This window comes from Nicotiana tabacum, chromosome 14, assembly GCF_000715075.1.
Source record: "Nicotiana tabacum cultivar K326 chromosome 14, ASM71507v2, whole genome shotgun sequence".
Lineage (NCBI taxonomy): Eukaryota > Viridiplantae > Streptophyta > Magnoliopsida > Solanales > Solanaceae > Nicotiana > Nicotiana tabacum.
In genome coordinates, this window is record NC_134093.1 from 40286126 (window position 1) to 40358214 (window position 72089).

The 72089-nt window shown below is 39.8% G+C and overlaps 3 protein-coding genes, 1 long non-coding RNA gene and 1 pseudogene across 5 annotated transcripts; 2 read left to right on the forward strand and 3 right to left on the reverse strand.

Annotated features, from left to right (window-relative positions):
- Nucleotides 1–5415: 5415 nt before the first annotated feature.
- On the reverse strand, nt 5416–20464 carry LOC107804190 (uncharacterized; annotated as a pseudogene).
- A 3456-nt stretch (nt 20465–23920) lies between these two features.
- Nucleotides 23921–26394, forward strand: LOC107804191 (putative GPI-anchored protein At5g19250). The gene is made up of 2 exons (XM_016628033.2): nt 23921–24079; nt 25681–26394. Exons 1-2 carry the CDS (start codon nt 23998–24000, stop codon nt 26184–26186), a joined length of 588 nt encoding a protein of 195 aa, XP_016483519.1. The 5' UTR covers nt 23921–23997; the 3' UTR covers nt 26187–26394.
- Nucleotides 26395–27905: 1511 nt separating this feature from the next.
- Nucleotides 27906–37034, forward strand: LOC142168721 (uncharacterized). 2 transcript variants are annotated; one of them, XR_012698634.1, is made up of 2 exons: nt 27906–28287; nt 36491–37034. It is a non-coding gene; the product is annotated as an uncharacterized LOC142168721 (long non-coding RNA). The 2 variants fall into 2 exon arrangements; XR_012698633.1 differs by having other exon boundaries at nt 27906–28262.
- Nucleotides 37035–37696: 662 nt separating this feature from the next.
- LOC107804189 (uncharacterized) lies at nt 37697–39085 on the reverse strand. Its single transcript, XM_016628032.2, has one exon. The coding sequence runs from the start codon at nt 38875–38877 to the stop codon at nt 38041–38043; it is 837 nt and encodes a 278-aa protein (XP_016483518.1). The 5' UTR covers nt 38878–39085; the 3' UTR covers nt 37697–38040.
- A 13032-nt stretch (nt 39086–52117) lies between these two features.
- LOC142168905 (uncharacterized) lies at nt 52118–52972 on the reverse strand. The gene has a single exon (XM_075230080.1). The coding sequence runs from the start codon at nt 52970–52972 to the stop codon at nt 52118–52120; it is 855 nt and encodes a 284-aa protein (XP_075086181.1).
- Nucleotides 52973–72089: the final 19117 nt, after the last annotated feature.

Consider the following 72089-nt stretch of genomic DNA (forward strand, 5'->3'; position numbering starts at 1 on the left):
TCACACTCACATAGGTGATTTCTAAACATGTAATCCTATAGACATTCTATCTGGTCATTTCTTGCCAAACTTAGCAAATCATTAAGAAGCTTTAAGCTTTAATGACTCATCAAAAAACCTTAATGCTTTACCCTGATTTCTGAACATTGTCTTCATCATGAGAATGGGTTGAGTTATTTGACAATGTTGAACCGTCATTCATAACTTTGTTTGATCTCTTTGAACCTAGCTCTTGGGGATCTCCAGTCTGCTAGGTGGAGTTACCGCCATGATGACTTGTCATAGGCCTTAACCCTATTCCCTTCGATGATCTTTCAACTGCCTCTCTAGATATGCCTTTTGTAAGTGGATCCGACATGTCATCTCTTGACTTCACGTAGTCAATCTTGATAATACCACTAGAGAGTAGTTGTCTAACAGTGTTGTGTCTTCGTCGTATGTGATGAGATTTTCCGTTATACATAATGCTCCCTGCCCTACCTATTTCCGCTTGACTATCACAATGTATACATATATGTGCCAAAGGTTTGGGCCAAAATGGAATAACTTTCAAGAAATTTCGGAGCCATTCAACTTCTTCATCGGCCTTGTCTAAAGCTATGAATTTAGATTGCATTGTAGAACGGGCGATGCACCTTTGTTTGGGTGATTTCCAAGACACTTATCCACCCCCAATTGTGAAAATATATCCACTCGTGGATTTAACTTCAGATGATCCACTGATCCAATTTGCATCACTATATCCTTAATTACGAAGGGATATTTATTATAATGCAGAGCATAGTCTTGAGTAAGTTTTAGATACCCCAAAACTATTTCATTGCCATCCAATGTATTTGATTGGGATTACTTGTAAAATGACTCAGTTTGCTAATAGCACATGCTATATCTGGTCGCGTACAATTCATGATATACATCAAACTTTCCAATACTCTTGCATAGTCCAATTGTGAGTCATTTTCACCTTCATTCTTTTGAAGTGCATATATCACGTCAATTGGAGTCTTGGTAATCTTAAAATCCAAATACTTGAACTTGTCAAGTACTTTTTTAATATAGTGAGACTGTGATAATGCTAGACCTTGTGGAGTCTTGTGAATTCTGATTCCTAAGATCACATCAGCAACTCCTAAGTCTTTCATGTCGAATTTGCTAGCAAGCATGCTCTTAGTAGCATTTATATCTGCCATATCTTTGCTCATTATCAACAAGTCATCAACATATAAACAAACAATGACTTCATGACTTGGAGTGTTTATAATGTAAACACATTTGTCACACTCGTTGATTTTAAAACCATTTGCCAACATTGTTTGGTCAAATTTAGCATGCCATTGTTTGGGTGCTTGTTTAAGTCCATAAAGCGACTTAACAAGTTTGCACACTTTCTTTTCATTACTAGGAACCACAAAACCCTCAGGTTTGTCACGACCCCAATTTCCCTCCGTAGGACGTCGTCACAACACCTAGTCTCTAAGACTAGGTAAGCCTAACAAACATGCAGAAGTGAATGAAACAATAATTTAAAAATCTCAAAACTCAACAACATGTATAAAAAAGGAAATCTCTACAGCCCAATGTGTATACAATAGCCTAGAACCCGGCGTAATACAAGTCACAAGCTCTATGACAATACCAAAATCATTCATATACAACTGTGTCTAGTAAAGAAGGAAAAATATAAAAAGGGATAGAAGGGGACTCCGAGGCCTGCGGATACGGGCATGTGTACCTTGAAGTCTCCAAATGCAAACTCAGCTCACTAGTGCCGAGACTGATAGGAAGTACCAGGATCTGCACAAAAAGATATGCAGAAGTGTAGCATAAGTACACCATAATGGTACCTAGTAAGTGTCAAGCCTAACCTCGGTAGGGTAGTGACGAGGTCAGGTCAAGGCTCTACTGGAAATAATAAGAAATATGACGAATGATATAACAATACAATGGTAATGACAATGGACATGGACCAAATAAGGAGTTTACCAAATGTTAACTACACAGAATCAAGGTAGATAATACAACACGGAAGGAAACAAGGATTGACATGTTAAGGAAACAAACAACCAAGACAAGTACATCAAATAGAGAAAGATCAACAAGGGCCACTACCGAGGTACCGCCTCGTAGTCCCAAATCACAAAAGTAACTCACAATATTTCCTTATATCATCGCGGGAGCCTTACATTTGGTTTTGAAAATCACTTTTCCCGAAATAGCATCCCGCGTTTTAGCCCACCTTATCACATCGCATAACTTCTAGCAGTTTCCCTACTAGCCACGCATATCAAGCCCACCTTATCTCACCATATGCATTTCAACACTCAGACCTTATACCACTGCATGCGTATCAATATCACAACGTATCATAAATCATACCTCAAGTGCCCAATATCACAACTTGCCAGAGAAACCGGACAACAACAGAATTTCACAATAAGGAGCCCTTGGCTCAACCACAATGTACACAAAGTCTCAATAATAACAATCGGAAGAATAACTCAATGGAATGATATTTCATAACTTAACACTTTGCCTTAATAGGAATCACGGCCTTTGCAGCTCAATACCAATTTCAACAACAAGATATTCCCAAGAGTAGCAATTTCAAGTAAAGAATTCAACAGTTAAATAATGAATACGGAATAAAGGCAACAAGAACTTCAACTAAACATGTAGAGCAATTAGTAAGGAAGAGATAAGACAAGTAGACATGTGAAATTAGACTAAAAATGATGACTATAACATGTTAAGGCAACTTGTTTAAGGCATGGAAGGGACCTATATAGCTAAAACCGAAAATTTTCACATTTAGCCCGTGTACGCACTCGTCACCTTGCGTACACGGCTATCACATATCACAATTATTACAAACAACACCAGTCCTAAGGGTTAATTCCCCCACACGAGGTTAGGCAAGTCACTTATCTCAAATCACACTAAATCAATTAACTAGAAGGCCTTTCCTGCGATTATCCAACTCCGAACGGCTCGAATCTAGCCACAACAATTTCATTCTATAAATATAACTATAGAAAACTAATTCAAACAATGAAAATTATGATCTTTGCAAAGAATTAAAAAGTTAACCCAAAAAAGTCAACCCGGACCCGCATCTCGGAACCAGGCCAAAATTATAAAATTCGAACACCCATTCGATATCAAATCCAACCATACAAGAATTACTCAAATCCGACCTCAATTCGCCTTTCAAAACTCAAAAACTTAGTCTAAGAAGTTTCTACCATTTTTTCCCAATTTTCCAACTCAAATCCCTAATTAGATGATGAAATTATCAATAGATTCATGTAATTAACCAAAATAAAGTTAGAAATTCTTATCCCAATGATCTCTCTGAAAATCTACCGAAAGTTTGCCTCAAACCGAGCTCTCTAAGTCCAAAATGTGAAATATGAAATAAACCCTTGATTTGAAACTTAAGTCTGCTGCCCAGTGATTCCTTCTTCCCGAACACGGAAAATGCCTCGCGTTCGCGAAGCACAAAAATGTTACTGCCCTGATTTCCTCTTACGCGAACGCGAGAATCCACTCGCGAACGCGATGACAAAAGCTCCCAAGCTTCGCGATCGCGAAGCCCATCTCGAACGCGTGAGTCCCACCCCAGGCTGCCTTTCCTCTACGCGAACGCGGATCCCGGTCCGCGATCGCAGTGCACAAAGTCCTGACCCTTCACGAATGCATGGCCTTTTTCGCGAACGTGAAGGGTAAACCTCCAGCAATCTATAAAGACTCTACGCGAACACGAGAACACCTTCACGAACGCGTAGAAGGAAACCCGAACTAAAAAACAACAGAATTTCAGCAATTCCTCAATGATCTAAAATGCGCCGAACATAGTCCGAATTACACTCGAGGCCCCTGGGACCTCAACCAAACATACAAATAAGTCCTAAACCATCATACGAATATGCTTGAAGTGTCAAATCACATCAAATAATACTAGGATCATGAATCGCACATCGACTCAAGCTTAAGAAACTTATAAACTCCTAAATTCCAAAACTAATGTTGATTCCTACCAAAACAACTCCAAATGACTTCACATTTTGCACACAAGTCATAAGTGACATTACAGACCTATTCCAACTTCCGAAATCGGGATCCGACCCCGATATCAATAAAGTCAACTCCCGGTATTACAGACCTATTCCAACTTTCGAAATCAGGATCCGACCCCGATATCAATAAAGTCAACACCCGGTCAAACTTTCCAAAATTTTCCATTTTTCAACTTTCGCCAATTCATTTCGAAACGACCTACGGACCTCCAAATCAACATCTGGACATGCTCCTAAAATAAAAATCACCATACGGAGCTATTGGAACCATCAAAACTCCATTTCAGAGTCATATTCACACAAGTCAAAATACAGTCAACTCTAACAACTTAAACCTCCAATTTAGGGACTATGTATCCCATTTCACTTCGGAACTCACCCGAAACCAAAAGCAAACATCCCGACAAGTTACATAACCATAATATAATATACAGGAAGCATACATTAGGGGATTGGGGCTAAAATACTCAAAACGACCGATCGGATCGTTACAAGGTTGTTCCATATAAATTTCTTTCTCCAACTCTCCATTTAAGAAAGTTGTTTTAACATCTATTTGATGGATTTCAAGACCATACATGGCTGCCAGTGCCACTAACACCCTAATAAATGTTATCCACATTACTGGCGAGTAAGTGTCAAAGGAATCAAGGCCTTCCTTTTGCCTATAACCTTTGACTACAAGTCTTGCCTTATATTTGTCAATAGTGCCATCAACTTTTATTTTCCTCTTAAAGATCCATTTTGAACCTAAAGGTTTATTTCCTGGAGGAAGATCAACCAATTCCCATGTATGATTATTCAAAATTGATTGAATCTCAATATTGGCTGCCTCTTTCCAAAATGCTGAATCAGAAGATGACATAGCTGCTTTGAAAATTTGAGGCTCGCTTTCAAGCAAGAATGTCACAAAATTTGGTCCAAAGAAAGTAGATGTTCTTTGACATTTGCTACGCCTTGGTTGCTCTTCACTTGTAGTATTTACTTTTGGTTCTTCCTGTGGTTATTTAGGTCTTTCATTTGACGACTCCATTCAATGTTATACAGATAGATGTTTTCAAGGAATTCAGCATTATCTGATTCAATTACCGTATTAACATGAATTTCGGGATTATTAGATTTATGAGCCAAAAACCGACATGCTTTACTGTTTGTAGCATATCTAATAAAAATACAATCCACAGTTTTTGGTCCGATTTTTACCCTTTTGGGTAAAGGTACTTGTACCTTTGCTAAACACACCCACACTTTAAAATATTTCAAGTTGGGTTTTCTTCCTTTTCATTTTTCATATGGAATAGATTGCGTTTTGTTGTGGGGTACTCTGTTGAGTATTCGTTTAACTGTAAGGATAGATCCCCCCCCCCTCCACAAGCTCTGTGGTAAGACGAAACTTATTAACAAAGCATTCATCATTTCCTTTAATGTCCGATTTTTCCTTTCTGTAATTCGAGTGGATTGAGGTGTTTGGTGGCAGAAGTTTGATGGATAATTCTATATTCCGAACATATTTCTACAAAAGTAGATTCGTATTCTCCACCTCTATCACTTCTAATGATTTTAATCTTTTTATTCAATTGATTCTCTACTTCATTCTTGTATTTCTTAAATACTTCAATTGGTTCATCCTTACTATTAAGCAAATAAACATAACAATATTGAGTACAATCGTCAATAAAAATTATAAAATACTTTTTCTCACCACGAGATGGTGTTGACTTCATATCACAAATGTCAGTATGAATTCAGTCTAAAGGATTTGAAGTCCTTTCAATAGACTTATAAGGATGTTTGACAAACTCAGATTCAACACATATTTGACATCTTGATTTATTACACTCGAATTTAGGCAATACTTTTAAATTAATTAACTTTCGCAAGATTTTGTAATCGACATGTCCTAAATGAATATGCCATAAATCATTTGACTAAAATAAATAAGAAGAAGATGAAATTTTATTAATACTGTCAATAACCATTACATTGAGTTTCAAAAGGCCGTCTGTGAGGTAGCCCTTTCCAACACATATTATTCTTGCTTACAACAACTTTGTCAGATACAAATACACATTTGAATCAATTCTTAACAAGTAGAGAAGTTGAAGCAAAAATTTTCGTAATAGTAGGAACATGAAGAACGTTGTTGAGCGTTAACACCTTGCCGGAAGCCATCTTCAGGAATATCTTCCCATAACCCTCAATCTTGGCTCTTGCAGTATTTTCCCATGGAAAGCTCTTCTTCGGGACCAGTAGTAGAGTAAGTCGCAAATACTTCTTTGACAACACAAACATGTCGAGTGGCTCCACAGTCAATCCACCACTCCTTCGGATTTCCAATTAAGTTATATTCCGAAAGCATTGCACACAGATCCCCAATGTCATCATTCTTCTCCACTATGTAGGCCTGTCCCTTTTTCTTGTCCTTTTTCGGGAGACGACGGTCAGGGGCTTTGTGACCAGCTTTTCCACAATTGTAGCAGTTGCCCTTGAAGTTTTTCTTGTTCTGCTCCTTAGTCTGTCCAGAAGACCTCTTCCTCTTCTTATTTTTTGGAGCAGTCTCTTCAACGATATTAGCTCCCATAATTGTTGAATTTCCACACGACTTCTTCTCGGCTGTTTTGTTATATTCCTCAATCTTGAGACGAATCACACGATCTTATAACTTCATTTCTTTGCGCTTGTGCTTTAGATAATTCTTGAAATCTCTCCATGAAAGAGGAAACTTTTCAATCATAGCAGCTACTTGAAATGCTTCATTCACCACCTGTCACGACCCAAAACCTAACCCATCGTGATGGCACCTATCATGATTCTAGGCAAACCGACATTTTCAAAACACTTTCAACATTTAACAGAAATGAATTAAGACATTTAAAATGATCGGAGTTTTTTTTTTCTTCATAAAAATGGGGTAAAACCCAATAGCATAAGTGCGGAAAAAATTAGCCTGACATCGGCGTGTCACTGAGTACATGAGCATCTATACCAGGAGCAGTCTAATACAACATCTAAGGAATAAGAACTGAAATGCGATAAAGATAATGAAGGAGAGCCAAGGCCTGCGAACGCCATGCAACTACCTCGATAGTCTCGAGAATCAGTTGCTCTACTATCAATACCCGCTATGATCGGGAATACCTGGATCTGCACACGAAGTGTAGGGTGTAGCGTGAGTACAACAAACTCAGTAAGTAACAAAAATAAATAAGGAACTGAGAAGGTAGTGACGAGCTATACAAATACAGTTCATTTTCAATAGTTCCAGCAAAGAATAAACATGCTTTCAAATCGGACAGTTTAAGTCAACTCACTTTTATATAGTTCAAGTTCAGGTGATCCGGATATAACATCCTTCAGAAATTTCATAACAATGACAAATAGCAACTAAGTGCATCAACATAGGAAAAGCAAGTACAGCCTCTCTGGGCAATAGTCACTCAACTTGTCACAACAGCTTAATCACTCGGCTCTCAGCCCTTAGTACTCACACTCAATAAGTACCTCTGCTCACTGGGGTTGTGCAGACTCCAGAAGGGCTCCTTTCAGCCCAAACGCTATATCGCTGTGGCGTGCAGCCCGATCCAATCATATAAGTATCCATAAGGCTCGTTGCGGCGTGCAACCCGATCCACAGTCCATAAATAGCCATAAGGCTCGTTGCGATGTGCAACCCGATCCATATAGCCTCACATAGCTCACAGCTCGGCACTCAGGCCCTATCTCAGCCACTAACCTCTCCAGTCCTCTCGGGCTTTCAGAAATCATACAAATCAGCCAAAAGAGATAATATCAAGTATCAACAAGAAAACAAGAAGAAATGGAGATATGACGCGCAAGTCAAACTGTGACTGAGTACAAGACAACAAATAGCAGCTAATTCAACAAGAACCCGACCAGCTAATTAAGCATGGTTTCTAACATAAATGACAGTCAAATTTCTAGAAGACAGAGGAATAAGTATTAACAATAAGTTGTTCGACTTTACAGTCTCACAGGACGGACCAAGTCACAATCCCCCACGGTGCATGCCCATACGCCCGTCACCTAACATGTGCGTCACCTCCAAAATAATCACATCGTACCAAATATCTGGGGTTTCATACCCTCAGGACCAGATTTAAAACTGTTACTTACCTCGAGCCAAAGCCACGCAAAATCCTACTCTGAAATGCCTTTGCCCCTCGAATCAGTCCCCAAACGCCCCGAATCTAGCCACAAGCAGTACAATACAATTAATATAGGCTAAAAGAATCAATTCCACAAGAAAAATATGAAATTGTAAGCCAAAATTCGAAATAGGCTCAACCCGGCCCCCGGGCCCACGCCTTGAATTCTGACAAAAGTCACAAAATATGAACACCCATTCACTCACGAGTCTAACCATACAAGAATTACTCGAATCCGACCTCAAATCACTTTCCAAAATTCGAAATTATAGCCTATGAAATTTCTACCATTTCCCCCCAATTTTTCAACTCAAATCCCTAATTAGAAGATGAAAATAGCAATAGATTCATGAAATATAGTCCAATCCAAATTAGAACCACTTACCCCAATAATCTCCTTGAAGAAATCTCGAAAAGTCGACTCACACCGAGATCTCCAACTCCCAAAATCAAAATGGGAAATCAACCCTCGAGATCTTATTATTCTGCCCAATAAACTCTCTTCTGCTAGCCTTCAACCGCACCTGCAAAAATCCATCATAGGTGCGAAAATGACTTAAATGGATGGAACTGCATCTGCGAGCTTTGGGCCGCACCTACGAGCCCGCTCCTGCGGTTCGACTACCGCATCTGCGACCCTTGCCTAGGCCGCCCATACCGCTCCTGCGACCATCACTCTGCATCTACAGATGCGCAGATGCGTCTCCCTTCTCACACTTGCGCTCGTAGACCTTTTTGACCAAAAGCGCACCTGCGCCCTTCACATCGCACGTGCGATCCCGCACCTGCGGTCTCCCCACCGCAGGTGCGAAACACAAGAAACCAGTAGAGCTTCAGCAATTGCATAAGTCCAATATTTCATCCGCTAAGCACCCAAACACACCCGAGGCCCCCTGGACCTCAACCAAACCCAACTAGTCCTAAAACACCATACGAACTTAGTCGAGCCCTCAAAACACGTCAAACAACGCTAAAAATACGGATCACTAACTTCAAATTTTTACAACCGATGCCGAAACATACCAAACTACATCCGATTGACCCTAACTTTTGCACACAAGTCATATTCAACATTACGGACCTACTCCAACTTCCGAAATCGGAATCCGACCCTGCTATCAAAAAGTCATCTTCATGTCAAAATCTTCAAAAATTTGACATTCGCCATTTCAAGCATAAATTAGCTACAGACCTCAAATTCATAGTCTGAACGCGCTCCTAAGTCCAAAATCACCCAACGGAGGTAACAGGACCGAAGAAACCCCATTCCGGAGTCGTCTTCTCATAGTTCCGACTACGGCCAAAATCTTAAGACTTAAGCTTCTGTTTTAGGGACTAAGTATCCCAAAATACTCCGAAACCAAAAATAAAACTTCCCGGCAAGTCACATAAGTAGAAACAGACACGGGGAAAGCAGAATATAGGGGATTGGGGCTAATACACTCAAAATGATCGGCTGAGTCATTACATCCTCCCCCTCTTAAAATAATCGTTTGTCCTCGAACGAGCATAGAGACATACCTGAAGTGGTGAAAAGATGAGGATAACGGCTGCCCATATCATGCTTGGCCTCCCAAGTCGCCTCCTCGACTGGCTGGCCCATCCACTGAACCTTCACAGAAGCAATATTCTTTGACCTCATCTTTCGAACCTGCCTATCCAAGATCTCCATCGGTTCCTCAACATAAGATAAATCCTTGTCCAACTAGACTGAGCTGAAATCCAACACGTGAGACGGATCGTCGTGATATTTCCGGAGCGTAGAAACATGGAATACAGGGTGAACTCCCGCTAGACTGGGAGGTAAAGCAAGCTCATAATGAACTTCCCCAACTCGCCGCAACACCTCAAAGGGACCAATGAACCTTGGGCTCAGCTTTCCCTTCTTCCCGAACCTCATAATGCCCTTCATAGGCAAAACTCGTAGCAAGACCCGCTCCCAAACCATGAATGCAACATCGCGAACCTTTCGATCCGCATAACTCTTCTGTCTGGACTGGGCTGTGTGTAGTCTATCCTGAATCACCTTAACCTTCTCCAGAGCATCTTGAACCAAATCCGTACCCAAGAATCTAGCCTCGCCCGGCTCGAACCAACCCACTGGAGACCTAGATCGCCTACCATACAGAGCATCATACGGTGCCATCTGGATGCTCGACTGGTAACTGTTGTTGTAAGAAAACTCCGCTAGAGGAAAGAACTGATCCCACGAACCCCCAAACTTCATCACATACGCACAGAGCATATCCTCTAATATCTCACTTGGACTGTTCGACCGTCTAAGGGTGAAATAATTTGCTCAACTCCATTCGAGTCCCCAACTCATGCTGCACGACCCTCTAGAACCGTGATATATACTGTGTACCCGGGTTAGAGATGATAGATACCGGTACACCATGAAGCCTGACGATCTCGCGGATATACACTCGAGCCAGCTGCTCGGAAGAATAGGTAGTCATCACAGGAATGAAATGAGCTGACTTGGTCAGCCTATCCACAATCACCCAAAGTGCATCCAACTTCCGATGAATCCATGGAAGCCCAACAACGAAATCCATAGTGATCCGCTCTCATTTCCACTCCGGAATCTCTAACTTCTGAAGCAACCCACCTAGTCGCTGATTCTCATACTTCACTTGCTAGCAATTTAGGCACCGAGCTACATACTCCACTATATCTTTCTTCATTCTCCTCCATTAGTAATGTTGCCTCAAGTACTGATATATCTTTGCGGCACCCAAGTGAATAGAATACCGTGAACTGTGAGCCTCCTGGAGAATCAACTAATGCAAACCATCTACATTGGGCACACATAGCCTTCCTTGCATCCTCAATGCACCATCAACCCCAATAGTGACCTCCTTAGCATCACCGTGCTGGACCGTATCCTTAAGGATAAGTAGATGAGGGTCATCATATTGACGCTCCCTGATATGATTATAAAGAGAAGACCGAGAGACCACACAAGCCAATACTCGACTCATCTCAGAAACATCCAATCTAACAAACTGGCTAGCTAAGTCCTGAACATCCAATGCCAACGGCCTCTCTGCTGCTGGAAGATATGCTAAGCTCCCCAAACTCTCCGCCCGACGACTCAAAGCATCGGCCACCACATTGGACTTCCCAGGATGGTATAAAATGGTGATATCATAGTACTTAAGAAGCTCCAACCACCTCCACTGATGCAAGTTGAGATCCTTCTATTTGAACAGATGCTGCAAACTCTGATGATCAGTGTAAATCTCACAATGGACCCTGTACAAATAGTGCCGCTAAATCTTCAAGGCGTGAACAATAGCTGCTAACTCAAGGTCATGGACAGGATAGTTCTTCTCATGAGGCTTCAACTGGCGTGAAGCATAAGCAATCACTCTACCCTCCTGCATCAGAACACACCCAATACCGATCCGCGAGGCATCACAATACACTGTGTAAGAACCAAAGGCTGATGGTAGAACTATAACTGGTCGTGGTCAAAGCAGTCTTGAGCTTCTGAAAGCTCTCCTCGCACTCCTCCGACCACCTCAAAGGATCTCCCTTTTGGGTCAATTTAGTCAAGGGCGATGCAATAAATAAGAAGCCCTCCACAAAATGGCGGTATTAACCAGCCAAACCGAGAAAATTCCAAATCTCCGTGGCTGAGAACGGTCCGGACCAACTCTGAACTGCCTCTACCTTCTTCGGGTCTACCTGAATACCCTCACTGGACACCACGTGTCCCAAGAACGCTACTGAACTGAGCCAAAACTCACACTTGGAGAACTTTGCATAAATCTTCTCCTCCCTCAACCGCTGTAACACAATCCTCAGATGTTGGGCATGCTCCTCCTGGCTACGAGAGAACACCAGGATATCATCAATGAATACAATAACGAATGAGTCAAGATAATGCTGAAACACACTGTTCATCAGATGCATGAACGCTATTGGGGCGTTGGTCAGCCCAAAAGACATCATAAGAAACTCATAATGGCCATATCGGGTTCTGAAAGCTGTTTTAAGAATATCTGAGTCCCGAATCTTCAACTGGTGATACCCTGACCTCAAATCAATCTTGGAGAACACCCTCGCTCCTAGAAGCTGGTCAAACAAATCATCAATATGCGATAATGGATACTTGTTCTTGATTGTGACCTTGTTCAACTTCATGTAATCAATGCATACTCTCATAGTACTATCATTCTTCTTTACAAATAGAACTGGTGCACCCCAAGGTGACATACTAGGCCGAATAAATCCCTTATCAAGGAGTTCCTAAAGCTTCTCCTTCAATTCCTTCAACTCTGCCGGTGCCATACGATACGGTGGAATAGAAATGGGCTGAGTGCCCGGCACCAAATCAATACTGAAATCAATATCCCTATCGCACGGCATGCTCGATAGGTCTACAGGAAACACATTCGGAAAATCTCGCACCACCGGAACAGAATCAATAGCATGGGTCTTTGCACTAACATCCCTCACAAAGGCCAGATAAGATAGACAACCCTTTTCAACCATCCGCTGAGCCTTCAAGTATGAAATCACTCTACTGGGAACATAGTGTATAGATCCACTCTACTCAACCCTCGGCAACCCCGGCATCGCCAACGTCACGGTCTTAGCGTGACAATCTAGAACAATATGACATGAAGACAACCAATCCATACCCAAAATCACGTCAAAATCGACCATACTAAGCAACAAGAAATCCACTTTAGTCTCCAGACTCCCAATAGTCACCACACATGACCGATATACACGGTCCACAATAACAGTATCGCCCACCAGCGTAGACACATGAACAGGTGAACCTAGAGACTCACGGGGCATATCCAGAAAAGAGCGAAATACGAGGACACATATGAATAAGTGGAACCAGGGTCAAATAATACATAGGTATCTCTATGGAAAATTGAGACAATACAGGTAATCACAGCATCCGAAGCAATGACATCTAGTCTGGCAGGAAGAGCATAGAAACGGGCTTGGCCGCCCCCTGATCGGTCTCCCCCTCTCGGGAGGCCCCTAGCTGACTGGGCTCCACCTCGAGCTGGTTGGGCGGGTGGTGAAGAAACTTATGTTGATGTCATAGACTGGCTCCTCTGCAGAGCTGGACCTCCCACTAGGCGGGGACACTACCTCCTCATATGACAAAACTTTCCACACTCATAGCAACTCCCCGGTGCTGGTGTTGGGAACTGAAGGGAGCCCCGAGCATCTGGATAACTGGTAGAAGGACCTGGCATAGACGAGCCTGAACCGATAGAGCACGGGACAAACTCTGAGCTGGGAGAGCACTGAGAGATGAATGGCCCTACTGATAACTGTGTGAACCATGGCCATATGATGCACCACGGTGAACTGGGCGAGCCGTCTGAACATGTCTAAAAGGACGACCTCTATCGTGGTGGAACTGACCCCCAAAATGAACACCGCTAAATCCACCCTGACCACAAGGCCTCTTGGCATCCCTCTCGACCCGCTCTTGGCTGCGAACCATCTCAATCTGACGAGCAATATCGACAACCTCATCAAAAGTAGCACCATACACTCTCTCTAGTCATAAGCAATCGCAGCTGAAAAGTAAGGCCATCTATGAATGTAACAACCTGACTTGTCATTTTAAGAATTAACGCCCCGTTCAGCGACTTAAGGTCCCCGAGCAACTTCGTAACATGTATTATGACTTGCGTGTGCAATCGAGTTTGGAAGTTGGAAGATTTGAAATTTTATGAGTTCAATTTGTGGTGTCGAGGTAAGCTAATGTGTAAGGCCTCGTGAATTTTTTATTCTAATTTGAGCAATTTCGAGCTTAGGAATACAATTTAATTTAGACCCGAACCATATGAGTGGATAAGGTTATTCGGATACTTGGGGATAAATATTTTAGTAATCTTTGAGTGTTGTAATAATGGGGAACCCTTGGATGTTAATTTCAAAGCAATAAGACTAAAGAAAATACAGTGAGCTATCTCCCCATAGCACAACTATAGCACAGGAGGGAAGCGGAAAATTTTAGCAAACCAGTGAGCTAAAGCCTTATAGCGCAGGGATAACACCAGTGGAAATATACTGTATCCGATTTTAGCAAAACAGTGAGCTAAAGCCTTATAGCACATGTATTGTTGATTTCTTTGGAAAGTTGTAATATTTGAGCACTTAATGTGCAATTTGTGATATGTTGTAATATTTGAGCACTTGACGTGCAATTTATATGTTGTAATATTTGAACACTTGATGTGCAATTTATGATATGTTGTAATATTTGAGCACTTGATGAGCCATTTGTGATATGTGAGCACTTGTTGTGCAGTTGTTGAAATCATATTTACTTTGGGACTACTGAGCGGTATTCCGAGAGATCCCCCTGCATATTTACTTTGGGATTACGGAACGGTATTCCGGGAGATCCCCCTGCCCTGCATATTTACTTTGGGACTACGAAACGGTATTCCGGGAGATCCCCCTGCCCAACATATTTACTTTGGGACTACGGAACGGTATTCCGGGAGATCCCCCTGTCCTGCATATTTACTTTGGGACTACGGAATACTATTCCGGGAGATCTCCCTGTCTTGCATATTTACTTTTGGGACTACGAGGCGGTATCTTGGGAGATCTCTCCTATCTCGCATATTTACTTTTGGGACTACGAGGCGGTACCTCGGGAGTGCCCTTTTGTTGATATTTTTCTATGGATACACTTGCCTTTGGTTATTTTATTTTTTCGTGATATGTAAATTTTTGTCTTCTTCGGTGATGTACTATTTGACTTTATTATTATATGTTTTGTACTCCTTGTTGTATTGTGTTGGCTTTGGATTTTTAATACGAGACTCTGAAGATTTATATTTCTCGTTTTTACTGATTTTTGCTGACTGGATTATTTTAAATAAAAGAAATTTTCTATTATGTTTTAAATTAATAAGTATTACATCCAAATCGGTAGTTTATCTGATACTTTAATTTAAGTGCAAAATGTCATTTTCTTCACTCAAACTATTTCTAAATAAATTGACCGTGCAGATTCTTTTATATATTGATATTTTTGGCACGAGAGTTGTCCGTACAGTTGTGATAGAAACATGGGCACGAGGTGCCGTGGAAATATGAAAGTAGGTTGAGACCCATATTTTTATGAATATGAAATGAGGTGTCACAAGGTGACTTTTATCTGAAGGAATTATATTCCAAAATTTTATTTGAAAGAATTTATTATTTTTGAAAGATTTATAGTGAAAGAATTATATTTGAAGGACTTGATTAATTGGTTATACTTGTATTCATTATTTGTTGAGCAATATTTATGATGTTCTTGATGCCCCGATGTGTATATCACTGGTTGATTAGTTCTGTCATTATTGTTATTTATTTCCGATTATTTTTTTATGCCATATTGCACAGGTTATTAGACTATTGAGTGTCTTGACTGTACCTCGTCACTACTCCATTGAGGTTAGTCTTGATACTTACTGGGTACCGACTGTGGTGTACTCATACTACAGTTCTGCATATTTTTGTGCAGAGCCAGGTATTGGAGCTATCGGACTTGGACAGAGTAAAGTGTGATCGCAAGGATTTAAGGTAGAGCTGCTTGGTCGTCACAGTTCCTTAAAGTCTTTCTATTTTATTGTACTGTTAATTATTAATCAAACAGTAATGAGTATTCGATCCTTGAGATCATTTCATGTATTCAGTTAGAGTTCGTGACTCAGTATTACCAATCTTGGGAAGGTGTTATAATTATTTCCGTTGTCGGTTTCGATAAAAAACAAAATGGCTCGAAAATGTAATTATAATCAACTTACCTAGTCTTAGAGACTAAGTGCCATCACGATGCCCGTGGTAGGATTTTTGGGTCGTGACAATGAACCTCCTGATCCTCTCCCTATCTGTGGGAACCAACCAGATAGCATGATGGGCCAACTCTGAAATCCTCATCTCATACTATGTCACGGACATATCACCTTGACGAAGCTGCTCGAACTACCTGCGCAGCTCCTCTTTGCGAGACTATGGCACGAACTTCTCCAGAAATAGACCGGAGAACTATTGCCATGTAAGGGGTGTTGCGCTGATCGGCCTACGCCTCTCGTAAGCCTCCCACCAACTGAAGGCAGCCCCAGAGAACTGAAAAGTAGTGAACGAGACCCCACTGGCCTCTAGAATACCTGTGGTATGGAGTATCCTATGGCACTATCCAAGAAGCCATGTGCATCCTCTCCCTCGGCACCACTTAAAGATGGAGGCTGAAGTTTCCCAAACCTCTCCAATAGGCGCTGCTCATCATCAGGCATGACAGGAACCACATAGTCCTGAGCAGATGCAACCGGCCGGGCTGGTGGTACCCCCGGTGTCTGGAATCCATGTACCATCTGCTTTAGTGTGCGGGCGGCGGGAGTTTGAGCACCTCCCCCGGCCTGAGAAGTGGCTGCTGTGGCCGGAACAGAGACCGCCTGAGTAAGACTGGTACACGCGGTCAGAATCTGAGCTAAGGCCTCCTGAAGGCCTGGAATCATAATGGGCACGGGTGATGCCTGAGCTGGTCCCACAGTCTCATCCACAACTAGAGCCTGCTCCTGAACTGGAGCAACTGGCGGATCTGCGGGTGCTACTCTAGCTGCTGTGCGAGCTGCACCTCTACCCCTACCGCGACTTTGGCCTCTCGCGGCCCTGATCGGTGGTACTGTTGGGTGCCATCCTGCCCCGTAGTACGCGTCCTTACCATCTGTGAGAGAATTAGAACAACAGAAATTTAGTTACCAGAATCAAAAGATTCGCATGACAAGAATTCAAGAAATGTGGAATTTCCTAAGGGTTTGGCAGCCTCTCGAAGATAAGTACAGACGTCTCCGTACCGATCCGCAAGACTCTACTAAATATGCTCATGACTCGTGAGACCTATGTAACCTAGGCTCTAATACCAACTTGTCACGACCCAAAATCCTAACCTGTTATGATGGTGCCTATCGATGGTACTAGGAAAGCCGACATTTCCGAAACACTTTCAACATTTAACATAAATGACTTAAGACATTTTAAATGATCGGAGTTTTTTTTTTCCTTCATAAAAACGGGGTAAAACCCAATAGCATAAGTGCGGAAAAAATTAGCCCGACATCGGGGTGTCACTGAGTACATGAGCATCTGTACCAGGAGCAGTCTAATACAACATCTAAGGAATAAGAACTGAAATGCGATAAAGATAATGAAGGAGAGCCAAGGCCTGCGAATGCCGTGCAGCTACCTCGATAGTCTCTAGTATCAGCTGCTCAATTATCAACACCCGATATGACAGGGAACACCTAGATCTGCACACGAAGTACAGGGTGTAGTGTGAGTACAACCAACTCAGTAAGTAACAAAAATAAATAAGGAACTGAGAAGGTAGTGATGAGCTATACAAATACAGTTCATTTTCAATAGTCCAGCAAAGAATAGACATGCTTTCAAATCCGGTAGTTTAAGTCAACTCAGTTTTATACAGTTCAAGTTCAGGTGATCCGGATATAACATCCTTCGGAAATTTTACAACAATGATAAATAGCAACTAAGTGCATCAACAAATGAAAAGCAAGTACAGCCTCTCAGGGCAACAGTCAATAGATAGATGCGCTCACTGGGGGTGTGCAGGCTACGGAAGGGCTCCTTTCAGCCCAAGCGATATATCGCTGCGACGTGCAGCCCAACCCAATCATATAAGTAGCCATAAGGCTCGTTGCGGTGTGCAACCCGATCCACAGTCCATAAATAGCCATAAGGCTCGTTGCGACGTATAACCCGATCCATATACTCTCACATAGCTTACAGCTCGGCACTCAGGCCCTATCTCAGCCACTAACCTCTCCAGCCCTCTCGGGCTTTCAGAAATCATACAAATCAGCCAAAAGAGATAATATCAAGTATCAACAAGAAAACAATAAGAAATGGAGATATGACGCGCAAGTCAAACTGTGACTGAGTACAAGACAGCAAATAACGGCTAATTCAAAAACAACACTACCGCTGAGGGTCCCAACAGTGATATCATATGGCTTAAACATGGTTTCTAACATGAATGACAATCAAATTTCTAGAAGATAGAGAAAACATGTATTAACAATAAGCTATTTAACTTTATAGTCTCGCAGGACGGACCAAGTCACAATTCTCCCACGGTGCACGCCCACACGCCCGTCACCTAGCATGTGCGTCACCTCCAAAATAATCACATCATACCAAAAATTCAGGGTTCCATACCTTTAGGACCAGATTTAAAACTGTTACTTACCTCAAGCCAAAGCGGCACAAAATCCTACTCCGAAATGCCTTTGCCCATCGAATCAGTCCCCAAACATCCTGAATCTAGCCGCAAGAAGTACGATACAATTAATATAGGCTAAAAGAATTAATTCCACAAGAAAATATGAAATTATAAGCCAAAATCCGAAATAGGCTCAACCCGCCCCCGAACCCACGCCTCGAATTCCGACAAAAGTCATAAAATACGGACACCCATTCACTCACGAGTCTAACCATATAAGAATTACCTCAAATCACCTTCCAAAACTCGAAATTATAGCCTATGAAATTTCTACCATTTTCCCCCAATTTTCCAACTCAAATCCCTAATTAGAAGATGAAAATAGCAATAGATTCATGAAATATAGTCCAATCCGAGTTAGAACCACTTACCCCCAACAATCTCCTTGAAGAAATCTTAAAATATCGCCTCACACCGAGCTCTCCAACTCCTAAAATCGAAATGGGAAATCAATCCTCGAAATCTTATTTTTCTGCCCAGTAAACTCGCTTCTGCGAGCCTTCAACCGCACATGCGGTACCGCACCTTCGTAAATCCATCGCAGGTGTGAAAATGACTTAAATAGATGGGACCGCATCTGCGAGCTTTGGGCCGCACCTGCGAGCCCGCTCCTGCGGTTTGACTTCCGTATCTACGACCCTTGCCCAGGCTGCCCATACCGCTCCTGCGACCATCACTCCGCATATGCGGATGCGTAGATGTGTCTCCCTTCTCGCACCTGCGCTGGCAGACCTTCTTGATCAAAAGCGCGTCTGCGCCCTTCACATCGAACGTGTGATCCCGCACCTGCAGCCTCCTTATCGCAGGTGCGAAACACCAGAAACCAGCAAAGCTTCAGCAATTGCATAAGTCCAATATTTCATCCGCTAAGCACCCGAATACACCCGGCCCCCGGGACCTCAACCAAATATACCAACCAGTCTTAAAACACCATACGAACTTAGTCGAGCCCTAAAAACACGTCAGACAATGCTAAAAACACGAATCACCAACTTTAAATTTCTATAACCGATGCCGAAACCTACCAAATCACATCCGATTGACCCCAAATTTTGCACACAAGTTATATTCAACATTACGGACCTACTCCAACTTCCGGAATCGGAATCCGATCCCGATATCAAAAAGTCAACTTTCGGTCAAAATCTCCAAAAATTTGACTTTCGCTATTTCAAGCCTAAATTATCTACAGACCTCAAATTCACAGTCCGGATACGCTCCTAAGTCCAAAATCACCCAGCGGAGCTAATGGGACCAACAAAACCCCATTCCGGAGTCGTCTTCTCACAGTTCCGACTACGGTCAAAATCCTAAGATTTAAGCTTCTGTTTTAGGGACTAAGTATTCCAAAACACTCCAAAACCAAAAACAAAACTTTCCGGCAAGTCACATAAGTAGAAACAGACACGAGGAAAGCAGAAAATAGGGGATTGGGACTAATACACTCAAAACGACCGGTCAGATCGTTACACCACCACACCTTCAGCAATAAGGTCGTGAAAAATAAGTTGAAGCTCTTGAACTTGGGTTCCAACTGTTTTGCTATCTATCATTTTATAGTCAAGAAACTTGGCAACCATAAAATATTTCAAGCACACATCTTCAGTCTTGTACTTCTTCTCAAGTGCATCCCACAATTCTTTCGAAATATTCATAGCATTGTAGACATTATACAAATCATCCTCCAAAGCACTTAGGATGTAGCCTTTGCAAAGAAAATCTGCTTGTTTCCATGCCTCAACAATCATAAACTTTCCATTGTCTGGCATGTCGGCGACAGGCACTAGAGGGTCTTCACTGTTGAATTTCTACATACCAAGCGTGGTAAGCCAAAAGAATACCATTTGCTACCATCCTTTGAAGTTGGCTCCAGAAAATTTCCCTATTTTTTCGGCCGGTGGCACAACAGTTCGGCTTGACGAGGCTATCGTCATTGCACAACAGTCGCAGAAGGATTTTCATTTTCAATTGCCATTTCTCACTGTCAACAACAAAACAGTTTAATTAATGGTAGAAAATAAAACAGTAAACAGTACTGTAATTAATAATAAATAGTACGTAAAACAAAAAACCGAAGTTTTTATATACTGTTTCACAAGAAAACGATGAAGTTTTTATGTTCTTCAAATCGTTTCTAAATTTTAACACTCTGATAAAGTTTTTATATCTTCAAATCAGAAATAGAAAAATTCAGAAGTAGAATACTACAAAGGTTTTAATCTCCAAAATAGAATACAGATTACAATATAAAGTAATTTCCTTAAGATTGTTAGCAATCTATATTACTATAATATAATATTACTAAATAGTAAATTTCTGTAACATAAAACAGAAACAAGAAAAACAGAAATAAGGCAGAAATTGGAGATTGTCAGAAACCAGAATTAGTAAATATATTTCGGAATAAAATTGAGCCCACTGAATGCACAGTGTGTCCTTAAGAAATTTTTTTTTCGAAGTACCCGAGGTGTTGGAATATTATCCTCCCAGGATAGAATGATTTAACTCACCAGAGTATCGGTACCAAAAACGTCGGTGAACAGCGAACCACTTAATGGCTATAAATCACACTGAAATTTTAATTATGCAGAAGAAGGAGAAGAAGTTCAGAAAATTTCGAAAGGAAATATTCTGGGATCAAGGCATATTTATAGTCATTTTCTGAAAAGTTTGCAACCTTTCAGAAACAGCCATGGCTGTTGGAACAAGTGGGAACGTTCAAAATATTCCGGTAAAGGAATTTAAAAATAATCCGGGAAAGAAACGGACTGGGTCGCATCGCGCGCGGGTCTTGGGTTGTTCCGGTTGACTTTTCGATAATTAATTAAATAATTAAAAGAAATTTTGTCCATAAAGATTAATCCATCGATCTGAAGTCGAGCCAAGCGAGCGAGTAACGACGGCGCGAGACTTACCGTCTTTCAAACCCATTTAACACCAAGGGAAGTGCTTTCTCAGTATAAGCACATTCTCTTTTATTTCCACCACCAATGAGGGACAATTGCTCTTTCCAAAGCATAAGAGAGCTTACTTTCCCTTCACATTTCTTCCCTCCATTTTCCATTCATCAACCTTCAATTCCAACATTTTTATATATAAATTTTTCTCAGTGTCAAAAATTATGGGTTCAATTGAACCGTCGCTGGAATACTACGCTCGTCCCTCGAACAAAAGATGCAGGTATATAAGTGTATTGAATAGAATGCAAGGCCATACAATTTTTTTTGCATTGACGAAGTCATTTTAACCAGGGGCAGATATAGAGTATGGCCACCGGGTTCATCTGAACCTATTACTTTCGTTACGGAATATAATTTTATGTGTAAAAATTTATAAAAATTGCAACAAATGGTAAATCTAGTAACTTTAAAAATACAATGAGTTCAATACTAAAAACCTTAAAGTTAAACCCACATAATCTAAATCCTAAATTCGCCTATGATAATTCAACTTACATTCTATGATTCTAAACAGAACTTAAGCAATACTGTCATTAAAAATTTATAATATATATCTCCTTTCCTTTTCATGCACGTGGCACTAAAGACTGTCAATTTAATTGGTTGGTGGATGAAATTCACTAATTAAGAGTGTATTTGGTAGGAAGGAAGTTATTTTTTGTGAAAAATATTTTTCATGGATTGGTATTTAGTTGATGAGTAAAAAATACTTTTGGAAAAAAATATATATTAAAAATTAATAGTAATAATATTTGCAAATCGGAGGGTGTTTGGTGAAATTTTTGATTATTAAAGCTTAATAATAATATCAAAAAATAATATGAAGTAAAAAGTCAAGATTGTTCCATTAAAAACCCCATTTTAATCTGATACCAACACAAACAAAAAGAAAGTCATGAAAATATTTTCTTGAAAAATGGTTTCAGTTGTGTCAAACACACCCTAATATATACAACAATAATGGTAATTTGCTTTTTCTTTTTTTTTTTTTCTAGCTTTCTTTAAACCCCCCAAAAAAATAAACGGAAAAGGGTCAAAATTATCCTCGAACTATCAAAAATAGCTCAAATATACCTTCCGTTTGTTTTTTGCATCAAATTTGTCCTCACCATCTAAAAATTGGATCATTATTGCCTTAAAAACTAACGGCTGCCACATCAGCGTTTGAACATATTTAAATATTACGGAAAAATGGTCAAAATTGTCCTCGAACTATCAAAAATAGCTCAATTATATCCTCCGTTTGTGTTTGGTACCAAATATGTCCTTGACGTCTAAAAGTTGGACCATTACTGCCCTAAAAACTAACGGCCGTCACATGAGCTCATGTGAACAACAAAAGTCTATCTCCAACAGACGGTCCTCCATCTTGACAAAAGTCTCCACGGATAAAATTTCTTTCTCCATTTTCATTTGTTGACTCATCTAAGTGTTGATCCTTCCAAATAATTAAAGCTACACCAATCTTATTATGGGAAATTTAGTTGGGTTATTCTTAAAATTCACAAATCTGTAAAAAAATTCAATATACTATACAAGAAATAAAATACCAACTTTTATCACGTAAAATAAAAAATCTTATAAAAAAAATGGTGGAGAACAACAAAAGTTTCATATTGCGTACTCCCATGGCTAGCTATCCAAGCTCATAGCTCAAAAATGTCACAAATTAGTTACAAAAATATATCCTTTTAAAAACAACTCTCATAAAAAAACTCGAAAACCATTAGAATGAGACCATCCTCTAAAATACTATACCCTTCCACTTCCGGCCTTCATCAACAGAAAAAAAAAAAAAAAAGATCGACGGCAAATAAGACCTAGACCCAAAACCTCATAAAAGATACACTTTTAGACACCACCTAATCCTTTCCCTACTCACTGGCCTAGCTAGCAGGCCACCTGAAGTGCTTTACTGCGCCTTCACGGGAAATGCAGCAACCCCTCGCAGAAAATGGGTTCTTGTGGGTGGAGAAGGTTTTTTTTTGGTCATGTTGTACTAGCATGTCAACATGATTATAATATTTAAATAGGTCCAAAAGCTGATGTGGCAGCCGTTAGATTTTACGGCAAGGACATATTTGGTACCAAACACAAACGGAGGATATAATTGAGCTATTTTCGATAGTTTGAGGGTAATTTTGACCCTTTTTCCGTAATATTTAAGTATGTCTAAAAGTTGATGTGGCAGCCGTTAATTTTGAGGGCAATAATGGTCTAATTTGTAGATGACGAGGATAAATTTGGTACAAAAAATAAACGGAGGGTATATTTGAGTTTTTTTCGACAGTTCGATAACAATTTTTACCCTTTTCCGAAGAAAAGAAATGTTAGAAGAAAGTAAGACCAAATAGTATGACGTCGTATCATCTCGTGTGCCGCTTTCTAATTCGATAAACTATTCAGTATTCGGTCCCATATATACAATTTCCTCTTGCCTTTCTTATAAAATCACCAATAAGCTCAAACTCAATCAAGTAGGAACATCAATTCAGTAGGAATAAAAAATGGCGTCTTTTCCACATTACCTTTTCATCTCTCTTCTTCTTCTTCTTCATTCCATTCTCTTCTCCGTTGTCAAATGTGATGGTAACTTCTACGCCGTTTTATTTTTGCTAAATTCTTGATTTTGGTTCAAAGTTACTAACTTTATTATCATTTGTCCTTCATTTTATCTTAATTTGTTGTTATTTTCTGATTTGATTGCTAAAACGGTTCTTTTTTTTCTTGTGTATTTGAAGTGTTGAGCTTGTTCAGTTTTAGCTCTATTGTTTCATTTGGGTTAAAGATCTGGATTTTTATTGCTGTTTGATACTTAACTTGATTTTGATATTCTTTATCTTGCTTGCTAGTAGCAGTAGAGTTGTTGTGTCCTGATTGTGCATTTGAGTTTCATGTATTCCAATTTATTGATGGAAACTTCAAATATTTTGAGCTTTTCTTGAGCAAGAGTTAGAATTAAGTTATTGAAGTGTGTATATATATATTATCATTTAGGGTTAGATCTGCTTACCAAATTTGATGGATGAGACAGATCTCTGCTTTTATGCTGTCATTCTTTAAAATGGTTCTGGAAATTAGTTATTCTTTTCAGATCACTGGCTTTTTAGTGTACTACCAGATTGTTTTAGCTTAAATTTTTCGCCCTACATTAAGAGGGTCTTTAGGGATTAGTTCTCTGGCCTTGTTTAATTATCAATTTTGTTCTTGGTAAGTAATTTAGAATCATGATATTTTTACCTAGGTAAATGATCCTGATAAAAATAAGTTTATAACTGACTGAGCTCTCCCCTTTAGCATATCAGAATTGGAATGTGAAAGAACAGGTGGGAGTGGCTGATTTTTCCTGGTCTTATGGATTAGTGCTGGTAATATTGGGACTAACGGAAAAGTTTTCTGACTTGAATCCAAAGCTAATCTTACTTTAGGTTGATGGATTTTCATCTTCAGTGCAAGTGATTTTATTCTCGATGAGGATACTTCATTATTTTGGAAGTTGTAGAACTTAGGCTAGCAAAGTGAGCTTAATTCTATTGAGGGAACGATCCTTTGGGTTCAACTGAAATAGCTTAAACTCTTTATAAGTGATGAGATCTGATCTGTAGGATCTCGAACTTTAGCTATTAACAGGCCTTATATATGAGCCAATTTTTTTATTGGAATGGTTTTTAAGCCAGTTCTTCTTATCATCTTTATCAACCATATGCTTAGATCATTGTAGATCATTTATACCAATCTTTTGCCATTTTCCACTAAAGGAGGATCACTGGATCAGAGATATTTGAAAAATTCATTCGACAAATATGCGCTTTTACTAAACAGTATCTCAAGCAAGTCAACTCTGAACCTCTCTCGGGCTGAGGAGACCGGAGTGTGCTAATGTTCTTTGAGAAATGGATTGAAGAATTGAAATGTAGAAAGGAACTTCTAGCTGAAATTTCTTTTTAGTTTGGAATTCCTTCTTCTTCTTTTTTGGGTAAGGGAAAAAACTAGATGACATGCTCCACACTTTGTAACATTTCATGAATATAAGTTTCAATTTTTGATTCACGTCCCACACCATATTGTGAGTGAATTTTATTAAATTTATCCTTTCAAGCTTATGATTTATACCCGATTGGGAGTCTACTTAGTCTTTTATATGGTTATCATCTGCACTTGGGTGTTTCATGTTTGTCACTTTGATGCAGACGAGGAAGACAACCTTCTTCGAGGTATAAACAGCTACAGGGCATCCCTAAATTTGACAGCTCTACGCGAGAATGACAAAGCAAAATGCCTTGCTGATGAAATGGCTGACCAGTTTAAAGACCAACCATGTACAAACACAACAGGTGCCAATACTGTACCTGGCACCGAACCTCAGTTCTCTGACTATCCTAAACTCCTTTCTAAATGTGACTTGAACGCCACAACCACAAGGGACGGAATGATAATGCCAGCTTGCGTTCCCAACCTTGTCTCTGACCTCGTTCTTTCCAACTACACGAAGTCTCAGTACTCTAATTATCTCAATGATACCAAGTTTAGTGGTGTTGGAATTGGTTCCGATGATAACTGGATAGTTGTGGTTTTGACCACAAACAACCCAGAGGGAAGCTTTACGCCCGATACTAGTTCAGCAAACCTAGCCTTTGGCCTTGGTCTAATATCTCATGCAGTGTTTATACTTGTGGCATTTTTCCACTTACTGTGAAAATGTTGAACCCTTACACACTTTGTTTTTTTCCCTTTTTTCACATCTGAGTGTAGTTTCTTCCTGGGGCTGTTACTAGTACCTGATTTTGTTGTTTGTAAGTGATTTCTTAATTGTGATATTCTAATTGAAAGAGAGAGATTATCAGCTATTATTCATTTATTCCTTTGAGAATGTACCTTAAAAGACTCCAAAAGGTGTGCCACAAACACATTCCCTTGTCTCAGTTATTTTCTTGTATTGTACTTTGAAATGTTGCAGCTTTCATTCTCCAGATATAATTTCATCGCAGGCATCAAATTTTTTTGGTTTAAAGCTTTCCTAATCCTTGTGAAAGATTTAAATCAAGCAGTCAGGGCATCTGTTTTGGGTACATAGGGCCATAGGTTCGCCACCCAAGATATTGGTTTTAAGCTCCTGCGGGTGACTTTTTGTCTTGATTGATCAACGCGAGTGAACATAGACGGAATTGCTATTGAGTCTTCGGACTTATCTCAGATCTTTACCTTTCACATTTGAATTTCTCCTAATTTGAATTCCTCTCCTATGTTCTCAAAAACTTCGTAAAGCGTACTCTTAGCAGAATCTAAATAGCTAGCAGTTAGAAAAAATGACACCTACATTCATGGAATTTAACGCCCGCTTTTTCTGGTTTCTGTTATGGTTACCGATCTATTGTCTCTGAGCCGAGGGTCTCCTGGAAATAGTCTTTCTATCCCTCCGGGGTAGGGTAAGGTCTGTGTACATTCTACCTTTCCTAGACCCTATTAGTGAGATTCTATCGGGTGGTTGTTGTTTGTTGTTGTTGCTTATAGTGCCTAAGAAAATTCTCGAAGTACGTTGACTTTGAAAGTTACAACTCACATTGCCAATGTTTTACCTAGTTGCTTTCGGACTTGTTCTTTCCAAGGGAGATATTGGCTCTAGTAAATGTAGTAACGCGAAGTGAGACCTAACTTAGCTAGTGAAGATGAAAATATTGGTTAATGGTTAACTGATAAAGCAACCGTATTCGCAATAATTTTCAAGGAAACACTACTTTGATTATAAGTGGGCGTTTGGACATAAAAATTGTAAAATTCTAAAATAGGGGGGGAAAGTTTTTCAAGTGAAAATGGTATATGAAATTTAGAGTTGTGTTTGAACATGAATATAATTTTGGGTTGTTTTTGAAGTTTTGTGGGTGATTTGAGTGAAAATTTTGAAAAATAACTTTTAGGAGTTTTTCAAATTTTTGAAGATTTTCAAAATGCATCTTCAAGTGAAAATTGAAAATTTTATGAATAAACGTTGATTTCGAAAAAAAGTGAAAATATTTTTAAAAAAAGGGAAAAATTTCTTATTTCCAAACGGGCTCTAAGTACTATGTATTAAATGGAAGAAATGGGTTACAAAATTGTATAATTTGAACATAAGATTAAGCAGGTGGTATTGAACATAAGATCTTGTTCGTGTTGAGTACTTCAGTAAAGAAACCGTACTAAGAAAACCTACTATCTGGAGTTTTATTCATTTTGTATGTACATGTACTCGTCTACTTCTTCCACAGCATCTAATGAACAAAATAATCGAACTATGACAATGTACAAGATCAACTACTCGAACGCTGGAATTGTTAAGAAAAAAATAGAACAAAATTGAAAGGCTGACAGTTGTCCTTTAAGATATATATATATCTATCTATCTATATAATAAAAGTGGGTATGAGTTGGCATCTCTTTGGCCAGCATTTGTACTTATCTTTTTTGTCAATTTTTTGCCTTTTCTCAAGTCTTAAATGATAAGTTATCCCATTATTCCCATCCCAGAAATTCAACCATCTCTTTGTTTTTCATTCCGAAACGTCACCTTCTTTTTTAAGCCTCTTAATCACGGCTCTTTACCTTCCTCTTTTTCCATTCACATGTAAATTTCCTCTTTCTTATGTTTTACAACGCCTTTATCTCCTAATCTTCCTCCCACTCGCTAGACCTAGAATTCTTCTTCTTTTTTCTTGGAGAAGAAGAAGAACACGAAATCAATTAAGGGATAAGTCTAACTGCGGTCATTCAGAAAGGTCTATTACAGATGGAAACGGTAATCTACAAACTCATAAAAATGAGTAAGAAAAATATTTACTCTTTTTTTCTTCCAATTACAACTTATGTTATTCAATATAAAAGATTGTGTTTTCGAATGTTAAAGTGATGATATAAATGGGGGTTCTGCAATAGAAGTAGTCCATGTGATGTGATGTGTTTAATGTAAGGATTCGTTACTTCTTAATTTCTGTACTAAAGGGTGTAACTAATTTAGTGTGCATATTTGTAGACAATGATATTGTTTACCCGAAAAATCGGATAAAGTTAAATTTGAGTATGGTTCTAAAGATATGTGATATAATTTGATACAAACTATATAGAGAAATAATAATATCTATATTCTTGACTATGAGAATGAGAATAGTGAGCAAGAAGAATGAATAAGATAAAGTAAAACGAGCACAAGGGGATATCTTTCAATATGAGAAGTGATCTTTGTTATAGTGTGTCCGTCTTATGCTTACAAGGATTTCCCCTTTTATAGTAGAGGGATCCTACTTTATTCATAATAATAAAAATATATAGTGGAGAACCCATGATGAATTATCTCTTACTCGATTCCCGTCAAGATTCTCTCCCTTAGTGCGATTGTGACGGCTCTTGTCTGCGAGCTCGATACTGGCTCGAACTCGTTATTGGGTCGAGCCTTCGGATTTGGCTTGAGTTCGACCTTCGGGGTGGATGTAACGCATTTCCGACCACCCTCACGTTGTCTTGCAGATCGATTTGGTCATGAGATCGATAATAGTATCGAGCCGACTCCTCGATCAATCTTTGGAACTCGAAGCTCGTTTGTACTGTCTTCGAAACTCATCCCAAAATCCCACTCCGGTTGCTTACCATTAGAACTCGATCGAACGTAGGAAGACCGAAATCTATTTCGATCGTATACAGATAGTTCCCTCGTTTCTCAGGAAGGATGTGGTGAGAATCGATATGATTTTCGACGGTTCGATCGGGTTATGAGCTGACATTTTCACGGGGCTCAATCATGACGTATGTGATAGCTGTCCCATCGATTTAGTCTTTCAAGGTATTTAATGCATGTCAGACGGTGGTCGTCCACCGCTGATACTGAACCGCCACGATGTAAGCCTATAAATAACCCCTCCATCTAACATTTACCACTTTTACGTCTTCACTCTTCCAAGTTTTCTTACCCTCTCTCTATATTTCGCCGCTTGCAGAGCCATCTACACCAGCGTTTAGCATCATCAACTTTTCATCTTTCTTTGTCTTTCTTTCTCTCATATCAATGGCCAAAATTTTGAAAACTGTACCTCAGAAGGAGAAAGCTTCTTCTTCACGGCCGTACGACGACAAGGCACCGGTGGAGCCACCTACCTATGAGTATGTTCTCGGCCTGTGTACTCTGAAGATCGATTTTAAGGTTGAGAATCCTTCATCTGTTCTGGGTCGATGTGAGCATGTGTCGATGTACATGTGCTCGATAACGGAGGGTCATCTCGAGGATGTGAGGAAAGACTGCAACTGGGGTTCCGAGGTTATGTTGCAAATTCCCTCTCCCGAAGAGAGCGTCATCACTCATGTGGAAAGGTTTTTAAGTGTTTACACTTAATCCTTCATGTTGGGTCCCATCGATCCGGTGATCATTGATTTTTGCAAAAGATATCAGGTCACCCTTGGTCAAATTCATCCTTCTCTATGGCGTATAGTAACCTTACTTCGCTTCTTCTCCAACAAGGCCGGGGGGCTAGATTTTTTCCTGAATCACCTCATACGATTGTATCGTCCTCAAATCTTTCGATGACTAATCAAGCTTCATCGTCGGCCATCGAAGGCTTTAATGTCGAGCATCGACGAAGACAAGGATCGGGGTTGGATGGGCCGTTATATCTGGGTGAGGACCCGTGACCTCATTCCGGAAGAGAAGATGACGTTCCCCAGGGAATGAAATTTCGATAGTAAGTGGTTTTCATAAGACGTTGCTTTTCGTATCTTTTTCCAGTTTTATCTGATGTCTTTCTCCGATATACAGCTGTCCCTTGGATGCCACAAGCGGTACCCGACCTCGAGGATTGGGTTCGGAAGTTAGCCTCGACTTTCTCTTATGCCAAACACGCTTGGCGTGATTTGGAAAAAGGTAGATGGGAGGCCAAGAATCATGGTAAGGGTCACTTCTCGTGTTCTTCGAAATATGTTTTTTATGCTCCATTCGTTACCGATTTCCTTTCATGCAGGTGTAACCAAGGATGCCGTTTTGAGGCCTTCGAGTGGTGAGGAAGGAACCAAGTCCCTGGCCCCGGAACCGGGGAGAGATAAGAAGCGAAAAGCTGTCTCTCGGTCAGAGGACCCCAAGCCCAAAACTCATCTTCAACCAATGTGAATCGAGCAGCTTTAGTTCGTAGAACTCTAGATTCTTTAGAGCCCGATGGGAGTTTTCCATTTTTTAAGTATTCAACGTACTTGTTCCTCCAATCCCAGGTTAAGCTTGTGAAATTTATTTTGGCGTTCCCACCCTCGATTATAGATCTCCAGAGTTGAAGGACAATCCCCGAGTCGATCTTATCCTCTTCGACCGATGAGCCCAGATTTGCGAGTGCGTCTGCCTCACTGTTTTGTTCTCGAGGTACATGTTGTAGGGTCAATTCTTTGAAATGGTGTAGAGTTATCTGTAGTTTGTCCAAATACCTCTGCATCCTTTCTTCTCGAACCTCGAAAGTTTTGTTCACTTGGTTTACCGCTAACAAAGAGTCATATTTGGCTTCGATGACTTCTGCTCCCAAACTTTTAGCTAGCTCGAGACCTGCAATCATGTCCTCGTACTCGGCCTCATTGTTAGTTAATCTAGTAGTTTTGATGGATTGCCTAATAATGCCACATGTGGGAGGCTTTAGTACGATGCCAAGCCCGGAGCCCTTCACATTTGAAGCACCATATGTGTAGAGGGTCCAAACCCCCGTCGATGTACCCGATTTTAACAAGAGTTCCTTTTCAACTTTGGGTACAAGGGTTGGTGTGAAGTCGGCAAGAATTTGGGACTTGATGGCCGTCTGAGGCTGATATTCAATATCGTACCCACTGAGCTCGACGACCCATTTGGCCAGTCGGCCCGATGGCTCGGGCTTGTGCAAAATGTTTCGAAGTGGGTAAGTGGTTAAAATGCATACGGGGTGACATTGAAAGTATGGTCTTAACTTTCTAGATGCGCTTATTAATGCAAGCGCCAGTTTCTCTAAGTGTGGGTATCTAATCTCTGCCTCTCCTAAGGTCCGACTTACATAATAAACAGGAAACTACGCACCTTGCTCTTCTCGAACTAGGACACCACTCACAGCGATTTCCGATACTGCCAAGTATAGGTAAAGCTTCTCATCTGCCTTCGGAGTGTGAAGTAATGGTGGGCTCGATAGGTAACGCTTCAGTTGTTCTAGTGCCTGTTGGCATTCCGAGGTCCAGGCAAAATCGTTCTTCTTTCTGAGTAGAGAGAAGAATCTGTAGCTTCGATCTGATGACCTTGAAATGAATCGGCCTAAGGCAGCTATCCGTCCGGTCAGCCTTTGCACTGCTTTCACATTATCCACGATGGTGATGTATTCGATGACTTTGATTTTGTCGGAGTTGATCTCGATCCTCCTATTCGACACCATGAAGCCGAGGAACATGCCCGATCCGACCCCGAAAGCACATTTTTCGAGGTTGAGCTTCATGTTGTATTTTCTTAGAATTTTGAACGTTTCATGCAAATGAGCCAAATGGTCCTCTGCGCGGAGGGACTTAACTAGCATGTCATCAATGTAAACTTCCATTGATTTACCTATTTATTCTTTGAACATTTTATTCGCTAGGCGTTGGTACGTAGCCCCTGCATTTTTTAGCCCGAACGACATTACATTATAACAATAGGTTCCATACTTAGTGACAAACGATGTTTTTTCTTGGTCCTCCAGGTCCATGCTAATTTGATTGTACCCAGAGTAGGCGTCGAGAAAAGTGAGGATCTCGTGGCCGGCCGTGGAGTCGATCAAGCGATCCATGCTAGGCAGTGGAAAGGAATCTTTGGGGCATGCTTTGTTTAGATTTTTATAATCTACACACATTCTAAGTTTGTTCCCTTTCTTGGGGACTACAACCACATTGGCCAACCATTCGGGATATTTCACTTCTCGAATTGACCCTATTTTGAGAAGTTTAGTTACCTCATCTCTTACAAATGAGTGTTTCACCTCGGATTGGGGTTTTCTTTTTTGCTTCACCGGTTTGAACCTAGGGTCCAACCTCAGCAGGTGCATTGTTATTGATGGTGGGATCCCCGCCATGTCTAAATGGGACCAAGCAAAACAATCTATGTTATTAATAAGAAATTGAATGAGTTTTTCTCTGAGTTCGGGGGTCAACCCCGTACCTAGGTATACCTTTTTCTCGGGCAGATGTTCGATTAATATAACCGGCTCCAGTTCTTCGATCGTCGACTTGGTGGCGTCAGAGTCGTCGGGGACGATGAGATCTCGAGGTGTCAGAAATTCTTCCTTGTTATCATCTATTTCCTGTTTCACCAATTCGGTCAAGACCGGTTGCTGTGATTGCTATTTGGTTCCTTGCCTATTTTTTATGCTCGACCTTTCTGAGGCCGACGACGTTGGTATCGATGTTATCTTATCGACCGCAAATATTTCCTTCGCAGCATGTTGCTCCCCGTACACTGTCTTCACGCCGTCCGACGTATAAAATTTTATTACTTGGTGTAGAGTCGAAGGTACTACCCTCATATTGTGGATCCATGGTCTTCTGAGTAGGGCATTGTACCTCATATCGCCTTCGATTACGTTGGAACTTGGTATTTGGACGGTTCCAGCCACATTTATTGGCAGGATAATTTCCCCTTCAGTTGTTTCACTGGCCATATTGAAGCCGTTTAAGACCCGAGCTGCGGGCACGACTTGATTTTGTAAACCGAGCTTCTCCACTACCCAAGATCGGATGATATTTGCAGAGATACCTGGATCCACTAAGACGCGCTTAATTTGAATTTTATGTAATAGGATCGAAATTACCAGAGCGTCGCTGTGAGGGTGAGAGATGCTTTCGACTTCTTCGATTCCGAATGATAAAGTGCCCTCGGATGCATAACCTCGGGTTCATTTTTCCCCTTTGGCCGGTATCTTGCCGTATTTGAGAACAAATTCCTGTGGAATATCGACCCCACCGACGATCATGTGAATGATATGCAAAGGTTCCTCCTGTTTATCTCCTTTGCCGGCATCCCTTTCTCTGAAGTGATTCTTAGCTCGGTCACTGAGCAACTCTCGAAGGTGGCCCTCATTGAATAAGCGGGCTACCTCTTCTCTCAACTGTCTGCATTCCTCAGTCCTGTGGCCATGCATACCATGATATTGGCACATCGAATTCGGGTTCCTTTGGGAAGGGTCGGTTTGCATGGGTCTGGGCCACCTAGTATCTTTGATTCTTCCGATCGCCGATACAATGCCCGATGCGTCGACGCTGAAATTATACTCCGATAGCCGAGGTGCCTCCATAGGATCGGCATATATATCAAAGCCACTCTTGCTCATAAGCCCCCGAGAATTGTGCCCTCGATCACTCCTTCGATTGTTCCGAGCGGTATTGCGTGTTGAACTGTTGTTCATCCGATCTGCGACGTATGGTTGATATCGGTCTCTGTTCGACCTTTTCTCTCTGTCGATCTCCTTTTGATTTTTAATAGCTATCCTGTTCTGATGCATGGATCTAGACAGAGCTCCCAACTGGTCATCTTCGACCCTAATGTTCGACTGATATCGGTTGTGTATATCTGCCCAAGTTATTGCCGGATACTCGATCAAATTTTGCTTCAGCGGGCATGATGCTATTGAACTTTGCTCGTTCAACCCTTGGGTGAAAGCTTGGACGGCCCAATCGTCTGTGACCGGTGGCAATTCCATGCGTTACATTTGAAATCGGGATACGAATTCCCTCAGCATTTTATTACCCCTTTGCTTTACTTTGAAGAGGTTTGATTTCCTTGTTACAACCTTTATGGCACCAGCATGTGCCTTTACGAACGAATCTGCTAACATAGCAAAAGAATCGATGGAATTTGGCGGCAGATTGTGATACCAAATCATCGCTTCCTTCGAGAGGGTCTCCCCGAACTTTTTCAACAATACAGATTCGATCTCATCGTCCTCCAAATCGTTACCCTTGATGGCATATGTGTAAGAGGTGACGTGTTCGTTGCGATCGGTCGTACCGTTATATTTGGGAATTTCGGGCATACGAAATTTTTTGGGGATTGGTTTTGGAGCCGCACTCGAGGGAAAAGGCTTTTGTATGAATTTTTTCGAATCCAGCCCTTTTATCATTGGTAGAGCTCCCGGGATCTGATCGACCCTGGCATTGTATGTTTTCACTCTCTTGTTGTTGGCTTCGACTCGTTTTGTGAGTTTCTCGAGTAATTTAGTAATTTCGGGAGTGGTCCCCGATTCTTGCTCGTTTGACTTCACTATGGCGGGCTCCGTTCTGGGGGTGATTTCTCGAAGCGGATTGGGATCTGGCCTACTTTGTATATGAGTTTGGCTCTGCAACTGATCTATCGCTACTTGTTAGGCTTGTAACATCTCGAAGAATATACGTAAGCTGACTCCGATTTCCTCCACGTTATGGGTGTCTCGAGCTACGGATCGAGTACCGCCCTAAATACTTTTTTCCGGTTCGAAACGTTGGTTCATCTCAAGAGCCACTTGCGAATTGTTATCTAGTGGTACTTCGGCTCGAATTTCAGGTACTTCGATTCGAGCTTCAGTGCCATCGTCAAGTGGCCTTCCGGCCCCGAGTACCAAGTTGTTGGTTTCATCTTGAAGGCCGGCTTCGTGGTCGATAGGTAAAGCCATTACTGATTCGAAGTTGTAAACTGGTGTGTATTGCAGATTTATATTAAACAATCATTGTTATCCTTAGCCCCACGGTGGGCGCCAAACTATTTATCTGGAAAATCGGATAAAGTTAAATTTGAGTATAGTTCTAAAGATATGTGATATAATTTGATACAAACCGTATAGAGAAATAGTAATATCTATGTTCTTGACTATGAGAATGAGAATAATGAGCAAGAAGAATGAATAAGGTAAAGTAAAACGAGCACAAGGGGATATCTTTCAATATGAGAAGTGATCTTTGTTACAGTGTGTCCGCCTTATGCTTATAAGGATTCCCCCTTTTATAGTAGAGGGATCCTACTTTATTCACAATAAAAAAAAATATATATAGTGGAGAACCCATGATGAATTATCTCTTCCTCGATTCCCGCCAAGATTCTCTCCCTTAGTGCGGTTGTAACAGCTCTTGTCTGCGAGTTCGATACTGGCTCGAACTCGTTATTGGGTCGAGCCTTCGGATTTGGCTTGAGTTCGACCTTCGGGGTGGATGTAGCGCATTTCTGACCACCCTCATGTTGCCTTACGGATCGATTTGGTCATGGGCTCGATAATAGTATCGAGCCGACTCCTCGATCAGTCTTTGGAACTCGAGGCTCGTTTGTACTGCCTTTGGAACTCATCCCAAAATCCCACTCCAGTTACTTACCATTCGAACTTGATCGAACGTAGCAAGGCTGAAATCTATTTCGACCGTATACAGATACTATTTTTATCAGAGAACATGCCTTCACATAGTAACGAAGGCTTGGATCAGTAATTGAAGAATGGTTTGCTGGTTGTTCAAACTATTCTAAGATGCATTTGAGCCCTAAGGATATCCTTCTCCTTTGTTTCTAAACTAGCAGAATCGTGGGAGTTGTCAACTAAGAAAGACCAGAAGTCCATGCGAGCTGATACTTTATCTGTTATCCTGACGTCCTGTAGGTAGGGTTGTTCGGGAATCTTATTAAAAATGGGAGCGTATGGATTAATTCGAATCAATCAATTTTCAACGCCCTTACGAGGTAGTGATGAGTTAAACTACTCATGTTGGCATGGAAGTCAGCCCGATAAACTAATTCCATTCTGCTACTAAGGTTCCAAACCTTCCCCTAAAGAAGATAAATAGTCTTTCTAAAGAAGATGAATAACCTAACGGAGAAAAACTAATAGAGGCATAGATATCCTTAGGGCTCTATTAGTTTTTCTCCGTTAGGTTGTTCATCTTCTTTAGAGAGAATATTTATCTTCTTTAGAATTGAGGACCATTCTGACCAACTATTTTATTGAAAAACAGTAAATTATCCGAGTACTCTAACTAATATTCTGAGCTTCTTTATTATGTCAGGTAGCAAAACATAAATGCAAACCCCTCTAAAAATTGCCTACTTTGTTGTCTATCCATTTGCTTTTATTAAACCATGCGGTGCTCATGGAGACGTGACTCTTAAAGTCATTAATTAACAGATACACACTAAAGTCAAGGCAAAATAGTGTATATCCTTCTATTTTGTATATCTACATCAGCATTCTCTGGCAAGCCTGGCGTTGGGAAGACCACAATACATACAGAAGGAGGAAAAAGCAGTATTACTACTATTATGAGAACAAAAGTTTACTTTGTTTATTATCGCCTCTTCGCTATGCTGCTCCATTTCTTTTGTGGGAATATTTTATGTTATTGCGACAGGTTATAAAAAGAGACGTGGACAGAGCATAACAGAGATGGAAATGGACTTTACTCCATTTGAATAGAGAGTTGATTTTGTTCCATCTAGATATGGTAATGTAAAGCATTGTCCCAATTTTTACTCTAAAGTATTTTACTCTTTGACTTGTCATATTGTAGTGATGAAGCTTGCTAATATAGTATTCATATATTTGCTTTCTTTTTCTTTTTTTCCTTTTTCAACTTTTTGTATCCCTACAAGTATATATAATTACTTCATATAAACTTAGCTTGTGATATTAAGTATTAGTGACGTGCATAAAGATTTTTACAGCTTCATGTTCTATTTTTTTAAGATATAGAATATCTTTTTCTACATTATATTTTTTTCATTGTTCATAGAAGTTTGTTTCATTTATTGTTCATAGAATGTTTTTTCATTTAAACAACGGTGCCTTATGTAAAGGATTTAACCAAATCTCACAAGGATTCTGTTATATCTATGGAATTATATGCTTTGAGTTCATCTAAATACGAAAAGATTGTCATGTAATAAAAATGGCAATGACTTACAAGAGAGACCGAGAGATCGAAAGAGAGATTAATATTTTCTTGGAAAGTTTATAAAATGTGAAAGTAACAATTGAGTTTAGAACGGGATGTATTACTACTTTCATACCTTTTTTTAGCGTAAAGCTTATCCTCTTTTAAGAAATGAACGTGCTTTGTCACAGAAATTTTTTGTATTTGTATGTAATGCATGAAAATTGTATCTCTTCTATCTCAATTACAAGATTATATGATATATTTACTATTTTTCTATGACCGCGCGAAGACTTACTAGTTGCTTGTATAATGTTTGGGAAAATACAGCCAAGCCCCTTCAGAATCCAACAAAACCCAAGTATACTTACAAATTAACGTGCAAATCTAGTCAACAAGCTACTATTAGTTTTGGCTCAAGATGTGTTGAAAAATTTAATAAATAAGTACAAACAATAATTTTGAATTCACTAAATTTACTTAGAATGTTATGGAGTTCCGAATCTGAATCCATTAAGTTGAAATCTTGAATCCGCCTTTGACTTCAGGAGAGTCCTTTTCATTTGAAAGCTTACCAGGCTCGAACTCTTGACGTAGTGGCATGAAGTGAAGAAAAATGGCCGGTTGAGTTGACGAGTTTATAGAACATGAGAAATGTCAGAAAAATCATTCTCTTTCACGAATTGTCAATCATGATGATTCTGGTAACTCCTCTGAGGATTCATCTCTCTTCTATAAGCTTTAAAGAGATCAACTCCTAAGAAAGCATTAAGCAAGTTCATCCCAACCATACCAAAAAGTGCAAGGGGAAACTCCACACCACCCTTGTCAAACTTAGAAGCATCTCTAATCAACTTCACAGTGATGAGAACATGACATCCAACTCTTGCTACAACAAAACTCGTCAAATTAAGAACCCATTCTACCTTCACAAAATTACTATTCGAATCACGAAAACCAGCCATTCGCCGCACTTTACGCAGATGTAAAAACACAGAATGCAGCTCACAAATTAGAGTCAGAATAAGGTAATTAATCGTCACATTTTTATACAAGGCAAGTGTGAAGCAGACAAGTAGCAACAAATGATGCACTAAAATGGAAGGGCTAGTATATAGATTATAGAGAAGCATATCCAATTGGTCATAAGCAAAATAACCACATGAAAAGCACAAAGCTGGATATGCATATGGCCAAGTGTGCTCAACAAGTTGTGAGTGCTCAAATATCTTACTAGTTACGTCACTTGATGACGTCATAATTATCCATTGATTGGCTAAAATGAAGAGTACCGAAACAGAGGTAGTGGAGGAGTGGAGGAGAGATACAGAGGCGTTAACGAAGAGTGGATTATTACGAGAGGATGGGAAATTGCGGACGACCCAATTGGCTGATTGGTAGAATATGAAACCCGCAACGATTGGAAGCAGTTCGGTGCGGTTGTTGAATACTATAAAGAATAACACTGAGACAACCCACATGAGAAGTGTGGCCATGAAAAAAGCACCAATTCCCCTCACCATTTCTAGATCTCAAAATTTGTTTCTTCTCTCTATCTTTAAGTGGTATCTTTAGAATTACAGAGGCGTGGAGAGATGAGGACCATCAATTTCTTTCCATTTGGGAGTTGTAAGGCTTTTGGAACCCATATCTGTCTGTAATTGGGTCTAGGAAGGTAAAGTTGGGTCTGAGCCTCCAATAGGCTTCTTTACCGTGGATCTTTTGCAAATACCCCCGCCACAAACTATTTAGGAAATTTTATTTCCTATAACAAAGGTGTGACACATCCTTTTTTTTTTTTTTTTTCCGAGGGGATAGGGGATAAAGAGTTTTTTCAATTTAAGTAACATTATTCGAAATGAGATTATTTATTTAATTCAGAGTCGCCACTTGGAATAATTTATGGTGTTCCAAGTCACCGGTTTATTTTAGAATCCCAAATCGAGAAAATTTGACTCTTATTTTTGGTCCGCGAACACAGAAGACCGGGTAAGAAATTCTGTTAACCTGGGAGAAGGTGTAAGGCACTCCCGAGTTCCGTGGTTTTAGTACGGTCGCTTAACAATTAATACTTGGCGTAATTATCTGATTTATTACATGTTTTAAACCTATTGTGCATTTTTGTCTTTTACTGTTTTTTAATATTTATGAAATTTATTTGAACAAGTCGCGATGTTGCACACTTGTTGTTTTGGTACACATTGCAAACCGCACCACGTGAAACGCACCCGCGATTTACAACATATTTATTTTTATTATTATTTGAAGTTATGGTCAAGTCGCGTGAACCGCGCACTTGAATTGAGGTTTATGTATCATGACTATGCCACATGAACCGTACCCATAGTCACGATAATTTATTATTAATCGCGCCTAAATCAAGCTACGGAGTTCCAATATTATTCAATTACTAATTTTGACATTATTGTAAGGTCATGAGGTATGTATATTGTTATGGAGGAAATGAAGTAAATTAATTATGGAAAAAGTTGGCTAGCTTGTGAATATTTATTTGTTTTTGGTCATGTGCAACAATTAGCCCATAAATACGTTAGGGAAGTCCAATTAATATCTTACACCAATCATGACCCAACCTAATCTCTTTTTTATTGCTAACCAATATTTGAAATTAGATTAAATTTATGGTAGGAAAAGATAGTTAGTCACTAAGATAGGAGATCAAAATGAAACTAAAGCATGCTAAAATGGAAAGCCATTACTTCATTGAATAAACAAGAAAAGTAACGAATTAATACATATTCATCAATAAAATTAACCATATGAACTACTAAAAAGGACAATAAATTAATCTTAATAAATACTCATCATGAGAACAAATTAATCTTTGCACACTCAGATGCGAACTCGATCATATCATACTCAAAGTTAAATTAAAACAGAGTAACCCAAAATATTAATGAGAAAAAAAAAATAGAAAGAGAAGTGAACCTTTGTATTGATAATTGTGGATTTAAATTACAACCACTCAATGATCGGATAGCTCTCAACTGGACCCTTCGGACCACGGAAAACTCGAGCGGCAAATCTCAACTTGCAACCTCAATCGACTTTGCAAAACTGACTATTTAGTGCCTATTTTTGGAGGGGTTTTTTGCGGGACGGTTTTGGGGGGGTTAATGATGGCTCAAAAGTGGTCAAGGGCTGGTGGTTTTGGGGTGGTGAAGCTGCTGGATTTTCGAAAGAAAGCCGAAGAAAGAATGACACGAGTAGAAATTTCTTTATCCTAGAAGAAGAAAAATATTTTTTTCTTAATTCCTTCCTCCTTATTTTTTCCTTTATCTCTCTCCTTTTTTTCATCACATTTCTCTTCTATTTATAGAAAATAATTTCGGAATTTTCAGATTTTTATTTTTATTTATTTTTTATTTTTAATTAAAAAGAATTTCCACTTCCCATTTTTCTTATTTTTTTACAAAAATAATTCCCCACTTTCCTTTACTTTTACTTTTCAATTTTATATTTCTACTTTTCCTATTTTTTAATTCCCATCCGAAATTTGTTTTAAAATAATAATAATAATAATTAATTTTTATTTATTTTCGTTTTTTAATTCATTTTATTTAAAAATAAAGATAAAAATAATAATAATAATAATAATAGTAATAATTGTCCTTTTAAATTATTAATAATATATATATATATATATATATATATATATATATATATATATATATATATATATATATATAAGTGTAACAAAGCTAAAAAATATATATTAAATTCTAAAAATATTTACATAGTAGAAGGTGATAAAAATTCAAATATAGTCAAAAATTAGGTGCTCACAACTGCCCCTCTTTGCTTGGAAACATGAAGAGTTTTAAGGCAAAGATTAGGTGAGCCACGTGACTAATTTTTGACCAAACCATTATTCAAAAGGAAAAGAAATAAAAGATAGGGTGCAACCGAGTCCTGGTTTTGGACAACCTACATATCCCAAATTATAGGGGAATCAGATCGCGTGTAGTTCAAGGAGAATAGTGGAATGATGAGTTGAGGAATCGAGTTAGGTTCCGTCGAGGCTCCGGTCCGCGGTCCTGCCATTATATAAAAAAAGAAACTAAACAAGCCTATCAGTTATGAGTTACAAGATTCCTATCTATGAGTCTTCAGAAACTTGATCGTGAGTCTTGACTGATTCTTCATGCAGACTCTGATCTAAACCTTGATGCTCGCTAGTTCTAGGTTCTAGTTCATTGTTCTATAACTTCTTCTAATCAAAACGGGACTCCAATGCTCGTGGCTTTAGTCATGTCTTAGCATTCCACATCTTTTCAATTGCTTTTGCATTTTGGATTCACTTATTTTTTTCTTTTCTTTTATTCTGAATTGAGACTTCTTCTTTTGGTCATCTCGAACCCTGTGCCTCGAGGTAAAACCAACTCAGACACCAAAACAAACAATCGAACGAAATTTTTCTACCCCAGTTTGCACTAGAAAAATTTCGTAAGTTATTGTAACAAAATTCTAAACTACTTCTTTATTGAAAGCAATAAAAGATCGGGAGTGGTGTACCCTAAAAATGTCATGTTTTTTTTTTGGATTGTATTCTTTTATTGTCAAAAGGATGTCTCAACTAAGGATTGGTGTACCTTATGTTGGGAAAATGTGGCCAGGGAATGGGATACCCTATATTGGCAAAGATATTGGGGAATGGTGTACCCTGCATTTAAGATCAAATCAACTAGGGAGTGGAGACCATATGTTGGAAAAAGCGACTAGGTAGTGGAGACCCTATGTCGAAAATAAAATCAACTAGGAAGTGGAGACCCTATGTTGGAAAAGACGACTAGGGAGTGGAGACCCTATGTCTACAATAACATCAACTAGAGAGTGGAAATCCTATGTTACAAAAGCGACTAGGAAGTGGAGACCCTATGTCTAAAAACATCAACTAGGGAGTGGAGACCCCATATTGGAAAAGAAACTAGGGAGTGGAGACCCTATGTCTAAAAATCATCAACTAGGGAGTGGAGACCCTATGTCTAAAATATCAATCAACTAGGGAGTGGATACCCTATGTTGGAAAAGCGACTAGGGAGTGGAAACCCTATGTCCAAAATACAATTAACTAGGAAGTGGAAACCCTATGTTGGAAAAGGCGACTAGGGAGTGGAGACCCTATGTCTAAAAATAAAATCAAATAGGGAGTGAAGACCCTATGTTGGAAAAGAGACTAGGGAGTGGAGACCCTATGTCTAAAAATCATCAACTAGGGAGTGGAGACCCTATGTTGGAAAAGCATCAACTAGGGAGTGGAGACCCTATATTGGAAAAGAGACTAGGGAGTTGAGACCCTATGTATAAAATATCAACTAGGGAGTGGATACCCTATGTTGGAAAAGCGACTAGGGAGTGGATACCCTATGTCTAAAATAAAATCAACTAGGGAGTGGAGACCCTATGTTAGAAAAGGCGACTATGGAGTGGAGACCCTATGTCTAAAAATAAAATCAGCTAGGGAGTGGAGACCCTATGTTAGAAAAGCGACTAGGGAGTGAAGACCCTATGTCTAAAAATATCAACTAGGGAGTGGAGACCTTATGTTAGAAAAACGACTAGGGAGTGGAGACCCTATGTCTAAAAATATCAACTAGGGAGTGGAGACCCTATGTCGGAAAAGCAGACTAGGGAATGGAGACCCTATGTCCAAAAACATCAACTAGGGAGTGGAGACCCTATGCTGGAAAAGAGACTAGGGAGTGGAGACCCTATGTCTAAAAATTATCAACTAGGGAGTGGAGACCCTATGTTGGAAAATCATCAACTAGGGAGTGCAGACCCTATGTTGGAAAAGAGACTAGGGAGTGGAGACCCTATATCTAAAAATATCAACTAGGGAGTGAAGATCCTATGTTAGAAAATCATCAACTAGGGAGTGGAGACCCATGTCTAAAAACATCAACTAGGGAGTGGAGACCCTATGTCTAAAAACATCAACTAGGGAGTGGAGACCCTATGTTGGAAAAGAGACTAGGGAGTGGAGACCCTATGTCTTAAATAAAATCAACTAGGGAGTGGAGACCCTATGTCTAAAATAAAATCAACTATGGAGTGGAGACCCTATGTTGGAAAATGACTATGGAGTGGAGACCCTATGTCTAATATAAAATCAACCAGGGAGTGGAGACCCTATGTTGGAAAAGCGACTAGGGAGTGGAGACCCTATGTCTAAAAATCATCAACTAATGAGTGGAGACCCTATGTTGGAAAAGCGACTAGGGAATGGAGACTCTATGTCTAAAAACATCAACTAGGGAGTGGAGACCCTATGTCGGAAAAGCAGACTAGGGAATGGAGACCTTATGTCTAAAAACATCAACTAGGGAGTGGAGACTCTATGTTGGAAAAGAGACTAGGGAGTGGAGAACATATGTCTAAAAATTATCAACTAGGGAGTGGAGACCCTATGTTGGAAAATCATCAACTAGGGAGTGGAGACCCTATGTTGGAAAAGAGACTAAGGAGTGGAGACCCTATATCTAAAAATATCAACTAGGGAGTGGAGACCCTATGTTGGAAAATCATCAACTAGGGAGTGGAGACCCTATGTTTAAAAACATCAACTAAGGAGTGGAGACCCTATGTTGGAAAATCAACTAGGGAGTGGAGACCCTATGTTGGAAAAGAGGCTAGGGAGTGAAGACCCTATGTCTAAAATAAAATCAACTAGGGAGTAGAGACCCTATGTCTAAAATAAAATCAACTAGGGAGTGGAGACCCTATGTTGGAAAACGACTATGGAGTGGAGACCCTATGTCTAAAATAAAATCAACTAGGGAGTGGAGACCCTATGTTGGAAAACGACTATGGAGTGGAGACCCTATGTCTAAAATAAAATCAACTAGGGAGTAGAGACCCTATGTTGGAAAAGCGACTAGGAAGTGGCGACCCTATGTCTAAAAATCATCAACTAGAGAGTGGAGACCCTATGTTGGAAAACACAGCTAGGGATTGGAGACCCTATACTACCATGTTTTTTTTTCTTTTTAATTTAATATATATATTTTCTAAGATAATGAGTAAAATGCGGGAAAGAGTTTGGAGAAGACTTCCCTTTTGCAGTAGTTGCTGCAAAACTATTTTTAGCCTTTGCGTAATTTCGTTTTGGTTGCACCTGCTTCTTGCAAGGTTGCTTTTGGATTACACCTGTTTCCCTTCTTTTTTTTTCAAACAAAGAACAATTTTTCAGTTTGAAACGGTGGTTGGTTTTGTGGCCTTGATTGTTTCAGTCACTTGGTCTCGGTCCTTTCAGTTGCAACTGGTTGTTTCCTGAATATCGATTGCATTTCTAACCTCGGAGAACCTCTGGCTTTTTCGAACTTTGCCATGATGGTTAGTCACGTGGGACTTAACCTTTTCAACTTTTATTTTTCCCTTGTGGGCATTTGACTTTGAATTTCCTCTTTCAACAGTTTTTGATTTCGAAACATCGGCCAACATGGCCAGTTGGAGTCAACTTGATGCCCTTGCCTAGATTGGGTGCCTTTTCTTTTGCATATTGTCTTGTATCAAGTGAGAATCCTATAAATCAGTCCTGCCTTCCCTTCTTTGTCTTAGTTTCAGAACAGAGTTAAACCGAAAAGGATTCAAAGAAAAGCAAACAATGGAATGGATAAATGAATTTAGACAAAAGGTATCCCTTTCGGGGAAAATAAAGAAGGACTTATCTGGAGTGTATATAGACTTCAATGAACATGACATGCCTCTTGGACTAGATGCCTGATCTGTATAAACCGTCCAACTCTTAGAAATTCATCACACTCTTGCTTTGAGACTGAGAAACTTTGCCCAGGACTGTGTCGATGCCAGTGACTGTGAGGATCCTCTTTTCGATCAGTGGCGCCCTTTGGGCCTCTCTCATTTCACTTCTCACCATCGCCTTATAGTGCTCTTTGTGAGTTTTCACTAACAAGACTCTCTCATTTTTGAATTTCTCTGCTTACCATCGCCTTATGATGCCCGTGAGGTTTTCACCAATAAGACTCTCTCATTTTATTTCTCTCATTTTGTTGTATCAGATTCGAGTAACTGTATCCTCCCATTTTGAATCTTTTTGCCGATTGATCGGAAGGACTTGAAAAGGATTTGGGTAAAAAGGATTTGGATTGAATTACAACTTTGGAACCTTTCAGACAAAACCATCGCCAAACCATTATAACATCTGCCCCAGTTTCACTTTTGAGGGAATTTGGGCTTTTGTTTTGGTGTGACTGAACCCCATAGAGAGGCTGCCTACGTATCCTTTCGGAATCAAGTCAAACGTAGTTCAAAGAACTTTTTTTTTAATCTTTTTTTTTCTCCTTTTCCGTAGTAACTTCCATGTTCCAAAGAGGGTGATCAAAGAAACAAAAAAGGGTCAAACATAATACCTCTTGACCGCATCTGCATTGACATCTGTTTCGGGGTCATTTCCTTCAATGTCTCCCAAGTACAACGCTCCTTTCGGCAATAGTTTTCTTATAATGTACGGACCTTTCCAATTTGGAGCAAATTTTCCTTTTGTTTCCTCATGATGCGGGATAAAACGTCTCAGAACGAGTTGCCCCACTTCGAATTTTTTGGGTCGCACTTTCTTGTTGTAGGCACGGGCCATTCTTTGTTGGTACAACTGCCCGTGGCAAACTGCGGCCATTCTCTTTTCATCAATCATAGTTAATTTTTCCAATCGGGCCTTGATCCATTCATCATCCTCGATCTCAGCTTCAACAATGATTCGAAGAGAGGGAATTTCAACTTCTGTAGGTATTACGGCTTCAGTTCCATAAACCAATAAGTAAGGCGTAGCCCCAACTGATGTGTGCACGGTTGTGCGATATCCCAATAATGCGAAATGCAGCTTTTCATGCCACTGTCTATAACTTTGAATCATTTTCTTGAAGATCTTCTTGATATTCTTGTTTGCAGCTTCAACATCGCCATTAGCTTTAGGCCGATAAGGGGTAGAATTACGATGCGTAATCTTAAATTGTTTGCATACCTCCCTCATCAAGTGGCTATTCAGATTTGCAGCATTGTCTGTAATGATAGTTTTAGGAATACCAAAATGACAAATAATGTTGGAATGCACGAAGTCCACTACCGCTTTCGTGGTGACGGCTTTGAAAGTGATTGCTTCAACCCACTTTGTGAAATAATCAATGGCAACCAAGATGAATCTGTGCCCATTTGAAGCTTTCGGCTCGATTGGCCCAATGACATCCATACCCCAGGCAACGAACGACCAAGGTGCTGACATAGGATGTAACTCTGAAGGCGGTGCATGAATCCGGTCACCGTGTATCTGACACTGATGACACTTCCGGACAAAACTGAAGCAATCTTTTTCCATGGTCATCCAGTAATAACCTGCCCGAAGGATTTTCTTTGCAAGGACATATCCGTTCATGTGAGGTCCACATACTCCCGAATGCACTTCGTTCATGATCTTTTCAGCTTCTAGGGCATCTACACACCTCAAGAGATTCAGATCTGGAGTTCTTTTGTACAAGATTTCTCCGCTCAAGAAGAAACCGCTGGCAAGCCTTCTAATGGTTCTCTTTTGGTCTCCACTAGCTTGTTCAGGATATTTCTTTATTTTCATAGACCTTTTGATATCATGATACCACGGTTGAACATCTGGTTCTATTTCAATTGTATTACATTAACCATGCCTCTCTCGAATTTGGATTTCCAGCGGGTCAATATGGACATTGCCCGGATATGGCAGCATTGAGGCCAAAGTAGCTAATGCATCAGCTAACTCGTTGTGGAATCGAGGAATATACCTGAACTCGACGGACTTGAATCGTTTGCTAAGATCTTCCACATGTTGCCTATATGGGATAAGCTTGATATCTCGAGTTTCCCATTCATATTGGGCTTGCCGAATGATCAAATCTGAATCTCCCATGATTAAAAATTCTTCCACATACAGATCAACTGCCATATTCATGCCCATAATGTAGGCTTCATACTCAGCGGTGTTGTTGGTACAGAAGAACCGAAGCCGGGCTGTGGCCGGATAGTGCGGACCGGTGGGTGAAACCAAAATTGCCCCAATCCCGGTACCTTTTGCATTTACAGCTCCATCAAAGAACATTTTCCAAGCATTGGTGTCTTCTGGAATTACTTCAACTGAATTTACTTCCTCGTCCGGAAAGTAAGTATTTAGGGGTTGGTATTCATCATCAACCGGGTTCTCAGCTAGATGATCCGCCAAGGCTTGAGCTTTCATCGCTGTACGGATGACATAGACAATGTCGAACTCAGTGAGCAGGATTTGCCATTTTGCTAACTTTCCCGTGGTCATTGGTTTCTGGAATATGTACTTTAGAGGATCCATTCTAGTTATGAGATATGTGGTGTAGGCCCAAAGATAATGTCTAAGCTTCTGGGCGACCTAAGTTAGGGCGCAACAAGTTTTTTCCAACAAAGTATACTTGGCTTCATAAATGGTAAACTTCTTGCTCAAGTAGTATATGGCCTTCTCTCTCTTCCCGGTCACATCATGTTGCCCCAGGACACAGCCAAAGGAATTTTCCAAGACTATCAGATACCAAAACAAAGGTCTTCCTGGCTCGGGTGGAACCAACACTGGCGGATTTGACAGATATTCTTTGATCTTATCAAAAGCCTCTTAACATTCATCTGTCCATTTGATCGCTACATCTTTCTTCAACAACTTAAATATGGGCTCACACGTGGTAGTAAGCTGAGCAATGAACCTGCTGATGTAATCCAATCTCCCTAGTAGACTCATGACCTCTTTCTTGGTTCTCGGAGGTGGCAAATCCCGAATAGACTTTTATCTTTGTCGGATCTAACTCAATACCCCTCCGGCTGACTATAAACCACAGAAGTTTCCCAGATGGAACTCTGAATGCACATTTGGCTGGATTCAATTTCAAATCATACCTGCACAGACGCTCAAAGAACTTTCTCAGATCTTGCACATGGCCTTCTTGTGTTCTGGATTTAATGATCACATCATCCACATACACCTCAATTTCCCGGTGCATCATGTCATGGAAGATGGCAGTCATGGCTCTCATGTAAGTTGCCCCGGCATTTTTCAAACCGAATGGCATGACTCTGTAACAATAAGTGCCCCACGGCGTGGTGAAAGTCATCTTTTCTATGTCGTCCTCATCCATCAGAACCTGGTGATACCCAGCATAACAATCCACGAAAGACTGTATCTCATGTTTGGCATAATTGTCAACAAGAATATGAATGTTTGGCAGTGGAAAGTTTTCCTTGGGACTTGCTTTGTTCAAATCCCGATAATCAACACACACTCGGGTTTTCCCATCTTTCTTCGGTACTGGGACCATATTAGCCAACCACGTGGTGTATCGGACCACCCGAATCACACTAGCTTTTAATTATTTGGAGACTTCTTCTTTGATCTTATCACTGATTTCCGTTTTAAACTTTCTTTGCTTTTGTTGTACGGGTGGGTAACCGGGATAAGTTGGCAATTTATGTACTACCAAATCAACGCTCAAACCTGGCATGTCATCATAGGACCATGCAAACACATCCTTGAATTCAAACAAAAGTTGGATCAATGCATCCCTAGTACTGTCATCGGCGTGAATGCTTAACATGGTTTCTCGGACCACTTCTGGACTGCCCAAATTAACTGGCTCGGTTTCATTTAAGTTTGGCTTAGGCTTATTCTCAAATTGTTCCAATTCTCGATTTATTTCCCTAAAATCCTCATCTTCATCATATTCTGGATCTTGATTCATTATTTCACAGTTAGACAGCTTTTTAGGATCTGGGCATGAAGTCCGCAAGCATGTCATGTTATTTAAGTCCGCATTATTAGAACTGAAAAGGAAAAGATAAGAAAAATAGCAAATTAGAATAAAGAAAAAGGAAACATCCATTGATGATGAAATATTGATTTCATTTCATTGAATTGAAGATAAACGGGTTTACATCGAAATCAAAAGACAATAAAATAAAAACATTCGAGTTACACCCTGAAATAACTCGTAATGTAGAAAAGATGGCAAGGCTGGACTACCGGGATTCCCGCCTGACAGGGAATGGGGTAGATTTCCAATTCTGAAGCTTGGCATTTGGCCCCATGTATAACACCTCAGCAGTGCTCGTTCCTTCTCCCGGCTGGACCATGTGGGACTCATACAACATTAGTTTCATGGCTTCACAAATATCCTCAATCTCTTCAGCCGTGAAGGCCTCTTCTTCTTCTTTTACATATTTGGGATCAATAAATGACTTGGTGAGATGCGGGCTGAGGCAGGACCCACCCATTTTTCTTGCGCTCATCAGCCCATTTTCTATCGGCCTCTGTAGCTCGGAAACCTACGCCGAAGAACTTCTCATTGGCAGTTGACGTAACGGGTTCTATGATGCCTTGTAGATATACCCCGAGCCCCTTTCCGGGATTGTAACCATGTTTAATCATTTCAGTGGAGACCATGACCGAGGCATTAGATAAGCAAGGTTGAGGGAATGGGGCCCCTTCTTTGTATTGATCAGCGATCACAATTTCGAAGGTTTGGTAGACAATGTGCTCACTTTCTTCTCTAGCTTCTAGACATGGGACTGAAGGGTCCCTGTAAATGGACTGTTCATCCTCCCCGTGGACAACAATTTCTTAGTTTTCATGTTCAAATTTGACCATTTGATGAAGAGTGGAGGGCACAGCTCCTCCAGTGTGAATCCATGGTCTTCCTAGGAGAAAATTATATGAAGTATCCATGTCCAGAACCTGGAAAGTTACTTCGAAATCCACAGGGCCAATGGTCAAAATCAAATCAATTTCCCCTATTGTGTCTTGCTTGACACCATCAAAAGCGCGCACACATACATTGTTTGGTCGGATTCTTTCTATTCCAATTTTCATCCTCTGGAGCGTTGAGAGAGGGCAAATGTCAACCCCAGACCCACCATCTAGCACGACTCTCTTCGTATAATAACCTTCGCATTTTACATTCAAGTTAAGGGCTTTGTTGTGGGTGGCTCCCTCTTGGGGAAAATCATCACGGCTAAAGGAAATCCTATTAACTTCAAAGAATTGTTCAGCAATTCTTTCCAGTTGTTCAACTGAAGTTTCAACCGGGACATATGCCTCGTTCAATGTTTTTAGGAGTACCTTTTGATGTTCATTTGAGCTAATAAAAATAGATAAAAGTGAAACCTGGGAAGGAGTCTTCCCGAGCTGGTCAATTATTACATATTCCAAAGTTTTTATTTTTCGAAAAAACTCTTCTGCTTCCTCAGAACTCACAGGCTTCTTAGGCGGAAACCGTTTATCCTTGCTCACTTTTAACATCTTTTGCTCTTCTGGGTTGTGGTACTTCCTAGGTTGGTTCATTTCGTTCACCTCTCCCATAATCTCTTTCCCCTTGTAAGTAACCATTGTTTTGCTATAATTCCAGGGGACTACAGTAGGGTCTCTCATAGGGCTCTGTGGTGCGCGGCTAATAACCACGGGCTCATTCAGCCTTGGTGAAATTACCGACCCCCGCGCCACATAAGTCCCTTTTGGCATATACAACTTTGGCACATTTAGCGTGACTTTCCTCTACTCAAATCTTTTTGGAATGTTCAACATGAGTTGTTATTTCCTTGGGGCCCTAGGAACATAGAGAATTGCGTCCTTAGCAGGTGCTGCCCCATTATTTGTTTCTGTAACTTGAGGAGTTAGAGTGATTTTCTTCTCATTTCTGGCTTGTTTCACCGTCGTTTTAGGTCTTGCCTCTGAATCTACAATGGCAATGATAGCTTTCAAAGCTGGATAAAACTCTTTATCATCACAAATCATTCCAATGACAGGCCCGTTGTTGTGAGTCGGTAATGGATTATTAGTCATATTGGGTACTTCCTCGCCCCTCAGCACCACTCATTTTTGTTCTATCAAATTCTCAACGGCTCTCTTGAGAGTCCAACAATCCTCTGTATCATGACCCTATGCCCCTGAATGATAGGCACACCTAGTACTGGGTCGGTATGATGGAGATTTTGGATTTTGCTGGTTTGGAGGCACAAGTTGAATAGACCCATATGGACTAATTTTGGAAACAAGCTAGAGTAGGACTCACCAATAGGGGTGAAGTCGTTTCTCCTAGGGTGCTCATGAGGGCGTGTATTATGTTGGTAATTGTTTTGTGGGTGACAGGGGTTATATGGAGCTTGGTAAGGATGGTTATTTCTGGGAGGTGGAGCTCGGTTTTGGTTGTAGTGTTGTTGTGGCAGTGTATAAGGTTGGGCATTCATCACTGCATAGGGAGGTGGTGCCACGGCATATGCTGCATCTTGATGGGGGTAGTAGTGTTGTGGGGTTCTGGAAAGCAGGTAAGAATGATCACGGGATCGATGGGGGCCTCTCAAACCTGAAGTCATCATGGCTCCTTCTTCCTTCTTCTTTCGATTTGCTAAACCTCCCGATCCGTTCTGGATGGCTTGGGAGGTGGCTCTTAAAGCAGATTGACTTATGATTCGGCTAGTTTTCAGGTCATTTACTACCATTTCTCTGATTTTTATGGCCTCTGCAAAAGGTTTGCCCATGGTCGACATCATGTTCTGAAAGTAATCGGCCTCTTGGGCCTGCAAGAAAACATTGACCATTTCTATCTCATCCATAGGCGGTTTCACTCTGGCTGCTTGCTCACGCCACTTAATAGCATATTCACGGAAGCTTTCCATGATTTTCTTCTTGAAATTGGTTAGAGAATTCCTATCTGGAGCTATATCAATATTGTATTGAAATTGCCTGACGAAATCTCAGGCCAAGTCATCCCATATATGCCAATGGGAGATGTCCTGATCTATGTACCATTCTGACGCAATTCCCGTCAAGCTCTCCCCGAAATAAACAATCAAAAGTTCTTCTTTTCCACCTGCCCCTCTCAGCTGATTGCAATATCTTTTCAAATGAGATATCGGGTCTCCGTGCCCGTCGTACTTTTCGAATTTTGGCATTTTAAAACCAACGGGTAAATGAACATGAGGAAACATGCACAGATCGGAGTAAGAGACACTCTTTTGGCCATTTAGGCCTTGTATGTTCTTCAGACTTTGTTCGAGGATTTTCATCTTCCGAACCATCTCTTCTTGCTCGGGGTTTCTCATAGCTCTTTCGTGTTCTATAAGAGACTCAAATTGCGGGTGCTGAGGGTAAGAGTTTGGGGTAACATGAGCGTTGTCTAGCTGAAATTGTGGGACTTGAAAAGTGAAAGCTAAAGGCTCGAAGCATGGCCTGGGAACTGTTGGTTGTGCCATAGTAGAGACTGGTGGTGCGGTGAATAATGTAGAAGGTACCCCTAAAAATGGTGCCTGGGGGCGAACCTCAGAAGGCATACCGTTGAAATTGGCCGATATAGTGGGGTACCCAAACAGGATGAATGGTTTAGTCACGGGGATGTGGACATTAGAGGTTCCACTCGTCCTGGGAAGTAGTTCAGGAAATCCGGGGATTATACTGGGCAGTTCTTTGCCATTAGACCAAGCGTCCCACATTTCTAACATGCGGATGCGCAACCTCTTATTTTCCTCAGCGGCTGCGTACTCTGAATGTGGAATAGCCGATACCGGACTATCCTCAGGCTCAATAATTGGTAGATAACTTCCGGAGGCCATTGGAACACTACCTTTAGATCTCGTGAAGTAAGGATGGGAAGCCAGATTACCACAAAACCAACCACCTAAACAGAACCTTTGTATTTGCACACACAATAACCTGGTTAGTTTGAGATATTTAACAGATAAGGAATCGCATATTAGGGATGCAATGCACTTAAACAGTTAAATATTTCTAAATGTCTTTGCAATGGCTGTATGTTTCATCCCGGCTTTACTATCTCTTTTCTCAAATTTCGAATCCTGATTTCTTTTTCCTTCCCTTATTGTTATTTTCGCTCTTTTATTTTTCACTTTTTTTTCTTTCTTGTTCACTCAATTTTCCTTCTTTTACTCTCTTTTTCTTTATTTTTCACTGAGATTGTCTATAGCTACGATCGAATCCGATGGGGATTGCCTACGTATCATGACGCCGCATGAATCAGATCATTACATAGTTCAGGAAATAAATGCAGAATAAAAGAAAAGAAAATTTTGGTTTTTGGTTTTTTTTTCTTCAATATTTCATTAAATAAAATCTTTTTGGGTTTTTCTATTACAAAAATTTTGGAAATACTGATGATTAAACATACATACTCAAAAAAAAAACAGACTCGAAAAGGTAAAAAATACAGACTCAAAGCCAAAAATAAAAAAAATAAAATAAAATCAGGAATACATAAGAGCCTCTAATACTACTCCGGGGCCCCGTGGTACATCAGTCGGTCTCGACGTGGGCCCGCGTGCAATATCTTCTTGAAGGTACTCTAAATCATCCATCACATGACGGACAAAAGTCATCACAGAAGTAAAGAACATGGACCTGGTCATATCTCCACATTCATGGTATTTCATTGCGACGTAATCAGCGATTTCTTTAATCATCATTCTAATGACGCCTTTTTCTTGGAGCAAGCGTCCAATTTGCTGAGACCGGGCCTCCAACACTTGTGTGGCCGTATGGTTTTGGTCTTGCAATTGTTGTATGACTTCTTCCAATCGGGAAATCAATGTATAGCAATGCTCTCTTTCAGCTTTGAAATCCTTTGTTTGTTGGACCATTTTATTTTTGAGATTAGTTAGCTTTTCCCTTAAGATCGCGACCCCTCTATCATACTTTTGCTTTAAATGCTAAACACATCTTGCCCGTTCTTCTGCATTATTCACCAATTTTGCCCGAGCTTTTGCCAATTCATCCTCGGCCTTTGTCAAATCAAACCCATAATCATGAACTTTCCGTCTCAGATTGCTTATGAGTCTTTCATTTTTTTCGCTTTTTACCGGGTTTTCAGCAACTATTTTCATTTTCTGAATCTGAGCTCGGAGGGCTTCATTTTCTTGGGTCAACCTTTTCTTTTCTCCTTCATCCTCAGCAGCCTGCAAACTACTGTTAAATTTGAGGTTTTTGATTTGATCCTCTAGCTTACTTATGGTGGTCCGGTATTCCTTTTCTTTAGCTAACCAAACCCACTGTTCTCGTGCTCCATCGGTGAATTGTTTTACATGGGGTCTTTTGGCGGGCTGTTCTGTCTCTTGATCGACTCGAAATCTCTTACCATACTAGGCTGTATAGTTAGATTCTACTTCACCCGAGGAACAATCCCGTACTTGAGTCTGTGGCTCCAGAAACCTACATTGGTGCCAAATCTAGCGAACCTTTTCTTCTGGGAATGCGGCTTTTGGGCATAGTTCAATAACCTGTGGACTCAAATCTTCATCATATGGGACTGTTTGGTATCTTCCCAATTGGCGTAGGACTCGAGGCAGAGCATATGGCTGAATACTCCGAAGTGCCATCAACAAAAGAAAGCACACTCCGGCAGACATGTAAATAATCTTGTTGACCGTGAGCCAACTGAAAGTCCACTCAATTCATTTTGCGGTCAAAAAACCCGAATACGCGAACCAAGCCTCAGTACCCTCCGGTAACTCATGACCGTTTACCCGATTTCCGAATTCTTCAATGCAATCGAGTACGGACAGACCGTAGTTCATGTACCTCGGGCGATGGCAAAGATGTTCCACCAGCCACATTTGCAAAAGCAAGTTGCAACCCTCAAAGAACTTTGTCCCAGCTCGACAGGCAGTTAGAGCTTGATAGATTTCTGCGAGAATCATCAGTATAAGAGTGCCGTTGGCCTTTTTGACCATAAAGTCGGCCATTCCTGCAAGTCCTAGCTCTATATGTCTGTCACTCCTTGGGCATATCAGAGTGCCTAAAAAGGCAACTACGAAGGCTAAACCTCTGCGTGCTTTCCATTTGTTTTTATTTCCCTGATGACTCAAACCATTGTCCGGAGCCTCAAATCCTCGGGGATCCCTATACCGACAGTATAAGAAGTGGAATGTGCAAAATCCTTTGGCCAAATTTCCATCTTTAACCTACCGGCTAATGCTCAGAAGGTCCAAAAACTTATGAGGAGTTACAGGTCTTGGTGCTACTAGATATCAGTGCCAGAGAATCCCGTCAAGACCAACATAACCTGCCATCTCTTCTAGCAAAGGGGTCAACTCAAAATCAGAGAAGTGGAAAACATTGTGCGTCGAGTCCCAAAACAGTATCAAAGCTTCAATTATATCAACCCTTTGTTTAATTTTCAGAAGCCCGGCGAGCCCACCTAAAGCCTTTGTCACATAAAGCTTGCTGACCTCCCCCAGGTCATTTCACCACATGTGGAGTCCCAGTGGAATCTCATCTACGACCCGAAAAGGTACATTCTCAACGGTGTTCATTCTGCACACAAATTGAGGACAAAAATCAAAACTGACATATTTTCCAAAAACACAAAGTGGTTAATTTTAAAAATCCAAATAAGTAAATTTCGTAACAAAAAGTTTTTTTTTGTTGCAAATACGGCCCTTTCAGCACTTGAGGAAAGATTTTAGGGTTGTTTCTGCCAACTGAGGTTGGTTATAGGAGAAAAGACTGACTTGGGTTTACATTGTGGCTATTCTTGTGAAAACAGCCTTCCGGCGCTCCAGGAGAATGTTTTAAGGCTATTTTGACAAGAACGACCCCGGGTGATGATCATGTTTCAAAAGGTTCTTATTTTGGTTAGTTTTGAAAAATGTGGTCGGACCTGATAGGGGTTGCCTACATATCTCACATCCGGTGAGAATCAGACCCGCGTAGTTCGGTAGGTTTTGGAGCAATAGGAAAATACAACTTATTTTGAAAATGACTTTTTTTTTCTAGAGTTTCAGTATTTTTCAAATACCCGAATTTTCAAAATCAGGTAAACTTTTTTTTTACCTCACTTTTTGTTTTTTCTTGGTTCCCTTTCTCTATTCTAGAAGCCGGTCAACATGCAAGCCGAAACAAACATATGCACAAATAGCACGTAAAATGCATCAAGATGGTCTAATATATTGGGTACACCTGTCCTAGACGGACCCAACCCCTATGTTGAGTCCCCAAAGTCGAATGCACGTGATGCAAATAAACGTTCTTACTAGGGATTCGGCTTGAGGCTATGTTATTCTAGGTTTAGATCCTAGGTGTGTTGTTCTAGACCTGGCTTATCCGGGCAGACAACTTGAGCAGAGGGGAGGGCAGCGTACCGGGAATACAGAAGCTTCAGTGGCTTTGCAACTTGTCCGAACCTCGTTCTAAAATTAGGGTATGACTCTAATAGAAAAGAAGCCACGCGAAGCGCATGCTTCCCAAAAGATTTAGAAGACTCAGAGAGAAGAGGGTTTCGTAACAGTTTATATACAGTTCAAGCAATATCAAAGCGGTAAAAAGCGGCATTTAGCACATTAGGCTCAAACACGTAAAAATCAGATAATGAACCTTTGTATTGATGATTGTGGATTTAAATTACAACCACTCAATGATCGGATAGCTCTCAACTGGACCCTTCGGACCACGAAAAACTCGAGCGGCAAATCTCAACTTGCAACCTCAATCGACCTTGCAAAACTGACGATTTAGTGGCTATTTTTGGAGCTTTTATTTGGGGGGGGGTGGTGGGGGGATGGTTAATAATGGCTCAAAAGTGGTCAAGGGCTGGTGGTTTTGGGGTGGTGAAGCTACTGGAATTTTCGAAAGAAAGCCGAAGAAAGAATGACACAAGTAGAAATTTCCTTATCCTAGAAGAAGAAAAATATTTTTTTCTCAATTCCTTCCTCCTTATTGTTCCCTTTCTCTCTCTCCTTTTTTTCATCACATTTCTCATTTATTTATAGAATTTTTTTTCGGAATTTTCAGATTTTTATTTTTATTTATTTTTTATTTTTAATTAAAAAAATTTCACTTCCCATTTTTCTTATTTTTTTTTAAAAAATAATTCCCCACTTTTCTTTACTTTTATTTTTTAATTTCTCACTTTTTTTACTTTTAATATATTTAAAATCCCACTTTTTTACTTGTTTTTATTACCACTTACTTTTACTTTGTTTTAAAAAAAAATCAGATACCCTTACTTTTATTTTTTAATTCCAACTTTATTTTACTTTTTATTTTTTTAAATTTCCACGTTATTTTACTTTTATTTTTTTAATTTTCTACTTTTTTTACTTTTTTATTAAATAATTTTTACCTACTTTTACTTTTACTTTTCAATTTTATATTTTTACTTTTTCTATTTTTTAATTCCCATCAGAAATTTGTTTTTTTAAAAAAAAGAAAATAATAATAATAATTAATTTTTATTTATTTTCGGGTTTTAATTCATTTATTTAAAAATAAAGACAAAAATAATAATAAAAATAATACTAATAGTAATAATTGACCTTATATATATATATATATATATATATATATATATATATATATATATATATATATATATATATATATATATATATAAGGTCAATTATTACTATTAGTATTATTTTTATTATTATTTTTGTCTTTATTTTTATATTTTTATATTGCTGAAAATATTTACATAGTAGAAGGTGATAAAAATTTAAATATAGTCAAAAATTAGGTACTCACAAAAGGTATACAACTATTTATTATAAACCAAAATTATTTTAAAATATTATTTTTTATAACAGCCTTTTATATTTTATAGCAAAATAGGTATTTATGGTATATACTACTATTGAGGCATGAAATATGCTATTTATGAAATATGGTATATATTTTCAATTAACACACGATTCTCTTTCAGAATTTTTCTTCTTTTTCTCTCTCTTCGAGCAAAATACATGCTTCTAATCGTGAATTCTCTAGCTGATTCCTCTAGGGTTACAACAATTGAATGTTTGGAGGTGTGGATGAGAAGGAAGACAACGGTCGCTCGCTGTTAGATCAAGTAGTTGGAATCTTCTCGTCTATAAACCGCTTCATGAAAGTGATTTCAAGATAGACTGTGCCTTCACCTTTTAACAGAGAGGCATAATGCTGAGCAATCGACTAATTGCAATACAGTCAACACAAGGAGTCTTTTGCAATGCGTTCCGTCTATCAATGATCACATTTCTAGAATGGATTACCAGAGTATAGGTTAAACGAGTGAATTCAACTTTCATGATCAGAGAAATCCTGGTGAATTTCAAGGCATAGGAATAATTCGAGTAGAGCATGGGTACTGTAACATGAACGACGAATATTGTATTCTGTACGGATCCGACGAACTTTCTTCTCTTCTTTACTATTTAGTCACATATAATGATACAAGTACATTGTATTGTGTACAAATTCACTCAGACATATAGTATTTTTTTATAAATATAATTTTTTGCCTATACTTATGTATTTCGAAGGTCTGTATTTTTTTAATATAGCTGAATACACCTGTATTGATAAATACTGTACATAACAGTATACATGATATAAATATTGAAATATATGGAATACAAACATTAAAATAGAACATAATATAAACAGTGAATACATTTAATTTTAAAATATAGTAAAATACACTGAATACAAATAGAAATACAGAGAATACAACCAATGAAATATACTGAATACAATAGTAATAACATGTATTAGGAATAACTAAAATACTGTTAATACAAATACATTTGAATACACTAAATATAATATAGCGAATACATCAAATACAAACATTGAATATAATGAATGCAACAGTAAAAAAAATATATTGAAACACACTAAATACAAAAGTTAAATACAATAGTTATATGCAACTGAAAAATCATTCTAATTAATTGGATTGAGTTCAACAAATGGGCGGGTCAATGACCAGTCCAACCTTAAAAGGGTCAAATGGGTTTGGGCTCAAATTACCACCCCTACATGTAACCTAAAATCTTTAAGAAAAGCTAGCATAAGATGAAAAGATAAATATTATGAGACATAGATTGTGAAAAAGTTATCCTTTACAACACTGGAAGCTAAACAAAGATACAAAGTAAGCTTACTGTGTGGAATTTTGATTAGCAAAAGAGTCGGGGCATTTGCATCTATATCCAGTTTTTGGATTACCATTTAACTTATACCCACTTTGTAAAATAAAATTACAAGCGTACCCACTTTTCGGGTAACTTGAGACATACGGGACCTGAAGTAACAAGAATTTATGTCTGAAGTTTGAACTTCAAAATTTTTTGCCTAAGTAAAACTTCAGATATTTTTGTTTGAAATTTGGCCTGACTTGCAAAAGGCAATAAAAAAAACTTCAGTTCGTAGTGCAAACTTTAGACAAATTAGTCTAAAGTTCTTTAGTTTGTAGTGCAAAATTCAGACAAATTAGTCTGAAGTTTTTTTATTTGTAGTGCAAACTTCAGACAAAATTTAACCTGGTAATGTCTGAAGTTTGGCCCTGTAGTCTCAAACTTCAGTTGATCCTTCTTCGAGTTTTGACAATAAACTCTTGTTTTATTATTTACGTACTTTGTGTTGGGATGTATTAATGTTTGATAGGCAGTGGCGAGTCTTTCTTTCTTCTTGATTTGTCACTTTGTCCAATTTCTAGAAACGATAATATGTGTAACTTACAGAATAACATGTTTGAGAGAGAAAAGAAGAAGGAGGGGAGGAAGAAAGGAGCGCATAGGTCGCAGGAGAAGAAGAGGAGGCAACGAGGGTCTGAAGTTGTCAAAATTAGGGTATAAGTTAAATAATTTTAAAAATATGGGTATAGGTTAAATGAGAACGATCAAATAGGGCGATCCATGCAAATTTTACAAAAGAGTCAGCTGCTCATTAGCCTAAGGCAGAGACGAGTTGGTTGTATTATACTTTGCTGCTAATCTTGGTTCTTTTAGGAGACAAATGGTTAAAATTAGAGGCTCCTATAGACAAGTGTCGAGTTGTCCTACATCTGTGGGATTTGAGGTCCTTGGTCTACTTATATGGTCTTGTGCACTCCTCACATCATAAGCTAACTTTTGGGGTTGAGTTAGGCCAAAGGTCCATTTATCAACAAGCTCTATGACCAGTATTGTTCTGAAACTTTATTTTTCTTTTTCTTCCAATTTGTTGATCAACTGTTTTGCACTAGCCAAACTCTAAAGCAAATATTAGGTTGCATAAAGTTTAAATACAAGCATCGAAAACCTTTTATGCATTTTCAAATCTAAGGCATATACCTAGACACTGTACGACATATATCAAACAAGCCATGTGAAGTTCAATGAGGTCATCTGTCCGCCTGCGGATATCTAGAAATCAAATGTAACAATTATTTACTAGAGGCTTTTCCATGGAAGTTTCTCAAACCATTGCTACAATTTTGACGTCAATAACAGTCAGCATTGATTATTTCACAGCATGGATACAACTCTAAACGTTAATAAAATTTAGCTTTAATGAAGCTAGCTCTTCAACAAGAATTACCTGCAAGTTCAAGGAGCTAAAAAGACCATACCATGTTTAGTAAAATGCTGAACGATACCACCTGAATTTCCATATCTATGGCAGCTATCTCTCCTCTGCTGCCGTTTCTTTCCTTTATCAGGTATTGCTGAATTACAAATCTTTATTTGCTTGTGAAAGGTTTAAGTCTGTACTTTGTAAAATGTACTCTAAATCTAGGCCACTGAGAAAGGAAAAATTGATCTTCTTCCCTTGAACACATAGTTTTCTCTACTGATGCATAAAGTTTTTCACATATTTTATTCTTTCATAGGACCAGACAACTCTAACATGGTTAACACTTGCATGAAATAAGGCAGTCATAGACGCAGGAGAAGCCGCAGCAAAGGATCCTTGGATAGCTGTGAAAAGTATCTATAAAAAAAAGTTTATTCAAGTTGCGGATAAGGCTAAAAGAACATGAAGAGGCCAATTTAATATGCTTCACACATTTTTTAGATCATTAGTTATGTGTAAGGTCAGAACCGATTGGGTCAGTCGTACGGGCTGATCGAGACGGCAATACTTCGATCGAAAGGTATCTACGTAAGGTCAGGTCGAGGTCCGAAGAAAGGGGCTTCAGGATTCGAGCTTCAAGTCCGATCAAGGATCAGTTCGGTATCATTATCGGGCCCATGACCAAATCGAACCACAAGGAAAAAGGTTGTCGGAGATGCACAGACCGATCAACACTCACCCCGAATATCAAGACTCCGAGTCAGGATTGAGATTGAGTCAAGGCCAATGGATCGACCCGATATCGAGTTCGACTTAGTATCGAAGCTCACAGACAAGGCCGTTACAGCCGCACTAAGGGAAAGAATCCTGGCGGGAAGTAGGGAAAAGACGATACATCATGGACTCTCCACTACGTATTTTTTATTGTTGTATATAAAGTAGGATCCCTCTACTATAAGGGGGGAGGGAGGAGGGGGGATGGATTGTAAGCAGAGACACATTGGAACAAAAGATTTCTTCTCATATTGAAAGATATCCCCTTGTGTTTATTTCCCTTTATCTTATTCGTTCTTCTTCTCACTATTCTCATTCTCATAGTCAAGAATACACGTATTTCTATTTCTCTATACGATTCGTATCAAATTATATCACATATCCTTAGAACCATATACAAATTTAACTCTATCCAATTTTTCGGGTAAACAGTTTGGCGCCCACCGTAGGGCTAAGGATAACAATGGTTGTTTAATACAAATCTGTAATACACACCAGTTTACAACTTCAAATCAACAATGGCAAACCCTCGATTGATAGCTTTACCTATCGACCACGAAGCCGACCTTCAAGATGAAACCAACAACTTGACACCCAGGGCCGGAAGGCGAATTAACGATGTCACTGAAGCTCGAGTCGAAGTACCGCTAGATGTCAATTCACAAGTGGCTCTTGAGGCGAACCAACGTTCCGAACCGGAAAAAAACATTCAGGGCGGTACTCGATTCGTAGCTCGAGACACCCATAACGTGAAGGAGATCGGAATCAGCTTACAGATGATCTTCGAGATGTTACAAGCCCAGCAAATAGTGATAGCTCAGTTGCAGAGCCAAACTCAGGTACAAAGCAGGGCGGAGCCTAATCCGCTTCGAGAAATCATCCACAGAACGGAACCAACCATAGTGAAGTCAAATGAGAAAGAATCGGGGACTACTCCCGAAATTACTAAATTGCTCGAGTAACTCACAAAACGAGTCGAAGCCAACGATAAAAAAATAGAAACATATAATTCCAGGGTCGCTCAGATCCCGGGAGCTCCACCAATGATAAAAGTGCTAGATTCGAAAAAATTCATTCAAAAGCCTTTTCCCTCGAGTGCAGCCCCAAAACCAATCCCCAAAAAATTCGGTATGCCCGAAATACCCAAATATAAGGAACGACTGACCCCAATGAGGACGTCACTTCTTACACGTGTGCCATCAAGGGCAATGATTTGGAAGATGATGAGATTGAATCTGTATTATTGAAAAAATTCGGTGAAACCCTGTTAAATGGGGAAATAGTATGGTATCATAATTTACTATCTAACTGTATTGATACTTTTGCTATGCTTGTAGATTGATTCGAAAAAGCACATGCCGGAGCCATAAAGGTCGAAACCAAAAAGTCGGACCTGTTCAAGGTAATACAAAAGGATAACGAGATGCTAAGGGAGTTCGTATCTCGTTTTCAAATGGAACAAATGGATCTGCCACCAGTCATAGACGATTGGGCTGTTCAAGCTTTCACTCAAAGTCTAAACGAGCGGAGCTCGATGGCTTCACGGCGGCTGAAGCAAAATCTGATCGAGTACCCAGCTATTACTTAGACCGATGTGCACAATCAATATCAATCCAAAATAAGAGTCGAAGATGACCAGTTGATTTCTAGGTCCGTTACGAAAAGAACTACCAAGCAAAAGTCGACCAGAGATCGATACCAACCATATAGCGGAAACGATACTACTGTTGAGTATCCGAGGCCTCTTTAAAATCAACCTCGCATACTGGGGGGCTTTATCATTGAACGTATGTGATGATTATCAAGTTCGGTGCAAAGGAAGTTACTTCGTTATTTCATGACAAACAGTGTCTCAACAGGAAACGTTGTAAGAGCCAAATGGTCAAAACGAACCATGCTTATGTAGTTGGCCTGAGCCCTGACGCAAAACATGAACCCATGTATAATGATTTGCAAAGAAAGCCCTCTTCTTTACCGATATTCTATGTTCAAGATTTATTATGCAAACAGGATCGAGTTCGAGCAAGCGCTCACTCGACCACTACGCCTACGGGCTACATTATTTCGAGTTCGAATCATTCACTCGACTACTAAGCCTACGAGATACTTTTATTTCGAGTTGGAGCAATCACTCACTCGATTATTAAGCCTACGGGCTACTTTGACCATTACGCCTACGGGCTACATTATTTCGAGTTCGAATCATTCACTCGGCTACTAAGCCTACGGGCTACTTCGACTATTATGCCTACAGGCTACATTGCATCGAGTTCGAATCATTCACTCGACTGCTAAGCCTACGGGCTACTTTTATTTCGAGTTCGAGCAAGCACTTACTGGACCACTAAGCCTACGGGCTACTTTTATTTCGAGTTTGAGCAAGCACTCACTCGATTATTACGCCTACAGGCTATATTACATCGAATTCGAATCATTCACTCGACTATTATGCCTACGGCTATATTATTTTGAGTTCGAATCATTCACTCGACTACTAAGCCTACGGGATACTTTTATTTTGAGTTCGAGCAAGCACTCACTCGACCATTACGCCTACGGCTACATTATTTCGAGTTCGAATCATTCACTCGACTACTAAGCGTACGGGCTACTTTTATTTCGAGTTCGAGCAAGCACTCACTCGACCATTACGCCTACGGGCTACATTATTTCGAGCAAAACTACTCATTTCTTCGAATTCAAACGAACACTTGACTATTTATGCTGAAGGATGTTCGAGCCCGATAAAGCAAATGGGACTACCCACAAGGCCCGAAGGCAACAGATATTAAAATTCAAACTATCTATTTAGTTTGAAAGGCTATTTTACTTCAAAAGGAAGAAAGATTTATATTTACAAATTTTTTGTACAGAGGCGGCTACTATGCCAAAAGGAAGTTCTTTATACAAAAACTGAAAGCGGTATCAAAAGAACACAACAAATGACCTAAGGCCCTAAATGAATCAATCTTCATCGGAGGCCGTATTCTCAGCATCGTCCTCATCTTTAGACTCCCCCGAGTCATCGGAGTCCTCATCAGGAAAGGACAACCTCCGAGCTTTGTTCTCCTCCGCCCTGGCGACTTCAATCTCGGCCCTAATATCGAAGCCCTGAGCTCTGACCTCCTCGAGAGCCTCTCTCCGAGCTTGCCATTTTGCATGTTCGACCATGCTTTCAGCTTTGGCATGGTTAACCTCGACATCGATCCTGAACTGATCCACTTTGGCATCAGCTCTTTTATTGGCCTCGATCACCTCAGATCTGGCCACTTCAAGTTCTTTGGCCAAATTTGCTTTATCTGAAGTTTCCAAATCCAACCGTTGTTGAAGCTCTTTCATCTTTTCGATCAGCCCCAAAGCATTTTCTTTCGCAGATCAAAGTTGGGCATCAGACAACTCCAATTGAGCTTCGACGACTTCCTTTTTCGAGGCAAGGATATCCATATACTTTTTAAATTCTTCTGCCTCGGCAAGTAGCGCATCTACCTGTGAGTTAAGCCGTCCAATCTGCTCGATCCTCTGCCAAACCTGCAGAATCGGATCATTAGTGGTTATCTCTTTTTTATCTTCACTATCATGGAACATTCGAAATACCTGCTCGGCCATCTCCTCATGCTCTTCCCGAGCCGCTGTTAAATCTGCTCGAAGATTTTCACTAAGGAGCTTGTACGAGTCACTCTTCTCAGTGAGGCTCCGAACCTCGGCATCATGCTCCTCCCGGATTCGAAGAAAGGCCTCGTGATGCAACACCGAAGCCTGCAAACAAAAGAAGAAACATTAGAATTACCTACAACTCTATGTGTAAATGAAGCAACGAAAACGCCATTAGAGTTACCCGATTCAAAGCATGTTGGGCCTCGTTGAAGAGACAGGCGGGCCCCACCGCATTCATCACTGATTGATCTTCTTCGGTCACCAATGACCGTAGGAAGCTGGCAATCCCCACAGGGTAAGAAACAATTCGGGTATCCGCAGGTACGGAGAGCAATATCTTCCGCCTTCGGTCGGGATCGATGCTCGGGGCCAGAAATTGGTCCACCAGTTTATGAATCGATGAAGGCTCTGTAGAACCCAACCACGATGCTTTTTTGGGTACCGGCATTCCACCAAAATCGGTAACCTCCTTCGAGGCACCTGACTCGAGCCCCTCCAGAAAACCATGGATATCGGCCGACTCCTGAATACCCTCATAGGACCGATCCTCCAACATGACGGCCTCTCGAATCATGGCAATTGAAATATGAGGGGATCCGCCAATGTCAACTATCCCAAACTCATCCCTTGAAATATCTTCTACTGCCCGAGAAGATCCACCCTCCATGTCCCTTTCAATCATCTTAGTTCGAGAAGGGATAATCTCGGCTTCTTCTTATTTTGGGATTATGGCCAAGGTACCCTGATTTGCTTCCACCAAATTGAAAGACTGTTGAATCACAACATTAGCCCGTACGCAGGCTAAATTCTCCTCTCCTTCTTCGGGCTCGTCCCTTAAATGGCAAGCCACTTCCGAAGTCATAACACCAGAGCCCACATTCCGCTTTCGAGATCTCTTAGCCGGTTTCTTCTTCTCCGAGCTCGGGGAGCCTGATACGTCTTTTCTCTTCCTTTCTTTTACCTGCTTCAGGACAGGAACTTCTTCGCCACCAGATGGGGGCCTCATGATTACATCTTTCTTGAGTCCTACAAAAGGGAAGAGGGAGATTTACCATACAAACCTATGAAGAGACAAATCGACAAAAAGATTTACCATGACTGCGGGCCTCCCATCGACCCTTTGATAATTCGACCCAAGCATGCTCGGAGTACGGTCTCTGCAACACCAAACTTTCGACCCATTGTCTAAGATCCGGGATCGGTTCCGGCATTCGAGTTACGACTGTGATAAGGAAAGAAAAATGGATCAACAAAATAAAAGGAAATCACAAAATCAAAACGAGCAAAGAGAAACGTTCACTCACGGCTCATATTCCATTTCTCGGGAAATGGCAAGTCATCGGCAGGGATCAGGTCCGAGGTTTTGATTCGAACAAAACAGCCCATCCAACCCCGATCCCGGGTCTCGTCTATGCTCGAGAATGGCGCTTTGGTTGTTCAGCGAGCAAGCTTGATCAACCCTCCTCGATAAATCGGGGACTGTAAAGGTACATAAGATGATCGAGGGTGAAGATACGCCCCTCGACCTTGCTCGAGAAAAATCGAAGAAGAATCACTATCCTCCAAAAGAAAGGGTGAATTTGGCCAAGGGTCACATCGTACCTCTTACAAAAGGCAACGATGACAGGGTCTAAAGTCCCAACGTGAAAGTATAAGTGTAAACACTTAAGAACCCTTCGACATGGGTAGCAATTGATTCATCCGGCGATGGGATTACTACGAGTTTATTATCCCAGTTGCATTCTTGTATGACTTTATCGAGAACTTTTTCGATAATTGAACATTGATACCTCGACATCTGCTCACACCGACCCGGTATCGGAGAAGGCTTTTCAATTTTAAAATCGCCTACAGTCAAACACCCTACCGGAACGAATTACTTAGGATGGGGCTCTTCCACATCATCACCACCAGCAGGTCGAGATGAAGAAGCGGTCTCGTTTTGCGGAACAGTTTTAGATGTTTTTGCCATTTAAAATTTCGTGAACAAAGAACAGAAGTATTTGGTATTTTAAGAAAGAGTTTGTAGTAAAACTCACAGATTTATAGGCAGAAAACTTAGAAGAGACGAAAAGGAACTTAGAAAAATTGGAAGATTGAAGACGTAAAGTATGAATGATGGAAGGAAAGGCTATTTATAGATTGAAGCAATGATGGTTCAATATCAGAGGTGGCCGACCACCGTCTGACACATTAAATGCCTTGGTAAAACCGAATCGATGGGACAACTATCACATACGTCATGGTCGAGATCGATGTAAATGTCAGTATATATCTGATCGAGCTGTTGGGAAATCATATCGTTTCTCGCCACATCCTTTGCCGAGAAACGAGGGGACTATCTATGTACGGTCAGAACCGATTGAGTCAGTCGTACGGACTGATCGGGACGGCAATACTTCGATCAAAAGGTATCTACGTAAGGTCAGGCCGAGGTCCGATGAAAGGGGCTTTAGGATTCGAGCCCCAAGTCCGATCAAGGATCAGTTCGGTATCATTATCGAGCCCATGACCAAATCGAACCACAAGGCAAAAGGTTGTCGGAGATGTACATACCGACCAATACCCACCCTGAATATCAAGACTCTGAGTGAGGATCGAGCTCGAGTCAAGGCCAATGGCTCGACCCGATATCGAGTTCGAGTCAGTATCGAAGCTCACAGACAAGGCCGTTACAGCCGCACTAAGGAAGATAATCCTGGCGTAAAATAGGGAAAAAACAATATATCATGGGCTCTCCACTATGTATTTTTTATTGTTGTATATAAAGTAGGATCCCTCTACTATAAATGGGTGATGGATTGTAAGCAAGGACACATTGGAACAAAAGATTTCTTCTCATATTGAAAGATATCCCCTTGTATTTATTTCCCTTTATCTTATTCGTTCTTCTTCTCACTATTCTCATTCTCATAGTCTAGAATACACGTATTTCTATTTCTCTATACGATTCATATTAAATTATATCACATATCCTTAGAACCATACACAAATTTAACTCTATTCAATTTTTCGGGTAAACAAGTTAATAGCTCTCCAGACAGCGAAATAGGGGTGACTTCTGGCGCGCTTGCAATGCTGAGCTGTGTTGAGCTACTATGTTGTTGCTCATTGGGTCTTAGAATATTGTATTCTGTGTAAATGTGTTCATTCTAATTAATTAAACTCAAGAGTTGTGGTCTTGGTCATGCAGCAGATACTTTCATGATTTTTTGGTATTGAAATTGAAACATGAGCAATTATTACTATTGATGTTGCGGAAGATAGTGGGTTAACTAGCACACAATCACACACAAAGAAAATAGAGAAGAAAAATCAACACAAGGATTTAACGAGGTTCGACTAAGCCTAATCCTCGGGGTAAAAGTAGAGAGAGTTTTCCGCTATGAATGAGACGAAAAACACAATACAATCTATAGAATCCTCAACTACAACCTTTATATATAGATCCCAAATAGTCCCAAACCTATAGGAGAAAAGTTTCTCAATTTGACAAGGAGTATAGGTTTTCCTTTCCCAAATCTATTAGGACAATGAGTTTTCCTAAACCTATAGGGATTATGGGTTTCCTAAAAATACAAGGAAATAAACATGATTATTTGCTAATACAAAGATATATACATATGCAGACCACCTAATCAATAAGACTTGAATCATTAGCGAACTGCTAGTAGCAATGAAGCATATAAACAGCTTCAAGTGTTTGCTAAGCCTAAAGAACACCCTCAATTTCAAAAGAAAAGCTTACCCGCATAAGAAATGCTGACCGCCTTTCAACTGAGCTTCAACAGCTACGTCAAGTTTTAAGTGATCCTGCACGAGTATACTCTCCTCTTTTGACACGCTTACAGAAATCACCCTGAAATCAGAATAAGTGCGGAAACTTCAAAACACATTGCATTATTCAAGTCAATTATTAATGTTATATATATATATGTGTGTGTGTGTGTGTGAGAAAAGCCACCATACCAGTCAAAGATTGTCTTCCAACTTCTTACAGGGGAGGTGAGCATTAAAAACAAAGAGTAAAATAAAAACTCAAGAAAGAAAGAATGAAAAGTAGAAACAGCAACAAGAAAGAAAAAATAATATTGAAATGACCACTAATATCAGGAAATTGCTTTGTGCTGCACCACTGGACATATTTCACACAGCCAAAATTGAGTGCAATATCATGTAAGCAACTTAGGCACACAAGGGACATGTTAGTCCCTTTGGAGGAGATATTGAATTTCTTTTTTTAAGTGAAAATTTGAGATTTTCCCCAACCAGCAAAATTCTTGAAACAGGAAAAAGAAAACAAATCTAATTTTTTTCTGGTCTCATCTAGTCTATCGCTACATATTCCTCAAACAATAGTCATGATGCCGGTAGTGTCATAGGCCCAAACATCCACATTTGACCTTCCAATATTGACCTTTCAAATAATGCACATTCTTATTTGGAAAAGCAAAAGCAAAGATTAATCATTTACATGCTCAAGCTATAGTTTGATGCATCACATAGCAATTATATCACTGAATAAGGAAAATGTTATGACATTTCCAAGCAGAATCACAAACTATACAACTTCCAACATTCTCTGCCTCAAAGACTGAAATTACTCATACGCAAGCATAAATCCTCTCAGCAGGAACATATAAAGCAACTTGTGTGGCTTTGTGTGTATTAGACTAACCATGCTCATCTAGAAGTCCTCTATAATCCAGCATGTGCTTTTATAGTTCTATGTGCCTGTAAGCAAAAAGGAAAAAACATAGATTCTAGGAAAAAACATAGGCAGACAAACGTCGGGCTTCGGCCTGGTTCCTTTAGACTTTGGAATGGTTAATCAGCTTTAAAAAACTAAAGGGATTGCTTTACAAAATCAACAGCAAATGAAGCTCCAAACCTCTTATTTTGTTATTCAAGAAATTGTATTTTTCAAAAGGAATAAAAGTTTGGTAAGCTTCTCCTGCAAGAGAATAGAGATAGATCCCTCTTTCCAATAGATGTGAAGGAGAAAATATATCTTATCATTCAGTTGTGCCAAATGAATGCAAGATGTCCCAAGCACACTTCCTACAAGGACGACAAATGCTAAGCACAATTTAAAAGTAGGGAAGAGTAACAAGCAATATCCTCAGATCAAAGATGTTATATAACTTGATAAAGTTCTTAAAACTAAAATTATGAATTACACTAAGAGCTTTATAGTACTAGCTTTTACTGCAAAATGAGAATGAAAAAGTAAAACAGTTAAAAAAAAAAAAATTGTACTAGCTGAGAACACAGTCTTAAATCTTCTGATTATTAGTAGGTTTACCAGCATATGCTACTTATTTGGTTCTCAAATCATACATCAGGACAGGGCTTGATCCAGCTTTATTAACCTAGAAAATGAAAGAGCTCCAATGCTTTGATCTCTTCTATTAGCAGCATGCAGAGCTTCTCACAAATAAAATAGAACACTAAAACACCACCTAGATCGAATTGTGAAGTTCACATCAAAGTGCTCCCCCAAAGTAACCTGATTTGGGTGGATAGCTGCAAATGGTGCCTGTTTAGCTCAAGATAATTTGATGAGAGAGTTTTTTTCAATTTGTACGAGATGCTACCAATGTTAATAACAAGGTGCAAAAGTCACATGAGGATTGATTCATTGCATCAGATTAAGTTAATGTAGGACAATCAATCAAGAAGAGGAGAAAGAAGTAAGATGGACTGGAAAAGTAACTGGCTAGACATCAAATTGCTTAGGACGTGACCTTGGCAGCAGATGTTGGAGCTACATAAACAGAAAGCTAGAGTTTAATTAAAACAAAAAATAATGATAAGTCAACACCAGGCTGCATACAATGCTACATGATCTGCAATAAGTAAAACTAAAGGGTGAGACCTAGAGTGGAGGCCAAGGATGTTGCATCAACTTCAGGGGTAAACCAAATAGGAGCTGGTAGAATCTTCTGTATCTTGTCGACATCAACGGGGTAGCGTGTGACAACGGGGTATTAGTCGTCAGCATTGTCCTCTCGCGTTACCAGAGTCCCATCTTGGGTAATGCTATGTGCTACGTAGCGTGTGACAATAAAAAGTTCCTCGCTTTGGTGGTCATATAACAGGTAATCGATATCGTAACAGTAAAATGACTTGTACTCTAGATCAGCATCATCCACGGAAGAACAAGGCCAAGAATCAGTGCCAAAATCTTCATTCTGAATGAGAAACCTCTTAATTGGATGATTATGGAGATCCCAAGCTTCAAGCACCTTACGACCGGTGAAGGCGAAAAACAGTTTATTTCCACTGTAGCATCAACCATGGAGCCACGCATCTGCTGCTCACCATATCACTACTGCAACTTCCATCAAACGATTCTCTAATTCCAGGAACACAACTAGGAGGGTGTTTGACTCAAACTAGTTTACAAGCAAGTTTTGGATTTTATACGTGTTTATGTTTGGTAAACATCCAAAGTGCTTATAACTCAAGTGGTTATAAGTTAAAATGCCATAAGCCATAAATTGGTCACCCCCAACTTAATACTTTTCCGCTTATAAGCACTTTTAGTTTGACCAATATTTCTACTAGTTTATCTTTAATAATATATTTTAATTTACAAAATATTTTTCTCAAAATAAATTTTTTAATTTTCTCTTCGTTCCATATTCGTTGTTTATCATTTTCTTTTTAATTCATAATTTTTTGTAAAAACTTTAAGGGTATTTTAGTCTTTTTAACAAGAAAACAGCTTATCAGCACTTTTCTACCAAATATATCAACTGCTTATTACCAGTTTCAGTACGTCTATCCAAACACGTAAATACTTATTTTAAAAATTATTTTTAACACTTAAAAATATTTTTCAGCACTTCAAGCTTATCAGTTATTTATAATCGGCTAATCCAAACGTGCTCTAGGTCTTGCCACCAAAGGAAGAGCTAGCCATGAGTTGAAATTTTGATAAAATAAGACACAAAAAACGTACTCATTTTATAG

What these genes read in the sequence shown, in the direction of transcription:
- LOC107804191 (XM_016628033.2), top strand. Translation starts at nt 23,998, where the DNA reads ATGGCGTCTTTTCCACATTACCTTTTCATCTCTCTTCTTCTTCTTCTT. An exon ending in CTCCGTTGTCAAATGTGATG is followed by an intron (nt 24,080 to 25,680) that starts GTAACTTCTACG and finishes ACTTTGATGCAG; the next exon opens with ACGAGGAAGACAACCTTCTT.
- LOC107804189 (XM_016628032.2), bottom strand. Translation starts at nt 38,877, where the DNA reads ATGGTGAGGGGAATTGGTGCTTTTTTCATGGCCACACTTCTCATGTGG.
- LOC142168905 (XM_075230080.1), bottom strand. Translation starts at nt 52,972, where the DNA reads ATGGCCTCCGGAAGTTATCTACCAATTATTGAGCCTGAGGATAGTCCG.